Source organism: Podarcis vaucheri (assembly GCF_965113315.1).
Source record: "Podarcis vaucheri genome assembly, chromosome: 8".
NCBI classification, from domain to species: Eukaryota; Metazoa; Chordata; class Lepidosauria; order Squamata; family Lacertidae; genus Podarcis; species Podarcis vaucheri.
Window position 1 is genome coordinate 87,513,087 of NC_138766.1, and position 71,476 is coordinate 87,584,562.

The following is a 71,476-nucleotide window of genomic DNA, read 5'->3' on the forward strand; positions in this document are numbered from 1 at the left end:
CTGCTTCAGGTTAAGAACAGTTTCAGGTTAAGAACGGACCTCCGGAACCAATTAAGTACTTAACCCGAGGTACCACTCTATTATCTTAATCAAGTTGAGCATGGAAAGATAGAAGCATACTATGCTATTAATTAATCAATAAATGAATGTCACAGAGTTGTTAACTGCTTCCCGCTCCCCAATGACTAGGAAACCACCTTTTATCAAGAGTACTTTCTGAAACAGTGAGACTTAAGACAACAACCTCCTCCTAATTTTGCTGGTGGCTATTTTGATCACCAGTAAAGAAACAGTTTCTTCTTTGGTGTTGGCAAACTGATTAAGTGCAGAAGAACAGGATAATTTACAGGCCATTTGAATTCAGCTTGGTCAGATTTACAAGTTCTCCTTGTGACTTGGGGATTGCATTGATGCCTGCAAATCCTTCGATTGCCAACTTTCCCCAACACAGAACACTCTTACTCCTCCTTCCTCCTGCCATTCATGATATCTGAGCCACAGATTCTCACAGGTATGTGGACAGACATAACATGCAAGGGTGGCAGGAGAGCCACTGCTCAGTGGGATAATTAGCAAGCATTTTGTACACTGACATGAACATAATCATAGGGATCCCAAGTGGCAGCCTAGGAAAGAATGAGTTCTGGAGATCTCAGTGCCTGATAGCCTTAGTAGCTTAAGGTCTAACACTAGGATGATGAATATCCCTTCAAAGACCCTGCGGATGTTTGGCCCGAAACAACAGTAAACAGCAGGTTTTCATTGGGGAAGCAATGGAACAAAAGAATAACCTCTCATATCCTTGCATAGAAATCACAGTTCAATGTATGTTATAGAGTTATATAGAGAGTTTTGTATCCAAAATCTGAGGCTGAGTGGTTTGCATGCAGAAGATTACAGACTCAGTTTCTGCCGGGTAGGGCTAATTCATATCCTGTAAAACTGTTCATATCTACTAGTTGGTGTTCCAATTAGTCATGGGCAGGTTTCTATTTTCTGAACATAGATACTTCAGCAATCTCTTGTGTGTTCAGGAAATGAACTTATCACACAAACACACAAACACAATTTTAGAAAAAGAAAAAAGACAACACTTATCCAAGTCTCCAGAGACATATGCACTTTATGCTTGCAGGTGTTTTGAGGGCTCTTGTTCATCTGCAGAGCTTTGACTTAGTGTGCAGAAAGGATTCACTCAGTGGCAGCTCCAGGTAGGGACAGGATTGATTCCTGCCTATATCCCTGCTGGTCAGGGATGAAGAAAATGGAGTCCAGAAGCTTCACCATAAAGGTTGCCTTTGAGGAGGAGCATGAAGGAAAAGAAATGTGAGGACACCAAAGAGAAGGAGGAAAAAAACAAGAAGAAAGGATGTGATGTGTTAGAGCTGGTGCAAGACATTTTGCTGCCTGATGCAGAGGAACAAATGTCACTCTTAAAGTCTTGCTGCCCCTTTTCCAGCCTTCATCCTTCCCATTCACCCCAATTCTGCCATGAGAAGGGCATTCCTTATGTTCCTGCACTCTCTCCTGCCATGCATAGAATTTGTGTAGCTTGCATCTGGGAGTAAAGAGGCTTGAGAGATTCCAAGCATCCTACTTTTATGCAAACAGAACTCTCTGCTTAGAAGCTGGAGTAGATTGGCTGTATGTATCCCCTTCTAAGAGGTTTCCCTGAAAAGAATGAGTTCGTCTTGCTGGGAAAAGGTTCTGTATCCCTACTGTACCATCATCCTGCTCTTTCCAGCCCATTTGCTGGACTTTCTTTCCCCGGGTGTATTGGAAATCTCCTGTGTTGGGAGCAAAGTGCTTCTCAGTGCTTAAAACTTACTTGCAGGCTTTTCAGTTGTAATGGAGCCTTCAAAGCACTTTTGTATATTTTACAAATGGAGCTGTTAGTGTGCATGATCACAATCCTCTAAAGACTATATTGACAACCCAGTGACAATTGTTTTTCTCCTGTCACATGACACTGGCAAACTGATTAAGCATAAATGAAGGCAAACAAGCATATTCCAGCACATCTTGTCATGAGCTTTTAAATGCAATGAATGTTTTCTCAAGACTTGGGAGCTGCATTGCTGTCTGCAAATCTTCAAGCACAGGATTACTTACTTCTGGTTCTCTCTCTATCACATTATCTGATCCAAAGTTAGTCACAGGTAAGCGAAAGGCTCAAGTTAGAAATTCTTCACTTGCAGGAGTAAAAAGACGAGTTATTGGTGTGGCAGAATTAAGCATTGATAATGATGATGATTGACAAGCACAGCTTCGATCCCTGGGGTTAAAAAATTAAAAGATAACCCAGCTGTGAAAGGTTCTGTATGAATTTTATGGAACAAAAAAGTATAGGAAGCTGCCTCCTAAATTTAGTCCATCTATTTATTTATACCCAGCTTTCCTCCAAGGCATTCAAGGTGGTATACATAGTTCGTCTTGCTCCTCTTTTTATCCTCACAACAAACCTGTTAGGTCGGTTAGGATGAGGAACTCTGGTTTGAGGTTATCCAGTGAGTTTTATGTCTGTGTGGGAATTTGAACGCTGGTCTCCCAGATCTTACTCCAAAGTTGGAATCACAATGCCACATTGGCTCTTTCCAACTTGCCCAGTATTGCTTTACATTGTTGCATTGCAGGGGTTGGACTAGATGACCCTTAGGTCCCTTCCAACTCTAAGATTCTATGGTTGTGTGACTCTGGATGACAGCACTTCTCAAGGGTTTCAGACAAGGGTGTCAGGGATGGAACCCTTCAACACAGGAGGCAGATGTTGCACCACAGAGCTATGTTCCTTGCCCTCGGGAGCATTTTTACTTTGGGGAATATGGGAACCCTATCATAGAGACTCTCTGAAACCCCAAATATATTCGGGTAGCTGCAAGCCCCACTGGCCCCTTTACATGGCAATTAAAGAGCAAGTCATGTCACCTTAACCACCCACTCCAAAATAGCTACAAAGTATGAAAGACTAATCTCCAAAGCTTTAGCTTGTTTATTTGCTTATTTCCGTTAGAAAAAGATTAATTCTACTGTTCTCTAAATTCTTCCAGCAGGAAAACAACGGACAAAGTAGAAAAGCAAAGATTGATCACGATGATCAATTACACCCTCCCATCACCGTCCCCAATGAATGCTGGAGAGGAATATTATGGAACGGACAATGGAACTGTTCTCTCTAACAATAGCTACACTGGTAATCATTCAGGATTGACATTAGGACAGTATATGTATATATATATTTGCTTTTTAATCAGCATTTTGGGACTTTGGTGGAATGGGACTGTCATCTGGCTGCTTGGCTTCTGCATTAAGAGGACTCCTTTCACCACTTACATCCTGAACCTCTCCATGGCTGACTTTGGTTTACTGACAGTTAATCTTATTTTGTATATATTGTCCCTGTTAGAAGTATCTGTCCTCAAACACCTTCTAGTATACATTCTTATTCTCATGTTCCTATTCTACGGCACGGGTCAATTTCTGCTGACAGCCATCAGCATTGATAGGTGTGTGGCTGTCCTTTTCCCACTTTGGCATCGATGCCACCGACCACCAAATATGTCCACCGCTGTTCGTGCCTCAATATGGGTACTTTCTTCTATTTTCCCTGCAATTGACTTCACTCTCCTTCTGGCTGATTTAAATGTTTCTAACATACTGGGCATTCATCTTATTGTGAATGGCTTCCTCTGCCTCCCACTCATGACTGTCACCACTCTGATCCTTTTTGTCAGAGTCTGCTTTAAATCACACCAGAGGAGGAGGGGGAAACTTCTAATTATTGTCCTGTTTGCTCTCTTCTTCATCATCATTTTTTCTTTTCCACTCAATGCCGTTTTCATCACTGTTTATGTTCTTGATTCAGAACCTCCTTCTTTCTTAGAATATGCCTCCATACTCACCTGTGTGAATAGCTGTATTAACCCTCTGATTTATTTCCTGGTTGGAAGACAGAAGGGAGGCAGGTGTAGGCAGAGCATGAAAGCCACATTCCAGAATGTTTTCAAAGAGGATGAAAACCCTACAGAGCAAATGGAGATGTCTTTGGAAACTTAGTTATGATGGCTCAAAAATATTTCCAAATGATGTCTTTATCATTGTGATTCCGATGACACAATCTAGTTCCCAATTTACAAACTTGTGCTCAATGCTGGCTATTGACTTCAGAGTGTGCATAGAATTTCAGTCTTGAACAGATGGATGGACTTGATGAACTTCTTATTATTCTTATTATTTTATAAATCTAGATAGTATACGACTATGAAGGAAGCCTGGGTCCATTGTATTCATACATTCATTTAATGTATTCAGGGAGCTCTGAGCTTGCAGTTGGAGCTGCTGGGGAAAGATGTAGGCTGGGGTGGGAAAGTAGATTTGGCTGGCAGAAGGGAACTTTTACACACACTTTGAGTGCCTTATGCAACAGCATTTTTGTTTTCAGTTCAGAACCTCCCAAGATCCTATATTATGAAAACTTTTGTGAGTGCCTGAACAGCTGTGTTAACCCTTTGATTTATTTCCCTGTTGGAAGACATAGGAGATTATAAAAGGTGTTCATGATTTTTGAAGAGTGGCAAAAATTAATTACATTTATCTGGCAAGGAAAGAAACCAAGAATAAAATTTAAATTAATTACAGATACCAAAGAAAGAGGAGGTTTCTCTCTACCAGATTTGAAAGTGTATTACGAAGCTTCTTACCTTTGTTGCTTAAGGGATTGGATATTGTTAAAAAAATACAGATCTATTAGATCTGGAGGGATTTGATAATAGATTTGGGTGGCACACATATTAATGGTATGAGAAGGCAAAAGTCCATAAAGATTTTCTGAACCACATAATTCAAAAATCAATATATGATGTGTTGAATAGATATAAGATTTAATAGAATGTAGAACACCATGGTGACTGTTGTCGTTAGAGGCAACAACTATAAAAAAGTTAAATATGGGGGGAATGGGCCACCTATGGAGATTTGGTGATGGAGATGGATAACCAGTAGAAACTAAAACCTTATGAGGAAATAAAAAAAACCTGGTAAATGATTGGCTGCATTATCATGAAATAAATGAAGTGCTTAAAGAAGACAACAAGAAAAATGCATGTGAATATATAAGATCTACGTTTGAATTGGAATTTCTAAGTAATAAAGTAAAAATGTTGTCAAAAATGTAAAAGTTACTTTTGGAATGGCATACAAAAGATGAAGAAGCTAAATCTGTAATGATATATTGGGGCAAGGATATTGGGCATAACATACTTTTAGAAGATTGGGAAAGATTGGGAAAAGATGAAATAAATTTTACTGCATGCAGTTTGCTGAAATAAAATGTAATGAAAATGATGTACAGTGGTACCTCGGGTTACATATGCTTCAGATTACATACGCTTCAGGTTACAGACTCCGCTAACCCAGAAATAGTACCCCAGGTTAAGAACTTTGCTTCAGGATGAGAACGGAAATCATGCTCCGGTGGCGTGGCGGCAGCAGGAGGCCCCATTAGCTAAAGTGGTGCTTCAGGTTAAGAACAGTTTCAGGTTAAGAACGTACCTCCGGAACGAATTAAGTACTTAACCTGAGGTACCACTGTATAGATGGTATTTAACGCCAGTGAAACTAGAAAAAATGTATGGAACAAATAGCCAATGTTGGAAAAGTAAAGAAAAAGATTGTACCTTTTATCATATGTGGTGGGTGTGTAAGGAGGTGAAGGCCTTCTGGGAAATGATATATAATGAACTTTAAAAAATGTTGAAATGTACATTTAAAAAAACAAACAAACACAAAAACCAGAAGCCTTCTTAATAGGTATTGTAGGTAGAGAAATGCATGAGCAAGATAAAACATTGTTTTTAAATGCAACAGTTGCAGCAAGAATATTATTGGCCCAAAGATGGAAACAAGAAGAGATACCTATGAAAGAAGAGGCAGTTTTCAAAGGGGAAATGGTGACTTAAAACAACAGTGAACATTTGAGTAAAGCAGTGATGGAGGGAACTGAGAGGGGGGAAAGTGGCAATTTTAAATAAAGCAGCAGTTTGAGTTAAATACCTTCAAGCAATGGTATATTTGAGGACACTGCATCCTTGAGGGAATCTGATATGAGGAAAGTGGAGGTTTTAAGAAATGGCAGAGTTTTGAGTCGTTAGCAGGGGGTGACATGTGGCAGTGGGGAAAATCTACAGGAAATCACCACTTTCCAGAAGAAACATCTCATGGCTCTTATGTTACTGTATCCACTGGCTGCAATATTCCCTGTGTTTTTGTACTTTTTGGTACATATATTATTATGTTAACCAAATTGAGCATGGAAAGATTGAAGCATAAGGTAAAGGTAAAGGGACCCCTCACCATTAGGCCCAGTCGTGAGGCTGACTCTGGGGTTGCAGCACTCATCTCGCTTTATTGGCCAAGAGAGCCGGCGTACAGCTTCCGGGTCATGTGGCCAGCATGACTAAGTCACTTAATAATAATAATAAATAATAATAAATTTTATTTATATCCCGCCCTCCCCAGCCGAAGCCGGGCTCAGGGCGGCTAACAACACTAAAAAAGTGCAACATTATAAAAACATCATAAGAATTAATTAAAATCAAAACTTCTGGCAAACCAGAGCAGCGCACGGAAACGCCGTTTACCTTCCCGCTGAAGCGGTACCTATTTATCTACTTGCACTTGGACGTGCTTTCAAACTACTAGGTTGGCAGGAGCAGGGGCAGAACAATGGGAGCTCACCCCGTCGCAGGGATTCTAACCACCGACCTTCTGATTGGCAAGTCCTAGGCTCTGTGGTTTAACCCACAGTGCCACCTGCGTCCCAGATAGAAGCATACTATGCTATTAATCAATAAATGAATATCGCTTGATGCAGTCACAGAGTTGTTAACTGCTTCCTGCTCCCCGATGACTAAGAAACCGCCTTTTATCAAGAGTACTTTCTACAACAGTGAGAATTAAGGCGGCAACAAACTCTTCCTAATTTCACTGACGGCTATCTCGATCACCAGTAAAGAAACAGTTTCTTCTTATCACAAGATGTTGGCAAACCGATTAAGCGCAGATGAAGAGGAGGGGATAATTTACAGGACATCTTGAAGTCAGCTGGGTCAGACTTACAAGTTTTCCTTGTGACTTGGGGATTGCATTGATTCCTGCAAATCCTTTGATTGCCTACTTTCTCCACCAAAGAACGCTCTTACTCCTGCTTCCTCCTGCTCATGATATCTGAGCCACAGATTCTCACAGGTATGTGAACATATTTCATCTGCAAGGGTGGCAGGAGTTATAGGGATCCCAGGTGGCAGGACTAGGACAGAATGAGTTCTGGAGATCTCAGCGCCTGATAGACTTAGTAGCTTCAGGTCCAACACTAAGGCTTTGAATGTCCCTTCCAAAACCCTACTGATGTTTGTCCCCAATCAACAGCAAATACAGTGGTTTCTCGGGTTACATACGGTTCAGGTTACAGCTAACCGAGAAATAGTGCTTCAGGTTAAGAACTTTGCTTCAGGATAAGAACAGAAATCGGGCTCCAGTAGTGTGGCAGCAGCAGGAGGCACCATTAGCTAAAGTGGTGCTTCAGGTTCAGAACAGTTTCAGGTTAAGAACGAACCTCCGAAACGAATTAAGTACTTAACCCAAGGTACTACTATAGCAGGTTTTCATGGGAATAAGCAATGGCACAAAAGAATCACCTCTCATATCCTTGCATAGAAATCACAGTTCAAATGGAAGTGTGGATTTTGTATCCAAAATCTGAGGCTGAGTGGTTTGCATGCAGAAGAGTCCATATTCAGTCTCTGTCAGGTAGGGCAGGGAAGGACACTGTCTGAAATGTGAGGATCTGTTACCAGTCTTTTGATAGTAGATAGGTAGCCGTGTTGGTCTGTCATAGTCAAAATAAAAAAAAATCCTTCCAGTAGCACCTTAAAGACCAACTAAGTTAGTTCTTGGTATGAGCTTTCGTGTGCATGCACACTTCTTCAGATACACTGAAACAGAAGTTGCCAGATCCTTCTATATAGTGAGAAGGTGGGGAGGGGTGTTACTCAGAAGGGTGGTGGGAATGGGAGATAGGCAGATAGCTGAGAGAGCCTGTTGGAACTCTTAAGGACTGTAATAGGTCTTACAGGAAAAGGCAAGGGGTGAAAAGGTGAGAAATGGTTTAGTCATGTATAGTGAGATAAGAATCCAATGTCTTTGTTCAGCCCAGGTCTTTCCATGGTTTTAAGTTTGGTAATTACAACTCATTACCAAACTTAAAACCATGGAAAGACCTGGGCTGAACAAAGACATTGGATTCTTATCTCACTATACATGACTAAACCATTTCTCACCTTTTCACCCCTTGCCTTTTCCTGTAAGACCTATTACAGTCCTTAAGAGTTCCAACAGGCTCTCTCAGCTATCTGCCTATCTCCCATTCCCACCACCCTTCTGAGTAACACCCCTCCCCACCTTCTCACTATATAGAAGGATCTGGCAACTTCTGTTTCAGTGTATCTGAAGAAGTGTGCATGCACACGAAAGCTCATACCAAGAACTAACTTAGTTGGTCTTTAAGGTGCTACTGGAAGGAATTTTTTTTTATTTTGACAGTCTTTTGATGATGCTTTCCCTAGCTCAGTAGGTATTACTAAACTAGCTCAACAAATGATCGAAATTGGTGTAAGCCAACTTCCTAACTAAGTCAATATCAACACACTTAATAAGTCACAACCAAGTGTTTTGATTTCAGTGGGTCAATTCAGAGTATGGCTTAATCAAATAGCATCCAAAGTATTGGGTTACGCATATATCCATCCATGTCATTAGGGAAACATCAAATGGCAGAGTTCCTGGCAGAGCCTTAGCTGTGCATAATTATAAATGTGCCTGACTCTATGTACAAATTCAGCTGAATGTATAGTCACCGTAAAGATCTGCTTTTACACTCCTGCCCCCTCCTATGCAGTTATATGCATGGTCTTTTAGGGGAAGAGGACTAATATGACACATCGTCATATATTCAATTAAATAAGTTCATCCAGTTTAATGTGCCTCAGGAACCCTTCCTCCAAAGATCTTCCCCTGCTCATAAATCAAAAGAAAATTGAGATGTTCCTTGACTGATGTCAGTCAATCGCATATGCCCAACTATTGTAGCTGCACCTCTTGTTTCTTGTTTCTTTTTTAAAATTATTTTTATCAGCAATTTCAGCATAACAAATTATCACACCATATAATTGCATACATTATTTCCCCCCTCCCTTCCATCCCTCCCTCCGCTCCCCCACCAAAGTCCTCCCTCAGCTCCTCTTTCTGATTTCTCAGCACATATTATTCTCTGCATGTTATAAAATTTTACATATCCTTACATTATCTGTCTAACATGTTATCAACCAATAAATTTGTGTATGTTTATTCAAAACCTGCCAAGGAGTCTTTTGTCTTTTTAAATAATTTGTAAAAAAAGCTCCCATTCTTCCTTAAAGCCACACTTGTCCTTGTCCTGCAATTTACCGGTACATGTCAGTTTGCCCAACTCTGCATATCTCATCAATTTTTCTTGCCACTGTTCTTTCATTGAGATTTACTCATTCTTCCATCCTTGTGCTATCAAGACTCTTGCTGCTGTTGTAGCATACATAAATTAATTCTTTATATTTTTGGGCAGGTCTTGTGCTACAATCCCTAACAAAAATGCTTCTGGTTTCTTTACAAATGTCGTTTTAAACATTTTTTTCCCCAATTCATTGTATATCATTTCCTTTTTTAAAAAAATTCTCTACATTCCCACCACATATGATAAAAAGTCCCTTCTTTTTCTTTACATTTCCAACATATATTTGACCCTGTTTTATACATTTTTACGATCTGCACTGGTGTAATATACCATCTATACATCATTTTCATATAATTTTCTTTAAAGAGAGAACAATTTGTAAATTTCAAGTTTACCTTCCACAATTTTTCCCAGTTTTCAAATTGTATATTATGTCCTATGTGGCCATTTGATCATAACCAATTTGACCTCCTCATCTTTTGTTTCCCATTCTATCAAAATACTATATGCTTTCTTTAGCAGCTTCACTTCTTCTTCTATAACTTCCTTTTGAAATCTAGAAGTTGTGTAAATAAACCCTTTCTTATTATCTTCCTTGTACATCTCATGTAGTTGTCTGTAATGTGCTCTGGCCATTACTGATACGGAAGACCACATGTGACTGTCCTATCTACTTGCTGCATTATGTCCAGATGGCATTCACATAGTGAGCATAAAAGAAGCCTGTTGGAATGCAGAAAACCAGTGGGACAAGGTTGACTACAGGTATAAACTTTACAGAAGGATGACCATGGCAAAAACCCCAAAAGGCACAGATGAAACATTCCCAGTATTTTTGTACTCTTTTTTTGTACATCCGTTTTGATTCTGTTAACCAGATTGAGCATGGAAATATAGAAGCATGGTATGATTTTAATCAATAAATGAATTTCACTTGATTAAGTCACAGAGCCCTTAGCTGGTTCTCCCTTCCCTACCACTTGCAAACTAACTTTTCCCAGAATTTCTTTCTGCAAAACTGAGACTTTTAGAGTGTAATCTCCACTTTAATTTCAGCAAACAGAACTCTGACACCATCAACATCACTTTATGTATTAATTTATCTATTTATTTATGATTTCTTTTTTTAAACATGATTTTTATTGAGTTTTCCAAAATTACATTTCGCATAAATTACACAAACTTCCTAACTACCATGTTACTCAAAGGAAGTATCGACCTCCCTCCCTGGATCCTGCCACCTGAGGTGGTCTCCTCAGCTTGCCTTGTGGGCAAGGCAATCCTGCGCCCGTCTAGAAGGACTCTTCAATCCGGTATCAAAGTTTGCTTTTAATGACACTCAGATTGTGCCTCTAAACATGAGTTGGTCTTTGCCAATGCAGATGTTTGCCTCTGCCCAGTCTGTGGAATAGCAAGGATTCAAAGTCCAGCATTGCATACTTAACTGGATGTGATCTTTGCAGAGTCTTGCACTGCTAGAATTCCATATGTCTGTTGCAAAGTCTCACTGAGTGAATTTGACGATGGTGGTGAAGGAACATATCTGGTTTAGTGGCCTCCTTTAGAAAGCAGGAACAGAATGATGGACTAGATCTACCTCTGTTCTGCTCCAGAAAAGCTCTTCTTTTGTCATCAGGGACATAAGAAAGGAAAAACAAGTGTGGTTGCTTCCAGATGTTTTGGGCTATAACCCCACATGCCAGACTGTTGTAGCCTCAACAGCTGAATGGCTGACACAGGATGCTACTAATAACTTTTAGCAGAGGTGAATGATTTGGAAACAGAATTTTGAATCAATAAGAGGACAGAGGAGTGAATGAAGAGCTGCGTCAAGAGCAGAAAAAGTCGGTGTAGCCAAGTCAGGAGATGACCAGATGGTGAACTAAGTTTCAGCACTGGAGTTGGAGAAGAATGTAGGGCTTGTTTTCATGTTGTGCCAGAGGAAAAAAACATAACTGGTGGAACATGCAAAACCAAATGAAGAAAAGAATGCAAAATAAAGCCCCATCCTTCATGTTGCCTTCTCTATTGATGCTATCAGGACACACCATAAGAAGGGAACAGCTGGAGAAGGCCAAAGAACCATCCATCCCGGCAACCTTTTCTCACAGTGGTCAAACAGATGTTTATGGGAAGCTTACAAGCAGGACCTGAGCACAACAGCTTTCCTCCCCAGTTCTGATTTTCAGCAACTGGACGTCAGAGGCATACTGCCCCACACACAGGAGGCAGAATATGAATTTATCATCCATTGATGTGTTCAGTCCTCTTTTAAAGTCATCCAAGTTGGTAGCCATTAGTATATACTTTGGGAGCAGATTGCACGGTTTATGTATCTACTTTTCAGAGAAGTATTTTCTTTTGTCTCTCTTGAATTGTCTAGCATTCAGATGCACTAGATGGCCCTGAGTTCTAGTATTATAGGAGAGTGAGAAAAATAATATGGAATTATAAATTATTATTATTATTATTATTATTATTATTATTATTATTATTATTATTATTATACTACCCTATACTCAGCTATACCACCCTAAGTTCTTACATTTGCTATAATACTGCATGCTTTTAGTGCTTTTTTGTACATCCATAATTTCCAGTTTAGTACATCCATAATTCCAGTTTCAGCATGAAAATTTAGAAGCTTTTTATGATTCTATTCAATAAATGCATTTCACCTGATCAATTCAGAGTCATTTTTTTCCTACTACTTGCAAGCCCACTTTTTGCAAGAGTGGTATTCTAGGGTATTGCAAAAAATAATCTCCTCCTAAATTTGCAGATGATTGTATTGGCAATCCAGTGAGAATCGTTTTTGTCTTGTCACTGGCAAACTGATTAAGCATAAATGAAGGCAAACGGGCACATTGCTGTACATCTTGCCATGAGCTTTTAAATGCATTGAATGTTTCCTCAAGACTTGGGAGTGGCATTGATGTCTGCAAATCTTCTGGTTGTTTATTCCAGCACAGGAATATCTACTGCTGGTTCTTTCTCTCTCCATCATGATATCTGATCCAATGTTTGTCACAGGTAAGCAAAAAGCTCAAGTTAGAAATTCTTGCCTGCTTATTTCCACTTTTTACAATAAAATGAATACCTCTAGCCATCTCTTGCTTATCTCAGTAAACCAGTTTCACCACTTTTTTCATTTTGTTCTGTGTTCCCCATTTCTGTTTTGCCTTTTCCAGTAGGACAGGGAGTGCGCTGAGCCTGATGTTGTACTAAATCAAGCACTGAGAATCTCCAAACCCATGGACAAATCTAGTCCTAGCCAGGTTCATAATTTGGCCAGTGAAACTGCAAAAGAAAAACCCAGAGCCTTGGGTTGCTTGCGCTCCCCGTTTGTTCATTGGCAAGTGGAGATGGCTCCAATGCATGCCCCAAAAATCTTTGTACCTCTATCAGCCAGGGGTGGGGAACCTCCAACCAATGGGCCAAATATGGCCTGTCAACCTTCTGCATTTATGCCATAACAACAACAACAACATTTTATTTATACCCCACCCTCCCTGGCCAAAGCCCAGCTCAGAGCAGCTAGCAACAGGAAAAACAGCACATTTTACATAAAATCACAGCTAATTAATTAAAAATCATCCTAAAATCAATTCAGAATCAAATGAATGGCAACCATTGGGCTAGAGGTCTGTGAGGATTACAGAAGGAAGGAGGGGGTCAGATTGTGCTTTGGCCAAAGGCCTGATGGTACTGCGCTGTCTTGAAGGCCCTGGAGAAAGATGTCAACTCCTGCAGGGCCCTAGTCTCTTGTGACAGAGTGTTCCACCAGATCAGGGCCATGGCTGAAAAAGCCCTATCTCTGGTTGAGGCCAGCCTAACCTCCCTGTGGCCCGGGATCTCGAAGATGTTCTTATCTGAAGACCGTAAGGTCCTCTGTGGGAAATACCAGGAGAGGTGGTCCCATAGGTACAAGGGTCCTAGTTTGTGTGAGGAAGAAAAGGTAGAGCTTGACCAAAATGGGCTTAACTAACCATGCCTGCAAAGGCCCCTTGTGTAAATTCTGAGGCACCTGAGAACACGTGTGATGTCAGGTGATTGACAGGTGGACTAACAGCACCCCATCCCTTGTGCTCTGCAGGACAGAGATGGGAGAGAAATCATTTCAGAAGCCATGTGGCAGTATAGCTTTCAACTGGATTAAAAATGTCCTAATCTTCTGCATCCTCGCGGGTGGGGGGCTATAGGGCAGGAGGCTCCCACCACTCCTCTTCATCCAGCCACGCCCTGACATTAGGTTTGTTACTGAAGAGGTAGCCTGAACTTGAGATGAAACAGATGAGCCATTTCACCTTAAAAATTAACTCTCATATTAGGAATTAACTCAAGAATTAACTCACAAAGACATGGAAGAGTAGGCTGAAAAGCTTTAGTTTCATCTTTATTCATTAACAAAGACTAATTCCACCCTCTACACCCCCAGTAGATGTATCTACACAAGAAGAAGCGCAACAGCAACGACTGAGTACAATGGCCAGTTTCAGCCCAATGGCCCTGTCTCCTTTCAATGCTAAAGAAGACTATTATGAAGAAGACAATGCAACTTCCTTCTCCAACAATAGTAGTTATGATTATCCAGAATGGATTTTGGACATTCACCCAAATATATATATATTTTTTATACTCACAATTTTAATTTGCATTTTGGGGCTTTTAGGGAATGGGACTGTTGTCTGGCTGCTTAGCTTCTGCATTAAGAGGAACTCTTTCACCATTTACATCCTGAACCTCTCTGTTGCGGACTTGGGTGTAGTCACAGCTAACTTTTTTATAGAAATAATTTTTTGTGCAACAGGAGACTATTATGGACCTCTGTATGATTTTCTTGAAGATGTCTTTCAAGTAATGTACAGTGCTAGTCAATATCTACTGACAGCCATCAGCATTGACAGGTGTGTGTCAGTCCTCTTCCCAATTTGGCATCGATGCCACCGGCCAGCAAATTTGTCCACCACTTTGTGTTCCGTAATATGGCTACTTTCTAGCCTTCTCTGTGGAATTAACATCGCCCTCCGCCTGACTAAAAAAGTGCACAATTATACCATGAGACATTACCAGTATGCTGTGAACGGCATCCTTTGCCTCCCACTCATGACTATCTCAACTCTAATTCTGTGCCTCAAGGTCTCCTTCAAATCGCAACAGCGAAGGCGGGGTAAAACTCTTATAGCCATCTTGCTTGCTCTTCTTTTCTTCATCATTTTTTCATTTCCACTGAATGCCTATTACATCATCCATTATATTTTTCATTCAGGCTCTAGCATTTATGCATATTACGTCTACTTATTTTCCAGCCTGAACAGCAGTGTTAACCCTTTGATCTATTTCCTGGTTGGGAGGCAGAAGAGAGGCAGACATAAGAAGAGCATGAAAGCCATACTTCAGAATGTTTTCAAGGAGGAGGAAAGCTCAACAGAGGAAGCAGAGACCTCTGTTGAAACAAAGTGCTAATGGTCCCAAAAGACCATCACTTTTATCTAGTTTATACTATGACATTCTACATTCTACTAAGCAGATGTCTATAACTTCAGGTTGCATTTCCTGTAGCCTACTTAATTTGTATTCAGTATTCACATAAAACCCTGGAACATGAAGAAGTTTCCTGTGCCACCTACTACTGTACTGCAACCTTGCAAAATCCTACTTCCTGGATAGATACTTATGGGTGGAGAGTTCCATGTTTTGAGCTCCTCAACAGAGAATGAGCAGAGCTCTTTATTGAAATAGGAGGGCTTTAGTCAGTTGAGGTTGGTAGATTTGGAGAGGAAGAGATAATGGCCACTAACTTACAAAGCAGTAAGGGCGGCTGGAGGCGGGGAGGCACTAAAATCAAGGTTAAGACATTTGTGCTGCAGGTGGGGAGGACTAGAAATCCCATGATTTCCCCTTGGGGGGGAATCCAAATATGTGAGTGGTGGAAGAAGTGATTTCTTCAGGCAGCTGAGTTTTGGATAGACAGGAGCATCAAGGAAAGAGGACATGTAGGAGATGGGCAGAGAATGTGAACTGAGTTGTAACAGAGGAGCCATAGAGGAATGGAATGAATTTTGCCTTACTGTTCAAAGGGAAGAAACTTGACGGACTAAATATCATGAGCAATGTATAGGGAAGAATCCAAAATAAAAAGCCCACCCTCCTATCCTTTACATCCTACAGGACAGTACTTCTTCTTCTTAGGGGAACTGGGGTGTGGAAAACCTGCCCCCACACTGACCAGGTGAATACAAGGTTCCTCTAGTTTCCAGTGATGCTACTGCTGTAGGACATGACCTTGAACAGTCAATGAAGGAGAGAGATCTTCCTAACTCTCCAGGATGCCTTTAGAAATTGTGTGTGTGTGTGTGTGTATGATGCTTCTTACATTTCTGTAAACTGCTTTGAGATTTTCTACCATTAAGCTGTATATGAATACTATGAAATAATAAATAAATACATTTGCATGTATATCTTTGAGTTTCTTGTGTACCCATGGCCATGTTAACCAGCTAGAGCATAGCAAAATGAAGATGAAACATGACAATACTCAGTAAAAAAAAGTGCTCCTGATTGCATCACAGAGTGTTGTCTGGTTCCTCATTCCCTGGAATTTGCTAATGTTTTCTCAAGAATGCTTTTCTGTGACATCAACCCTTAGGAGGTAAGAACCTCCTCCTATATTCAAAATATTGATAACCATTGAAAAGAATATTTTTGATGTGGGCAGAATTCTTAAAAAGGGTGGGTGGAGCCCTAAACTTCATACAGGGAACTTGAGGACGTATCTGCTTTTATTCCCATTGGGTTGCATTCATTTCTGCAAGCCTTCCTACAATCTACTTATTCCAGTGCTGAGTGCTGCATTTGCTGTCTCCCACTCACCATAATGCTGATCAGCATTTTCTCACAGGTATGTGAACGTCTCAAGTTGATGTAGTTCATCTGATAAAGCAGGAGGAGAACCATAGCTGAGTGGAAGAGATGTACATGTACAGGAAGACCCAGGTTGAGTCACTGGAGTCTTGGCATATTGGGTCACAGTATGGGAGCCAAAGCCAGTCCAAGTAGGAAATACTGGGCTATACAGTCTAACCATCAGCCTCACTAGGTTTCTACACCACCAGTACAATGTTATAAATATTCTCAATGCCAGGCTAATCAATACAGATGTTTTTCTAAGTCTCATCTTGCTGCTTGATCTCACATTGTTGGGGGTTCTATTTTTCTGACCCTATTAAAGTTCACAGGTGGTATGGGATGGTAGAGGAGGGGTAGTACCTCTGCTAAGGGACACGTTGTGCTCCTTCTGTGATAGTTTGTCCACCGTTGGTCCCCACCCTGCCCTCAGCTCTCACCTGTGGCTCCAGAGAAGGAAAAGAGGAAATGGTAGGAAATGATAAAACAGAATGAAAAGAACAGTTAAAGGCACTTTGCCCATGCTTGGAATCTAAATGGACATGGAACACCAATATAAATGTCAAGGGGCTTAGTGGGAATACTTGGTGATTGCAACCACAGCCAAGAAACAAAGAGGCATGACACAGAGGCATTGAAGAAGAAGAAGAGTTTGGATTTGATATCCCACATTATCACTACCCAAGGAGTCTCAAAGTGGCTAACATTCTCCTTTCCTTTCCTCCCCCACAAAAAAACACTCTTTGAGGTGAGTGGGGCTGAGAGACTTCAAAGAAGTGTGACTAGCCCAAGGTCACCCAGCAGCTGCATGTGGAGGAGCGGGGACATCTCAGGGATATCTGCAGGAATCATTCTTCTGCTGTAGAATCACCTCCTAAAAGAATAGAGGGGGGGGGGTGAAGTCAGTCCCTGATCTGGATAAATAGATGTCAGGTAAGGCTGGAATGTTTTGCCTCATTTATGGAATTAGTTTGAACTGATATTTTTAAATGGAATTACTGGTGGGCAAGAGAGAGTGGGGAGCTTTTTCTCTGATGGTTTCATGTCTCTGGGACACTTTCCTTATTGGCTTTGCTCCATCCTTATTGAAGGCTATGCCAGCAACATTTTAGAAGAGCAACATTATTCAACTGCGGGGGCATTTTACTGCTGATTTTATGAGCAATGTTAGTAGAATTTATTTGGATAAGTCTTTTGGAGTTTGGGGAGGATAATTTATTCTGTTACTTTTGTCAGTAGGTAAACTAGCTTGGATGAATTTTTGTTCAGAATGTGCACACATGCAAGCACACACATAAACACACATGGATTTCCATGTCATCATCAGACCCCATTATACAGGTGTGTACTTCCCTGCCACCTCATTCTTCTTTACTTCCCTTCTTCCTATTCTCCTTCTGGCTTGCCATTAGGATGAAAAAGACCTAGATTCCTTAGCAAAATTAGCTTCCTTTCTGTGTCTCCCTTAGTCTCCATTTCCTCTCTGGCAAGACCCTTCTCTCCTGGGATTTCTTTTTTTGTTACCTCCTTACCTCCAGTTTCCCTTTACCATGCTTCCTCCCTCCTTATGCCCCAGGGACCCAGCAACATCTCCCCAACCATTTCCTTCAAACCTCTGTAGAAGTGTTGAGAGTCTTCAGAACCCTTTGAATTTTTCTGCAGCCTCATTTCCAGTCTGTCTGAGCCCACCTGGTTGATTAGAACGCAACCCAGGAGGCAGCTCAACAGCCGTATCCTCCATGATCTCCAGAAACCCAACATTTCACATGAAACCCTCCCTTTGCTTTAGGATACTTACTTCCCCCCTTTCAGTTGGTTTTCCATGTTGTTGTTGGCATTTGTCAGTCTCAGGAGACAATGGAGTGTGCCATTGGGGGTGAAGTCAAACTACTGGAAAATCACAGCACCGGCTGTGGTTGTAGAGACTGATATGGGGGAGAGCCATTGCATTGCATGTGAGGAAGATGAAGGGATATGCTGTTACTTACATTGTCTGTACAAAACACAGAGTGACCGTGAAATCCTTCTCATATTTACTCCATTGAATAAGGGTTCACTCCTAACTATATATGTATAGCCTGTTACTGGGGCTCTTAACAAAAAGCATTTCCCTCCTTGTCTCTCTCAGGCAACTCAAACTCCTCCATTGAGATATAAAAGGAGATAACACAATTGTGTAACTTTTTTAGCACCAGTATTCTGGGGGTTGTTTTTTTTGCTCAACTTTTTGTTGTGCTATAGTCCTTCCAGACAGCAATAGTGTGGTAGCATTTGGGAAGTATGACAGGACAGCTCACAAAGCAGAATAAACTCAAACTCTTCTTGTAGGAAAATCATGCTGCAGAAAGCAGCCATGTCAAAATATTTAGTCTGCCAGGGGCTGAAGACACGAGTTTAATGTCAACTGTGAAAAATATAACTTGGAAAGAAAGAGATGAATAAGAGCGAAGGGATTTACAAATGGTTTTTTTCTTCCACCTAAGGAAGGAAAATGGCTAAGGGATTCGGCCAAAAGCTTTAGAGCACTTTTACTTTCTTTTTATGAGGAGGAGTATGGTGGAACAAAGAAAGGGAGACTGAAATAGAGTCAAGAGCTACTGCAGAAGATAATTTCCCATCAATATGGTTCGGAAGGAGGGGGGATGTCTTCTCCACCCCCTCCCGCCAGTCACCAGAACCCCAGTCCCCTCACAGTTTGCATAAGCACCACACATAACCCCAAGCCCCATGAGTAAAAGTGCCTTTCCTTCCCTACGCCTGTTCGTTTCAATGAATAGACCGGGCGACATAAACTCAAGTGCCTTATTCCTCCCTCCCGCCCAATTGTTTCCATTGGTAGACCGTACAATGTAGTATTATGTATTTTATGAATAAACAGGACTATTTGCGTGCAGGTGCGTCCTATCCAATCAGCCGGCACCGAACGCGGCCGCCAGCCAATCAGAACAATGCATACACCTTGCAGAACTAGCTCAGCTCGAGCTGTTGCATGCCTTATTTAACCTTTGACAAGTTACTGACGGCTCTCCCGCTGCGAGAACAATGGAACCGAAACCTCGTAAACCTTTTAACCCTACCAAATCTGTTACAATGTATCTAACTATTTCCGAGTTGGGCTGTCACTGTCAAATAGGACTAAAATCTATAAAAATTCATAGAAAATCAACCATAGCACCGATTCTTTTGCTTTCGGTGCCAATCTGCTCAATTTCTCTAGGACTTCATGACACCTCCACTGTCCTCCATAATCCCTCAAGCGAGATGTCACGTACACTCAGGAAGACCCTAATCCTGTCAAATCACCCAGTCAAGCCCTTCCTCCGGGCAGTGCCAGGTGGCAGACTATGCAAACATGGACTCTATTGTTCTCTCATCACCGGTACTCAGGATGTACTTATCTATGCATATCCCCAGCTCTGCATATTCCCTCTCCCTCCTGGATATGTTAATCCTGTGTAACCCACCCCTTTCTTGATATAATCATGATGTAACTGTGATGTGTTGATGATGCTTTTCCACTGCATCATGGGTAATGGTGGGAAGTTTTAAAAGTTCATGTCACCCCTTCCTCGGGGTTCAATCTTGCCTTGAACCTGTTGCGCAATAAACTTGGATCTCCGCCTCCTTGCTCCTGTCTCCAGCTGCGCTCCTTCCTTCCACAGGGACCTGTGGACTTAGCCCGACAAGCTAGTGGGCAGAGCAGCCTTGCCCCTAGATTTTACCGTAACAAAGAAAAGATTCCATGCACAGAAAGTCCCACCTTTGTCTAATCACATCTGTTTTCCAAGAAAAGAGAGGAGAGAGACTTGTGATCTTCTGTTTCCAGAATTTCAGGGTCTCGGTCACAACCTAATAATGTCAGGGAGCGCTTTGTGTTCAATAAGGGCAGGGGTGCAGCATTCATATCCTGTTAAAATGTTCATAGCCATTAGTTGGTGTCCCAATTAGTCATGAGCAGGTTTCTATTTTCTCAACTTAGACACTTCAGCAATCTCCTGTGCATTCGGGAAATCACTTATCCACGTCTCCAGAGACATATGCACTTTATGCTTGCAGGTGTTCTGAGGGCTCTTGCTCATCCGCAGAGCTTTGGCTTAGCCTACAGAAAGTCCTTGATTCACTCAGTGGCAGCTCCGGGTAGGGATAGGAATGATTCCTGTATATATCTCTGCTGGTCAGTGTCAGCAATCTGAGCTTAATGGTCTGACCTTGTAGAAGGCAGTTTCCTTTATTTATTTATTTATTTATTCAGAGTTTTGAATGTATGCATGGCTTGAGAATTGATTTGTACTACTTGCAAGCCCACTTTTTGCAAGAGTGACATTCTAGGGCAGGCATAGGCAAGCCCGGCCCTCCAGATGTTTTCGACTACAACTCCCATGATCCATAGCTAACAGGACCAGTGATCAGGGATTGTACTCCCAAGACATTTGGAGGGCCCAGTTTGCCTATGGCTGTTCTAGCATATTACACAAAATAATCTCATCCAAAGTTTGCAGATGACTATATTGACAGTTTCCTATTTTTTATTTTTTCAGAGTTTTGAAAATTTGCATGGCTTGAGACCTGATGTGTGTATGGTTGGGCTGGGTACAAAACAGACTGAAGGAGAGATGAAGACAAAGGAGTAAAGAAGCTTCACCATAAAAGTTGCCTTTGGGGAGGGGCATGAAGGGAAAGAAATATGTGAAGACATCAAAGAGAAGGAGAAAAAACTAAAAGAAATGATGTGATGTGTTATTGCTGGCACAAGACATTTTGCTGCCTGAAGCAGAGGACCAAATGTCACTCACAAACTCTTGCTGCCCCTTTTCCTGCCTTCATCCTTCCCATTCATCCCAATTCTGCCATGAGAAATGCCTTCCTTACCTTCCTGCACTCTCTCCTGCCATGCATAGAATTTGTGTAGCTTGCACCTGGGAGCAAAGAATCTTAAGCGATTCCAAGCATCCTACTTATATCCAAACAGAACTCTCTGCTTACAAGTGGGAGTAGATTGGCTGTATTCTAGGTGGTTTCCCAGAAAAGAATGAGGCCCTCTTGCTGGAAAAAGGTTTTGTACCTCTGCTTTACCATCATCCTGCTCTTTCCAGCCCATTAGCTAGGCTCTCTTTCCCTCAGTGTTTTGGAAACCTCCCGCGTGGGGAGCAAAATGCTTCTCTGTGCTTAAGACTTACTCACAGGCTTTTGAAGTGTAATGGAGCCTTTCAAAGCACTTTTGTATATTTTACAAATGGAGCTGTTACTGAGTATGATCACAATCCTCTAAAGAGCACTGTTTCCTCCACACATTTAGTCAATCATGGTGCTTCTCTTGAGTAATGTGGGGAAATCCTGCCATTTCTATCCATCCCCTCCTTCCATGCTCTGATCATTCCGTACTTGGGCTACTAGGACCTTCTCCTCTCAAGACTTCTCAGTTCTCCAGTCTATCAAAAACTCAACTGTCATATCCATTCATTATTCCTATCACTCCCATCTTCAGATGTTGCTCATCAGTTCTATTCAGTTGCTTCCCATGCCTTTCCACCTCCAGGACTAATACTTCAATATGTGTAGTTGTTCATTACTGGAACCCACAAGGCAAACAGGAAATATTATAAATAGAGCAGGATGGCTGAAAACCTGAACAGAAGAATTAAAACAAATGTGGCCCCATGTGTCAGAGAGGCAGTGTGGTGTCTGGTGAACTGGGTTCGCGTCTCCACTCCTCCACATGCAGCTGCTGGGTGACCTTGGGCTAGTCACACTTCTTTGAAGTCTCTCAGCCTCACTCACCTCACAGTGTGTTTTTTGTGGGGAAGGAAGGGAAAGGAGAATGTTAGCTGCTTTGAGACTCCTTCGGGTAGTGATAAAGCGGGGTATCTAATCCAAACCCTTCTTCTTCAACGCCTCTGTGTCATGCCTCTTTGTTTCTTGGCTGTGGTTGCAATCACCAAATATTCCCACTAAACCCTTTGACATTTACATTGGTGTTCCATGTCTATGTTCCATGTCCATTTAGATTCCAAGCATGGGCAAAGTGCCTTTAACTCAAAGATATACATGCAAATGTATTTATTTCTTATTTCATAATATTCATATACTGCTTAATGGTGAAAATCTCAAATCCATTTACAGTTTACAGACATGTAAGAAGCGTCATTATATATATATATACACACACACATACAATTTTTAAAGGCATCCTGGAGAGTTAGGAAGATCTCTCTCCTTCATAATAATAATAATAATAATAATAATAATAATAATAATAATAATTTATTATTTGTACCCCGCTCATCTGGCTGGGTTTCCCCAGCCACTCTGGGCGGTTTCCATAGAAACAAAAAATTACAGTAAAATATCACAGATTAAAAACTTCCCTGAACAGGGCTGCCTTAAGATGTCTTCTAAATGTCAGGTAGTTATTTATCGCTTTGACATCTGATGGGAGGGCGTTCCACAGGGCGGGTGCCACTACCGAGAAGGCCCTCTGCCTGGTTCCCTGTAGCTTTGCTTCTCGCAGTGAGGGGACCACCAGAAGGCCCTCGGCGCTGGACCTCAGCGTATGGGCAGAACGATGGGGCTGGAGACGCTCCTTCAGGTATACTGGGCCAAGGCCGTTTAGGGCTTTAAAGGTCAACACCAGCACTTTGAATTGTGCTCGGAAACGTACTGGGAGCCAATGTAGGTCTTTCAAGACCGGTGTTATGTGGTCTCGGCGGCCGCCCCTAGTCACCAGTCTAACTGCTGCATTCTGGATTAGTTGTAGTTTCCGAGTCACCTTCAAAGGTAGCCCCACGTAGAGCGCATTGCAGTAGTCCAAGCGGGAGATAACTAGAGCATGCACCACTCTGGCCAGACAGTCCATGGGCAGGTAGGGTCTCAGCCTGCGTACCAGGTGGAGTTGGTAGACAGCTGCCCTGGATACAGAATTGACCTGCGCCTCCATGGACAGCTGTGAGTCCAAAATGACTCCCAGGCTGCGCACTTGGTCCTTCAGGGGCACAGTTACCCCATTCAGGACCAGGGAGTCCTCCACACCAGCCCGCCCCCTGTCCCCCAAAAACAGTACTTCTGTCTTGTCAGGATTCAACTTCAATCCATTAGCCGCCATCCATCCTCCAACTGCCTCCAGGCACTCACACAGGACCTTCACCGCCTTCACTGGTTCTGATTTGAAAGAGAGGTAGAGCTGGGTATCATCTGCATATTGATGGACACCCAGTCCAAACCCCCTGATGATCTCTCCCAGCGGCTTCATATAGATGTTAAATAGCATGGGGGAGAGGACGGAACCCTGAGGCACCCCACAAGTGAGAGCCCAGGGGTCTGAACACTCATCCCCCCCACCACTTTCTGAACACGGCCCATGAGGAAGGAGCGAAACCACTGTATGACAGTGCCCCCAGCTCCCAGCCCTGCAGAGCCCATCGCCCAGCCCTTCCCGGCTTGCTTTTATTAGCCAGGATGGGCAAGGATCAAGGAGACAGGGGGTTGGTTTCACGCGTCCAAGCAGCCTGTCCACATCCTCGGGGGTGTTCAAGGTCATGTCCTATAGCAGTAGCATCACTGAAAACTGAAGGAACCTTGTATCCACCTGGTCAGTGTGAGGGCAGGTTTTCTACACCCCATTTCCCCTAAGAAGAAGAATTACTGTCCTGTAGCAGCAGCATCAATGGGATGTAAAGGATAGGAGGGTGAGCTTTTTCTTTATTTTGGATTCTTCCCTGTACATTGCTCGTGATATTTAGTCTGTCAAGTTTCTTCCCCTTGAGCAGTAAGGCAAAAGTCATTCCATTCCTCTATGGCTCCTCTGTTACAACTCAGTTCACATTCTCTGCCCATCTCCTACATGCCCTCTTTCCTTGATGCTAATGTCTATCCAAAACTCAGCTGCCTGAAGAAATCACTTCTTCCACCACTCACATATTTGGACCCCCCCCCCCAAGTTTAATTTATGGGATTTCTAGTCCTTCCCACCTGCAGCACAAATGCCTTAACCTTAATTTTAGTGCCTTCCCCGCCCCTCCGGCTGCCCTTACTGCTTTGTAAGTTAGTGGCAATTATCTCTTCCTCTCCAAATCTACCCACCTCAACTGACTAAAGCCCTCCTATTTCAATAAAGAGCTCTGCTCATTCTCTGTTGAGGAACTCAAAACATGGAACTCCCCACCCTTAAGTATCTAACCAGGAAGGAAGATTTTGCAAGGTTGCAGTACAGTAGTAGGTTGGCACAGAAAAATTCTTCATGTTCCAGGGTTTTCATTTTTCAGGGTAACTCCCCCCCCAAAAAAAGTGGAATTTAGAAGGCATATGGTGGCTTTGCAGGGCTTGAACTAAATGTCCCTTCGGGTCCTTTCCACCTCTGCAGCTCTGAGATTCTAAGTTGTTGTTTAGTCATTTAGTCGTGTCCGACTCTTCGTGACCCCATGGACCAGAGCACGCTAAGCACTTCTGTCCTCCACTGCCTCCCACAGTTTGATTAAACTCATGCTGGTAGCTTCAAGAACACCATCCAACCATCTCATCCTCTGTTGTCCCCTTCTCCTTGTGCCCTCCATCTTTCCCAACATTAGGGTCTTTTCCAGGGAGTCTTCTCTTCTCATGAGGTGGCCAAAATACTGGAGCCTCAGCTTCACGACCTGTCCTTCCATTGAGCACTCAGGGCTGATTTCCTTAAGAATGAATACATTTGATCTTCTTGCAGTCCATGGGACTCTCAAGAGTCTCCCCCAGCACCATAATTCAAAAGCATCAATTCTTTGGCGATCAACCTTCTTTATGGTCCAGCTCTCACTTCCATACATCACTACTGGGAAAACCATAGCTTTTTCTAAGAATCCAAGTCAAAATAATTTTGGCCTTACTAGTGGAGTTTGTGCCAAATGCTTTTGGAACCATCTTCAGTCACAGGAAAAGACTGCAACCTCACCTGTATAAGCTCGAGCAAATGTGAATACTGAATACAAACTAAGTAGGCTACAGGAAATGCAACCTGAAGTTATAGACATCTGCTTAGCAGAATGTAGAATGTCATAGTATAAACTAGATAAAAGTGATGGTCTTTTGGGACCATTAGCACTTTGTTTCAACAGAGGTCTCTGCTTCCTCTGTTGAGCTTTCCTCCTCCTTGAAAACATTCTGAAGTATGGCTTTCATGCTCTTCCTATGTCTGCCTCTCTTCTGCCTGCCAACCAGGAAATAGATCAAAGGGTTAACACTGCTGTTCAGGCTGTAAAATAAGAAGATATAATCTGCAGAAATGATAAAGGCTGATTCAAAAATATAATGACTGATGTAATAGGCATTCAGTGGAAACGAAAAAATGATGAAGAAAAGAAGAGCAAGCAAGATGGCTATAAGAGTTTTACCCCGCCTTCGTTGTTGCGATTTGAAGGAGACCTTGAGGCAGAGAATTAGAGTTGAGATAGTCATGAGCGGGAGGCAAAGGATGCCGTTCACAGCATACTGGTAACGTTTCATGGTATAATAGTGCACCTTTTTAGTCAGGCAGAGTGTGAAGGTAATTCCACAGAGAAGGCAAGAAAGTACCCATATTACGGAACACAAAATGGTGGACAAATTTGCTGGCCGGCGGCATCGATGCCAAATTGGGAAGAGGACTGACACACACCTGTCAATGCTGATGGCTGTCAGTAGATATTGACCAGCACTGTACATTAATTGAAAGACATCTTCTAGAATATCATACAGAGGTCCATAATAGTCTCCTGTTGCAAACAAAATTATTTCTATAAAAAAGCTAGCTATAACTACACCCAAGTCCGCAACAGAGAGGTTCAGGATGTAAATGGTGAAAGAGTTCCTCTTAATGCAGAAGCTAAGCAACCAGACAACAGTCCCATTCCCTAAAAGCCCCAAAATGCAAATTAAAATTGTGAGTATAGAAAAAATATATATATTTGGGTGAATGTCCAAAATCCATTCTGGATAATCATAACTACTATTGTTGGAGGACCCAGTTGCATTGTCTTCTTCATAATAGTCTTCTTTAGCATTGAAAGGAGACAGGGCCATTGGGCTGAAACTGGCCATTGTACTCAGTCGTTGCTGTTGCGCTTCTTCTTGTGTAGATATGTCTGCTGGGGGTGGAGAGGGTGGAATTAGTCTTTGTTAATGAATAAAGATGAAACTAAAGCTTTTCAGCCTAGTCTTCCATGTCTTTGTGAGTTAATTCTTGAGTTAATTCCTAATATGAGAGTTAATTTTTAAGGTGAAATGGCTCATCTGTTTCATCTCAAGTTCAGGCTACCTCTTCAGTAACAAACCTAATGTCAGGGCGTTGCTGGATGAAGAGGAGTGGTGGGAGCCTCCTGCCCTATAGCCCCCCGCCCCCGAGGATGCAGAAGATTAGGACATTTTTAACCCAGTTGAAAGCTATACTGCCACATAGCTTCTGAAATGATTTCTCTCCCATCTCCTTACGGTCTTCAGATAAGAACATCTTGGAGATCCCGGGCCACAGGGAGGTTAGGCTGGCCTCAACCAGAGATAGGGCTTTTTCAGCCATGGCCCTAATCTGGTGGAACTCTCTGTCACAAGAGACTAGGGCCCTGCAGGAGTTGACATCTTTCTCCAGGGCCTTCAAGACAGCGCAGTACCATCAGGCCTTTGGCCAAAGCACAATCTGACCCCCTCCTTCCTTCTGTAATCCTCACAGACCTCTAGCCCAATGGTTGCCATTCATTTGATTCTGAATTGATTTTAGGATGATTTTTAATTAATTAGCTGTGATTTTATGTAAAATGTGCTGTTTTTCCTGTTGCTAGCCGCTCTGAGCTGGGCTTTGGCCAGGGAGGGTGGGGTATAAATAAAATGTTGTTGTTGTTGTTATGGCATAAATGCAGAAGGTTGACAGGCCATATTTGGCCCATTGGTTGGAGGTTCCCCACCCCTGGCTGATAGAGGTACAAAGATTTTTGGGTCATGCTTCGGAGCCATCTCCACTTGCCAATGAACAACGGGGAGCGCAAGCAACCCAAGGCTCCGGGTTTTTCTTTTGCAGTTTCACTGGCCAAATTATGAACCTGGCTAGGACTAGATTTGTCCATGGGTTTGGAGATTCTCAGTGCTTGATTTAGTACAACATCAGGCTCAGCGCACTCCCTGTCCTACTGGAAAAGGCAAAACAGAAATGGGGAACACAGAACAAAATGAAAAAAGTGGTGAAACTGGTTTACTGAGAAGCAAGAGATGGCTAGAGGTATTCATTTTATTGTAAAAAGTGGAAATAAGCAGGCAAGAATTTCTAACTTGAGCTTTTTGCTTACCTGTGACAAACATTGGATCAGATATCATGATGGAGAGAGAAAGAACCAGCAGTAGATATTCCTGTGCTGGAATAAACAACCAGAAATTTGCAGACATCAATGCCACTCCCAAGTCTTGAGGAAACATTCAATGCATTTAAAAGCTCATGGCAAGATGTACAGCAATGTGCCCGTTTGCCTTCATTTATGCTTAATCAGTTTGCCAGTGACAAGACAAAAACGATTCTCACTGGATTGCCAATACAATCATCTGCAAATTTAGGAGGAGATTATTTTTTGCAATACCCTAGAATATCACTCTTGCAAAAAGTGGGCTTGCAAGTAGTAAGGAAAAAATGACTCTGAATTGATCAGGTGAAATGCATTTATTGAATAGAATCATAAAAAGCTTCTAAATTTTCATGCTGAAACTGGAATTATGGAGGTACCAAAAAGCACTAAAAGCATGCAATATTATAGCAAATGTAAGAACTTAGGGTGGTATAGGTGAGTATAGGGTAGTATACAAATTTTAATAATAATAATAATAATAATAATAATAATTTATAATGCCATATTATTATTTTTCTTACTCTCCTATAATACTAGAACTCAGGGCCATCTAGTGCATCTGAATGCTGGACAATTTAAGAGAGGCAAAAGAAAATGCTTCTCTGAAAAGTAGATACATAAACCGTGCAATCTGCTCCCAAAGTATATACTAATGGCTACCAACCGGGATGACTTTAAAAGAGGACTGAACACATCAATGGATGATCAATTTATATTCTGCGTCCTGTGTGTGGGACAATACGCCTCTGAAGTCACCACTCTGAAAAAAGTGGTGAAACTGGTTTACTGAGATAAGCAAGAGACTGCTAGAGGTATTCATTTTACTGTAAAAAGTGGACATAAGCAGGCAATTGGCAGCAATAAAGGCCTATCTCATATTTCTTTTATTTAAAATGAATAGCTCTAGCCATCTCTTGCTTATCTCAGTAAACCAGTTTCACCACTTTTTTCATTTTGTTCTGTGTTCCCCATTTCTGTTTTGCCTTTTCCAGTAGGACAGGGAGTGCGCTGAGGCTGATGTTGTACTAAACAGAACTGCTTCAGTGAGGGAGAAATAAATTATATACTTGAGCATATCCCTTATATTAGCCCCCCTCTTCACCCGTCATGCATTCAGTGAGTGCATAGGAGGGAAAGTATATTTGTCAAAGCAGATCCTGTCTGTGACCTCCACACAGCCATCTGGAGAACTTGTGGAGCCATCAGATGTACAGGTGTGAACACACAGTCTCTGCCTATTCATTCTGGGATGCTCCCTTTTGAAGTTTTTGGAGTAAGATCTGGGAGACCAGCCTTCAAATTCCCGCACAGACATAAAACTCACTGGATAACCTCGGACCAGAGTCCTTCAACCTGACCTATCTCACAGGTTGGTTGTGAGGATAAAAGGAGGAGCAAGACGAACCATGTACACCACCTTGAATTCCTTGGAGAAAAGGTGGGTGTAAATAAATAAATGGACTGAATTTTAGAAGACAGCTTCCTATACTGTTCCTAAAACCTCATACAGAATCTTTCACAGCTGTGTTATCTTTGAACCTTTTAACCCCAGGGATCGAAGCTGTGCATTTTAATAATAATAATAATAATAATAATAATAATAATAATAATAATAATAAATTAAAAATTAATTCTGCCACAGTACCGTATTTTTCGCTCTATAGGACGCACTTTTTCACCTTCAAAAATGAAGGGGAAATGTGTGTGCGTCCTATGGAGCAAAGACACCGTAGCCCCGCGACCCTCTCCCGGCTGGAGAGGTGAAGCGCAGCTATGGCAGGAGCCTCTACAGCCCCACCTCACCTCTCCAGCCGGGAGAGCGCACACGGGGCTAAAGAAGCACCCCGCGACCCTCTCCTGGCTGGGGAGGTGACGCGCAGCTATAGAGGCTCCTGCCGTAGCTGCGCGTCACCTCTCCAGCTGGGAGAGGGTCGCGGGAGGCTGCTTTAGCCCCGCACCCCTCTCCCGGCTGGGGAGCTGAAGCGCGGCTATGGCAGGAGCCTCTACAGCCCCATGTCACCGCTCCAGCCGGGAGAGCACGCGCGGGGCTAAAGAAGCACCCCGCGACCCTGTCCTGGCTGGAGAGGTGATGCGCAGCTTTAGAGGCTCCTGCCATAGCCGCGCGTCACCTCTCCAGCCGGGAGAGCGCTCGCGGGGCTAAAGCAACCCCCGCGACCCTCTCCTGGCTGGAGAGGTGATGCGTGGCTATGGCAGGAGCCTCTCCGCTGCGCCTTTCCGCTGCTCCCTGACCTGCTCTTTGGGGCTGGTGGTGGGCTTCCCCCCGCCAGCCCCAAAGAGCAGGTCGAAAAGGAACCTGAAGCCTGGAGAGCGAGAGGGGTCAGTGCACACCGACCCCCCCTCTCACTCTCCAGGCTTCCAAGGTAGCCGCCTGAACGCACCTTAAACGGCACCTTGTTTTAGAGCAGGAAAACAAGAGGGGGAAAGTTCTCCCCCTCTCTGTGCAGCGCCTCTTGCTGCTTCACTGAAGGGGCGCTGGGCAGAGAGGGGAAGATTTTTTTCCCCTTGTTCTCCCCCCTCTAAAACAAAGTGCGTCCTATTGTCCGGTGCGTCCAATGGTGCGAAAAATTCGGTATTACTCCTTTTTCTGCTCTTGCAAGCAAAGAATTTCTAACATGAGCTTTTCGCTTACCTGTGACTAACGTTGGATCAGATATTGAGATAGAGAGAGAACCAGAAGTAAGTAATCCTGTGCTGGAACCAGAAGATTTGCAGACACCAATGCAACTCCCAAGTCCTGAAGAAACATTCAATGCTTTTAAGAGCTCATGACAAGATGTGCTGGAATATGCCTGTTTGCCTTCATTTATGCTTAATCTGTTTGCCATTGTCATGTGATAAGTGAAAAGCGATTCTCACTGGGTTGTCAATATAGTCTTTAGAGGATTGTGATCATGCACACTAACAGCTCCATTTGTAAAATATACAAAAGTGCTTTGAAAGGCTCCATTACACTTCAAAAGCCTGCAAGTAAGTTTTAAGCACTGGGAAGCACTTTGCTCCCAACGCAGGAGATTTCCAAAACACCAGGGGAAGGAGAGCCCAGCTAATAGGCTGGAAAGAGCAAGATGATGGTTCCAACAAGAGGACCTCATTTTTTTCTGGGAAACCTCCTAGAAGGGGATACATACAGCCAATCTACTCCAACTTCTAAGCAGAGAGTTATGCTTGGATAAAAGTAGGATGCTTGGAATCTCTCAAGCCTCTTTCCTCCCAGATGCAAGCTACACAAATTCTCTGCCTGGCAGGAGAGAGTGCAGGAAGGTAAGGAAGGCATTTCTCATGACAGAAATGGGGTGAAAGGGAAGGATGAAGGCAGGAAAAGGGGCAGTAAGAGTTTGTGAGTGACATTTGGTCCTCTGCTTCAAGCAGCAAAATGTCTTGCACCAGCACTAACGCATCACATCCTTTCTTTTTGCTTTTTTCTCCTTCTCTTTGGTGTCCTCACATATTTCTTCTCCTTCATGCTCCTCCTCAAAGGCAACCTTTATTGCAAATTCTCTGGACTCCTTTGTCTACATCTCTTCTTCAGTCTGTTTTGGTACCCAGCCCAGCCATAAACACATCAGTTCTCAATTCCCATGTATATGTTCAAAACTCTGAATAAATATAGGAAACTGCCTTGTACAAGGTCAGACCATTATTCTACCTAGCTCAGATTGCTGACAATGACCAGCAGGGATATAGGCAGGAATCATTCCTATTCCTACCCGGAGCTGCCACTGACTGAATCAAGGACATTCTGCAGGCTAAGCCAAAGCTCTGCAGATGAGTAAGAGCCCTCAAAACACCTGCAAGTATAAAGTGCATATGTCTCTGGAGACTTGGATAAGTGATTTCCTGAATGCACAGGAAATTGCTGAAGTATTTAAGTTGGGAAAATAGAAACCTGCTCATGACTAATTGGGACACCAACTAATGGCTATGAACATTTTAACAGGATATGAATGCTGCACCCCTGCCCTTATTGAACACAAAACACTCCCTGACATTATCTGCTCAAGATTTTGTGTTCAGTGGTGGATGTACAATATGTGTTGAATGCAGAGAAGAGGTTGTGACCAAGACCCTGAAATTCTAGAAACAGAATATCCCAAGTCTCTCTCCTCTCTTTTCCTGGAAAACAGATAAGATTGGACAAAGGTAGGACTTTCTGTGCATGGAATCTTTTCTTGATGGGAAATTATCTTCTGCAGTAGCTCTTGGCTCTATTTCAGTCTCCCTTTCTTTGTTCCACCATTGTTGTTTAGTCGTGTCCGACTCTTCGTGACCCCATGGACCAGAGCACGCCAGGCACTCCTGTCTTCTTTGTCCATGGAGTTTTCTTGGCAGGGATACTGGAGTGGCTTGCCGGTTCCTGCTCCAGGTGGATCACGTTTGGTCAAAACTCTCCACTATGACCTGTCCATCTTGGGTGGCCCTGCACAGCATAGCTCATAGCTTCTCTGAGTTATTCAAGCCCCTTCGCCACAGCAAGGCAGTGATCCATGAAGGGGTTCCTCAAAAAAAGAAAGTAAAAGTGCTCTAAAGCTTTTGGCTGAATCCCTTAGCCATTTTCCTTACTAAGAGGAAGAAAAAAGCCATTTTTAAATCCCTTCGCTCATATTCATCTCTTCCTTTCCAAGTTATATTTTTCACAGTTGACATTAAACTTGTGTCTTCAGCCCCTGGCAGACTAAATATTTTGGCATGGCTGCTTTCTGCAGCATGATCTTCCTACAAAAATAGTGGATAACTTTTGGGTTTATTCTGCTTTATGAGCTGTCCTGTCATACTTCCCTAACGCTACCACACTATTGCTGTCTGGAAGGAATATAGCACAACAAAAGTTGAGCAAAAAACCAACCCCCAGAACACTGGTGCTTAAAAAGTTACATGATTGCGTTATCTCCTTTTATATCTCAATGGAGGAGTTTGAGTTGCCTGAGAGAGACAAGGAGGGAAAGGCTTTTTGTCAAGAGTCCCAGTAACAGGTTATACATATATAGTTAGGAGTGAACCCTAATTCAATGGAGTAAATATGAGAAGGATTTCACGGTCACTCTGTGTTTTGTACAGACAATGTAAGTAACAGCATATCCCTTCATCTGCCCCACCTGCAATGCAATGGGTCTCTCCCATATCAGTCTCTACAACCACAGCAGGTGCTGTGATTTTCCATTGGTTTGACTTCACCCCCAAAGGCACACTCCATTGTCTCCTGAGACTGACAAATAACAACAACAATGTGGAAAACTTTGTATACTGAAAGGGGGGAAGTAAGTATCCTAAAGCAAAGGGAGGGTTTCATGTGAAATGTTGGGTTTCTGGAGATCATGGAGGCTACGGCTGTTGAGCTGCCTCCTGGGTTGCGTTCTAATCAACCAGGTGGGCTCAGACAGACTGGAAATGAGGCTGCAGAAAAATTCAAAGGGTTCTGAAGTCTCTCAACACTTCTACAGAAGTTTGAAGGAAATGGTTGGGGAGATGTTGCTGGGTCCCTGGGGCATAAGGAGGGAGGAAGCATGGTAAAGGGAAACTGGAGGTAAGGAGGTAACAAAAAAAGAAGAGAAAATGGAGACTGAGGGAGACACAGAAAGGAATCTACCGTATTTTTCGCTCTATAACACGCATCTGACCATAACACGCATGTAGTTTTTAGAGGAGGAAAACGAGGAAAAAATATTCTAAATGAAACAGTGGATGTATGATTTTTATGGTTCATGCTGTGGCCACAGACATGTGATCTGACAGTGAGTTTGGGGTAGCCCAATGCAAAAATCCTGAGGATCCATGTGGATCCGTGCTTTATAACCACGTTTTAAGTGGGGAGGGAAGGAAAAGAACTCAAGGGACAAGGAGCTTTTCCGCGGGGAGGAGGGAGGGAAAGAGCACTGTTGCTTTAAAGGTATACTTAAGGTATTTGCCCTGTGCCTGGGTTTTTTTCCCATTTAACAGTTTGCAGCCTTTTCCTTCCGCTCCTTGTTTTGAGGCGGAATAGATTTGAGCAAGTGAGGAGGACTTGGATTGCAGGGGATTCGCCATTAGCTGTGTAAAAGTGCTCCTCCTTGCAGCCTGAATGATAAGCAGCCACCAGCAGCAATAGAATGGAGCACACAAAAGCGGTAGGGGCACTAGGACCCAGACAATGCTCAAATCTATCCTGCCTGAAAACAAGCTGCTCCATCCCAGCCGATCAGCTGAGATGCGGGGATTTGTGAAGTTTTCCCCTCTCCCTCATTCCCTCCCCAGCCTTTTTTTTTACTTCCTGGTTTTCACTGCGCTGGATCAGAGCTCGAGGTTGGTTTTATTTTGCTGCTGGTTGCTTAAATTTTATCTTTCCTGCCGTCTCTCTGCAGCCTCATTGCTCTGTTTAGAGAGCGCGCAGACCTTTGCTAGCGTCTGTCCCTCCTCCCGTGTAAGCGGCTGCTGCCGGCTTGGCTGCTATGGCTCTCCTTCCCTCCCTCCCTCCTTCCTGGCTCCAGGTCGCTTTAAAGAAAGCAAAGTGAGAGCCTCGTAGAGCGTGTAAGCGGCTCCCGCTTTGCCTGACTGACGGCAGCCATGGCTCTGATCTGTGCATTCGCTCCGTAACACGCACAGGCATTTCCCCTTACTTTCTCGGAGCAAAAAAGTGCGTGTTTTGGAGCGAAATTTACGGTAATTTTGCTAAGGAATCTGGGTCTTTTTCATCCTAATGGCAAGCCAGAAGGAGAATAGCAAGAAGGGAACTAAAGAAGAATGAGGTGGCAGGGTAGTACACACCTGTATAATGGGGTCTGATGGTGACATGGAAATCCATGTGTGTGTGTGTGTGTGTGTGTGTGTGTGCACGCGCACGCACGCACTTTCTGAACAAAAAGTCATCCAAGTTAATTTACCTACTGACAAAGTAACAGAATAAATTAGCCTCCCCAAACTCCGAAAGCCAGTGTGGTGTAGTGGTTAAGAGTGGCAGACTCGTAATCTGGGGAACTGGGTTCGTGTCTGCGCTCCTCCACATGCAGCTGCTGGGTGACCTTGGGCTAGTCACACTTCTCTGAAGTCTCTCAGCCCCACTCACCTCACAGAGTGTTTGTTGTGGGGGAGGAAAGGGAAGGAGAATGTCAGCCGCTTTGAGACTCCTTAGGGTAGTGATAAAATGGGATATCAAATCCAAACTCTTCTTATCCAAATAAATTCTACAAACATTGCTCATAAAATCAGCAGTAAAATGCCCCCACAGCTGAATAATGTTGCTTTTCTAAAATGTTGCTGACATAGCCTTCAAAAAGAAATGGAGCAAAGCCGACAAGTAAAGTGTGCCAGAGACATGGAACAACCAGAGAAAAAGCTCCTCACTCTCTTGCCCACCAGTACTTCCATTTAAAAATATCAGTTATGGGTTTTCAAACCGATTCCATAAATGAGGCAAACATGCCAGCCTTACCTGGCATCTACCGTAGTTTTCGCTCTATAAGACGCACCTAGTTTTTGGAGGAAGAAAACAAGAAAAAATAATCTGACGTGTTGTTCTGGCCTCTGGGATAGCTGCGCAGCCTGCATTCACTCCATAAGATGCACACATGTTTCCCCTTACTTTCTAGGAGGGGAAAAGTGTGTCTTATAGAGCAAAAAATACGGTATTTGTCCAGATCAGTAGCAGGGACTGACTCCACCCCTCCCTCCCTCTGTTCTTTTAGGAGGCGATTCTACAGCAGAAGAACCCGAAAGCAAAATTTGAACAGAATGGCTAATTTCATTCAGCCATCCTTGCTTCGTTTGGATGTCAGCAAAGGATATCCAGCGACATACAACTGCACAGAGTTTCCAGACAATGGTACCAACAATGATGATCCAGGATCGATTGCTAAATATAATTTAGAAACATATATTTTTTTCCCCATCACTCTTCCCTTCATCATGTTTGGGCTGTGGGGCAACGGGACTGTCATCTGGCTGCTTGGCGTCCGCATTAAGAGGAGCACTTTCTCAACATACATTGTGAACCTGTCCGCTGCTGACTTTGGGTTGCTCATTGTTGAAAGTATTCTACTAATATACTGGAGCATAACTAATTTGTATCGTGATCTTATAAGTGTATTGTTCAATGACCTCTTCCTATTCACGTACAGTGTTGGCCAATTTCTGCTGACAGCCATCAGCATTGACAGGTGTGTGTCTGTCCTCTTCCCACTTTGGTATCGATGTCACCGGCCAACACACTTATCCAGCACTGTCTCTGCCCTGTTGTGGGTCCTGTCCTTTCTTCTCCCTGCAATTCACTTCACTCTTTTCTTGACACATGAATTTACATATTATTTCCTAAAACACTTGCAGTTCTTCATAAATGGCATCATTTGTCTCCCACTCTTAACTATCTCCACTCTGACTCTGTTCATCAAAGTCTATTTTAAATCACAACCATACCAGCGAGGAAAACGTTTGGTAGCCATCTTGCTGACTCTATTCTTCTTTCTCATTTTTTCTTTCCCACTGAATGTTTTTTCCTGTATGAAAGTGCTTAATCAGCACTTGCCGTCCCATATTATGCGTTATGGTTACTTCTGTGCCTGCCTAAACAGCAGTGTTAATCCATTGATCTATTTCCTGGTTGGGAGACAGAGGGGGGACAATACTAGGAGAAGCATGGAGAGTATACTAAAGAAAATCTTTGTGGAGGAGGGAGAGAGTAGAGAGGAACTGGAAACCTAGTTATGATGCATGTGTTGTTTATTTATTCTTCATTCAGTATTTTTCTACCCAATCTTTCTCTCAAGATAAAATTCAACAGAGCTTCTGTGCTCCACATTCTAGTGCTAAGGATTCTTGTTTGTGCTTTGTAAAAACTCAAATAGATTGACTTTGGATAGCCCTGTAGAAACATAGAGCGTAGCTGTGGGGCCTGAAGGATCAGCCTTCAGTGTGACTATCTAAATCTGACCCATGCCACAGAGCTGGTGCAGCAGGATATCATGTTCAATGTTATCAAAAGCTGCCAAGAGAAGCAGCATCATGCTCCTTGTGTCTCAGTCCTGCCTGGAACCAGATTGAAATTGCGGTACTCTGTCACCTCCAGGAACAGCTGGAGGGGATTAAACTGTCATTAATTCCCAGGGAGATGGAAGACAGGGAGAACAGGCATAGCTTTCAGACACGTTTGAGAAGGAGACCATACTCCTGACAATGACTCTTTCCACTACCTTATCCCAAAATGGAATGCTCTATCACCATCATACAATGAAGTGTTTGCTAAACCCTGAACCCAATGACACACACACACTTCTCCATTGGCATTCACCAGCTAGGATGGGCAGGGATCCAAATGGCACATTGTCAGATGCAAAGCTGCAAGTATCTTGCACACTTCATCAGGCCACATCAACTGCAAATGATTCCACAAGACAGTGGGAAAATGGCCACACCTGCTGCACCTGACTTACGGTAGAGTTGATTGACATTCTTCTCAGACCGTTAGGCATATTGATCACAGATAACCTCCATTCCATTGATTACAGATAACCTCCATGTTTCAGTTGAACTGGCGTCTACATCACATGGAAAAAAGTATTCCTAATATTGATTTATTTTTTTGTTGAGATTTGTAGACTTTTGAGATTTGTAAACATATTTCTGTTTAAAGGCAAAACATGTTGCAAGTTGACTATGTATATTTCCTTCATAGTATACTGCCTGAACATGTCGTTGCAATACTTGTATTAAAACAATACTTTCACAAGGTGGTGATTCTAGTTATCTGAAGGACAAGCCTGTGGCAGACACAGGACCAGCAAGCATCCCAAGTGTTTATTAGGTAAAGGTAAAGTTGAATGACCCCTGGACAGGTAAGTCTAGTCAAAGGTGACTATGGGGTTGTGGCACCCATCTCGCTTTCAGGCTGAGGGAGCTGGTGTTTGTCCACAGACAGCTTTCTGGGTCACATGGCCAGCATTACTTCTGGCACAATGGAATACCTCCCACCACAACAGTACCTGTTTATATAATTGCGTTGGCTTGCTTTCGAACTGCTCGGTTGGCAGGAGCTGAGACAGAGCAACGGGAGCTCACTCCATCGCAGGGATTCGAACCACCAACTTTGTGATCGGCAAGCCCAAGAGGCTCAGTGGTTTAGACCACAGCACCACCAGCCTCCCTTTTAAGATAGGCAAATATATGGGGGCCAGCATAGTTAATTAATCCTGCACATAGTTGTCTCTTTCATTTGATATAACCTTAAATGTGTTTTGTTCTTTTTTCCTTATCCATGATTCTTTTAACCTGGTTGAGAATTGAAATTTAGAAACTTTTTTATGATTCTGTTCAACAACTGCATCTCTCCTGAAATAGAGTTGATTTTACCCTCCTCCACCACTTGGAAACCTACTTTTCTTCCACCTATTCTTAGAGGGGAAGAATCTCCTCTCAAGTTTGCGGGTGAAAATCTTGATCACCCACTGGCAATCATTTTTCTCATCACATGATACTGCCAAACTGTTTAAGTACAGATGAAGATTTCTGTATGAATTCCTGAACATTTTGCAGTGAGCTTGAAATACTGAATTTTCCTTAGGACTTCGGAGTTTCTCTGGTTTCTGCAAATTTTCTGATTGCAAGCTATTCCAGCACATTTTTTTTTGTCTCTTGATCTCTCTGATTCATTATACCTGACCCAAAGTTTGCCACAAGATATAACACTATCTTCGCCCAGCTTTGTTTCTCTTCAAAGGTGTATTGAAAATCATAGTGGGGTTGGCTTTGCACAGCCCTAAACAGGAGTATACAAGAGAATGTGCTTTGGAAGGCAAATTCCATGCTAGGGATCATTAGGAAAGGAATTGGAAATAAAACTGCCGATATCATAATGACATTATACAAATCTATCAGCTATCAGTGGCAATTTAAATGATCCTATGCATTTATCAAATACATTCTAACCAAAAGGAAAACAAAATTTTGCATTCAGGGAGCTGTTCATTCAAATCCTAGTTTTAGTGTCATCTAAACACTGGGCAATGCAAATGGTGGGGAAGCATTTACATGTGTATCCAAACAGGTTTGCAGACATAGACAGAGAATTTCTTCAGTGCAGTACAGACCTCCATACCAATGTGTGGGACATTTTAAGGTGTGGCCGGCAGCATACTTTTGAGGCTCCATATGCCAGTGTTCATGAAGTCTGGGATGAACCGGCCTTTTTTGCCCTTTACTTTCCCTCCTTACACGACATGTCTTTTAAAAAAACAACAACACAAAAAACAACAACTTTATTTAAGATTCAACAATAACCAAAAATCCACAATAGCTACTACATCAGTTCATTAGAACTGACCATCTTTAACAATAGTTGAAAAATTATGGAACATCACTTTAACTTACTCAAATTTTTATATTTAGCTCTTATCTCTTTCTTAACAGATCAAAAAGGAAAAGACCAAAAAAAAGAAGGTAAAAAGAAAAAGAAGAAAACGAAAAACAAGGGGGGAGAGAGATTTAAAGAAAGAATTAAAAGAAAGGGAAAAAATATGAAATAATAATAATAATCACATTTGACATGTCAGCTTTGGTGCAAATACTGGCTGGTATTGCGCTAGAGTCCCCTGTTTCTTCACGTCAAGAAACTGTGGTCCAGTCTTGGTTCACCAGATCAAGAGTGAAGGATGGTGAGAAGTGTTTGGCCTCGATGCCTGTTTATAGCATCATAAACAATTTACAAAGACTCAAATTATTATCCAAACACAGCTTGTGTTTACTTCCCTTCAGCTATCAATGACAATTCAAATGAACCCATGAATTTATCCAATGCATTCTAACCAAAAGATAACAGCATTTTTCACTGAAGGGGTTGTTCATGCAAATCCTAGTTTTGGTGTCAGTATCATCTAAACATTGGACAATGTAAATACTGGGGAAGGATTTACATGTGTATCTGAACAGCTTTGCAGAAGCAGATGTAGACTTCTTCAGGGCAGGACAGATAACCTCAGTAATGCGTGGAACATTTTGGGGTGGGGCCAGCAATGTGCTTGTGAGGACACATGGGCCGTTTTTCAGGAAATCCAAACCTCCTCTGCCGTAGGAAGTAACAATGGGACAACAAATGTATTCTAAGGAGCTCTCATCCCCTAATCCCTGAAGGTGTCTGATATGTTTATTTAGCTGTAGCTATTAGATAAAATGTGTTAGTTAAGGACAGAAACGTGAAAAGCAATTATACATATTTGATGATTAAATGATATATAATTATCATTTAACAGAGATAAAGAATGCAATTAAAGATGTGGAATTAGACTTTATTTATTTTTAAATTGCTATCTCAGCCAGTGTGGTGTAGTGGTTAAGAGCGGTAGATTCATGATCTGGGGAACCGGGTTTGATTCTCCGCTCCTCCACATGCAGCTGCTGGGTGACCTTGGGCTAGTCACACTTCTCTGAAGTCTCTCAGCCCCACTCACCTCACAGAGTGTTTGTTGTGGGGGAGGAAGGGAAAAGAGACTGTTAGCCACTTTGAGACTCCCTAGGGTAGTGATAAAGCGGGATATCAAATCCAAACTCCTCCTCCTTCTCTTCCTCTTCCTCTTCTTCTTCTTCCTCCTCTTCTTCTTCCTCCTCCTCTTCTTCTTCTTCCTCCTCTTCCTCCTCTTCTTCCCTATGGAGGAAAATCACTGAAATATGTGGAGTTAGAATCATTTAAACAGGAACAGTTCACAGGGTAGAGGAGGAACTGGATAAATGATTACATAATTGGTCTGTATATTAAGTAGGCAGGTAGGTAGGTAGGCTTATAATATGAATGGAAGAGGGAGAGAGACAGAGGGAAAAGATTCCTGGCTCCTTATACTGCAAGATGATCATGGAAGTGTCAGAGGCAGAGTGAGGCAGAAGAAACCCAGGCTCCATTGGTTGTGGAAGGGAGGGGAAAGGCGGAGAGAGATGCAGGCAGGGGGGGAAAGTCTGGAATGAATTTGGAATGGAGCTTCAGCTTCTGCATGTGCGTGTCTCTTTCTCTCTGCCTCTGTTATCCCTTCCAGAGTTGAGGGAGTCAGATTTCGTTTTCCTCCTCTGCCTGCCTCCACTATTTCCACACACATTGTGTAGCAGAGGGAGACTTCCAACTACTGAATGGTACATTTCAGGATTTACAAGTCCAGCCATGGCTCCACCCAGCTTTTAGCTTTCCACTCAGTCCTTACTCACACGTGGCTTGAAGAAATGTTCGGCTCCTGGTCTCAAACAGACACTCCCTGCCGATGCCTTCACACAGTCAGCTGCTTGAGAAACGCTGAGTTGTTTCCAGTCTCTGGGTTCTTTTCACGCTCTGTCTCTGCCCACTCAGGACTGGGGACTGGGCCCATAACCTGTTGGAGGGGGAGATTTCCAGCTGGTGGCAGAGGACAGAGTGACTCCAGGAGACATAGGTGTAAAAACCCAAACTAAAACGAAGACTTTATTACAAAACAATAAACACAAACTCTGGTGGGTGTTATTCCTGCAGGCAGGCTACAAAACTCAGCTTTCTTCCTTTATAGCAATGGCCAGCTGCAGCCAATTAATCCCAGAAACTTCTTAAAGGTATACACACATGTTTCTGTGCCGAATGTCCCCTAACAATACAATCCAACACATCAAATTATACACAATATCAAGGGAATCAGACCACACACACAGGAGATTGCTGAAGTACCGAGGAGGAGAAAGAAAACCTGCACATGCCATTTGAGGCACCTGCTAACTGATTTGCACAATTTAACAGGATGTAAAATTATCTGCCCCACCCTTCCTGAACAAACACAAATCTATCTGATGTTCTCTGACCAAGGTTGTGTGCTGCCTTCTGAATGGGCAACATCTCTTTTGAAAACAGAAAAGAGGTCTTGATTCAGACCCAAGAATTCTAAGAGAAGATCCCAAGCCTTATGGTGGGAAACCAGGTGGAATTGAATAAGGTAGGATATTTTGTGCAGAGAACCTTTTATGGGCGACCCATTTTCCTCTTCTTTGAGGCCACTTCCTATTCTCCCTTCCTTCACATCCTCCTCAAAGAAAACCTGTTCTCTAAAGATTTTGGTTTAACTTCTTTGTCATCATCCTAACCAAAATGAAAGCAAACCATTTCTAAATGACTTTGCTCATATTCATCTATTCCTTTCCAGATCTCCTTCTCTGTTTTTGACATTTAAGTGGTCAATTCCTCTGAAAATTCTCTAAGTGTGACCATGGACCCAAGTAATAGCAGGATGGTCACTGACACATATGTATGTTATCTCTATCTTTCCCCTCAATGAGATCAACACTACATGGGTATTTTGAATAGCACATCCCTTAAAGTTTACATGTACCCTCTCTGAGCAGCTTTGCAAAGATGACTAACTGCAAGGGAAAAGCTTGTTTTCTAGTAACCACCATAGTACAAGATAATACTAAAAACAGGGTGGGGGGGAGAGAAAGGGAAACTAAATTCTATTCCGAAGGAGAAATTGACATGCTATATCTATGCTTTTTTTTTTTGTAAACCACTTTGAGTGTTTCTTTTTTACAATTATACATATGATTGCCGCTTACACATGTTTAACATCTGTGAATTGGACTTTATGTGGCTGAAGCCAGCCAGTGTAAATTATTATTATTATTATTGATTGACTGATTGATTTAGACCCCACCTTTTCCGCTGGCCTGACTCAAGGTGGCTTACAAGTAAAAATACAAACCACTAAAAACACAGAAAAAGATGATAATTAAAAAACCATTAAACACTGATAGAATTAAAACTGTATACAGACAATCTATTAAAACTGTACAAATAATTACAATGAAAGCAACACATCACCAGCACTTTTCTTAAAAGCCGGAAGGCAAAGAGCTTAAAACTCTTTTTTGGGGTTTTCCTGGTGCAGAAAGAGCTTTCAAGCTCTTTGCCTTGCAGAACATTACCCAGGGTGCTCTCACGCAAGGCCCACTCAGTGCATGGTCCTAGAAAGATAAGAATGGGGGCAGTTCCGAAGAAGTGGTTCGAGTATATGTATTTTTTTGTAGATGCACACCACCCCTGGAACATGCTCATACTGCGTAAACGTTGTTAAATAAATGAATAACTATTGTTGCATGGTATCTGTTGCAGAACCACCCATTCATTTGTCTGCCTTGACTCCTCTAGTGGCTTCAAAAGATCATACCACGTGGCTGCATATGAAGTAGTTGACCAAGTCCCACCAGGACTACATGTTCTCTGCAAGCAACCATTGTTTAATGGGGAAGAAGACAAAAAAATCTGCCATCTGGGTGTGTGCATATTCTTGATGGCATATTCTTCCCCTCCCCCAACTCTCCCCATTTGTCTCCCCCATGTTGTCCAGAAAGAGAGAAAGTGTGTAATCTTCCATCACATTTTCTCATTTGTTTCCTCTGTCAATTTCAGCTTTCCCAATTCCTCATTTATTTATTTATTTTTGCATTCTTAAATTCAGTTCTGCACACTTCTGCAGTAACTTGCTATTTCTTAAAATAAAAAATTCAAATGAAGATTATTCAGCATTTTAGGGCACTTTATGAAAATTTAAGCGACATTTGTTCAAAGCAGATTCCCCTCATCCCCAAACTGGGCATGTTGTACAATTAATAATGTTACACGTATGGAATGTTCTCCCCAGAGGCTCACCTGGTGCTTTCATTACATTTCGTTGGGCAAAGCCATTTATCTTCCTTCAGGTCTTTGGCTAATTAAATAATGGTTGGCCTTTTAACCTGGGGTGGGGTATTGTTTTTGTTTGTTATGGTGGTATTTCTGTGTTTTTTATATTGTAAACCACCTATGATCCTCAAACGAAGGAAATTTATTATTATTATTTTTTAAAAAGATATTTATTAGAATTTTACAAACAATAAAAAGTTACAGAATTAAAAATAAAAAATAAAACAGAATAACAATAATAAAAGAAAAAGAGATACAAAAATACAAAGACAAAATACATAAAAAGTAAAAAGAAGGTTAGGGGGGAAAATCAATATTTTCATGTCTTATATTTCAGTTACTTGTTTCCTGACCTCCTCACACACCCCTTTTTGTATTCCAGTTCAAATATTTAATTCAGCAAATCCTTACCCTCTATCATTTATCTTTACTTAATATCTTAACCTATTTATAACTATATATTTCCAACCATTGTCAATCCGTATTGACATATTCTTATTAATCTTTTTACCAATACCGCATATTTTCGATCCAACATCCCTTTAACATTCATTAATTTTACAGTATTTCTGCAAATAGTCTTTAAATTTCTTCCAGTCTTCAAACGAAGGAAATTTAATTGATAAAACATAATAATAAATAAGTTTCTGAGCACACTTGTAGCTAAGCATGTTTGCTTACTGATCAATCATATTCTTTGGCATTAGCACGCACAGCAACATGCTGTAAGAATTTTCATGGTACTTCAATCTGGGTTCAGGTGCAGTTTGCAAACTGAATCAGCCTTGATCTCCCTCACTGGGGACCCGTATTGAGGGTGCAACTCTGTTTCCAACTCTGTGATTCTATGATTCCATGCTCTGCAGGAATGGAGAAGGAAGAGTGATTATCTCAGCAACTATCTGCAGTTCAGCTTCAGCCTGGATTTTTTAAAAAAAATCTACAGGAATGTATGGAAAGATAGAAAAATTAATCAACTCAGAGCACGTAGACTAAGGTCATAGAATCATAGAACTGTAGAGATGGAAGAAAACCTGAGGATAATTTAGTCCAATCCCCTGCAATGCAGGAATCTGCAGCGGTCCCATACAGGGATTGAACCTGCAACTTTGACGTTGCCAGTATCAACCTCTAACCAGCTGAACTATCTAGGCTAATGTTGTTGTTTAGTTGTTTAGTCATGTCCGACTCTTCATGACCCTATGGACCAGAGCACACCAAGCACTCCTGTCTTCCACTGCCTCCCGCAGTTTAGTCAAACTCATGCTGGTAGCTTTGAGAACACTGTACAACTATCTTGTCCTCTGTCGTCCCCTTTTCCTTGTGCCCTCCATCTTTCCCAACATCAAGGTCTTTTCCAGGGAGTCTTCTCTTCTCATGAGGTGGCCAAAGTATTGGAGCCTCAGCTTCAGGATCTGTCCTTCCAGTGAGCACTCAGGGCTGATTTCCTTAAGAATGGAGAGGTTGGATATTCTTGCAGTCCATGGGACTCTCAAGAGTCTCCTCCAGCACCATAATTCAAAAGCATTAATTCTTCGGCGATCAGCCTTCTTTGTAGTCCAGCTCTGAGTTCCATGCATCACTACTGGGAAAACCATAGCTTTAACTATATGGACCTTTGTCGGCAAGGTGATGTCTCTGCTTTTTAAGATGCTGTCTAGATTAGTCATTGCATCTAGGCTAATAATTATCATTATTTTTAATGTGTGTTCCTGAAAATGCCACAGTAACTGGAGATGAGCCAGGAAGAATTATTTCACTTCGACAATATTTTAGGAAATTGCTATAATGGATAAGGCAAGAAAGACTAAACAGAAAGCTTTAATTCAATCTTCATTTGCTCAGCTACATTAGCAAAAACTAATTCCACCCTTGATTCTTTACTTCCAGCAGAAATATATATACCAGAAGAAGCACAGAAACAAAGATTGAAGATGATGACCAGTTTCAACCTAACATCTTTGTCCCTTTCGTACAATGAAACTACTTTTTCCAACAACAGCAACAGTAATGATGACACAAAATCGATTGTGTATTATGAATTAGAACTATATGTTTTGTTTGTATTAATAATTATAATTTGCATTTTGGGGTGCTGGGGGACTGGAAATGTCATCTGGTTGCTTGGCTTCCGTATTAAGAGGAGTCCTTTTACCGTGTACATCCTGAACCTCGCCATTGCTGACTTTGGCTTACTCACAGTTGAATTGATTATAGAAGTAGCTTGGGCTGTAGGAGGTCTGAAGGAGACCCTTCTGCATGTGTTCCTTGGTGATGTTTTCCAATTCATGTACAATGCCGGTCAGTTTCTGCTGACAGCTATCAGCCTTGACAGGTGTGTGTCTGTCCTGTTCCCACTTTGGTACCGATGCCACCGGCCGCCATATTTGCCAACTGTTGTGTGTGCCTTAATATGGGTGTTTTCTTTCCTTCTCCCTGGAATTCACTTCATTGTCTGCCTGACTTTTAAGGGAAAACAGGATCTCATAAAATACTATCAGTATACTTTTAATGGCTTCTTTTGCCTACCACTCATGACTATCTCCACCCTGATCCTGTTTATCAAGGTCTGCTTTAAATCACAACAACGAAAGCGGGGGAAACTACTAATGGTTATCCTGCTTACTCTGTTCTTCTTCATCTTTTTTTCTTTTCCACTGAATGCCTATTACATGATCATTTATATTTTTCATTCACCAGCGCCCTATTCCTTACCTTATTGCTACTTAAACACTGCTCTGAACAGCAGTGTGAACCCTTTGATATATTTCCTGATTGGGAGACAGAAAAGAGGCAGGCCTAGGGAGAGCATGGAAGCCAGGCTCCAGAATGTTTTCAAAGAAGAAGAAAACTCTGCAAAGTAAGTGGAGGCCACCTCTGTTGAAATCCGCTTATGATGACTCCAAAGAATACAGGTTTTAGCTGTATCACTCTAGTTACAATAAGACACTATAGTTTCTACTTAGTTAGATATTTGCGTGTTCAGACCCAGAAACCTCCCCCCTAAATAAATTCACGCATGACTCAAATTTTTGGTTTGTTTTTGGCAGAATTTAGGCCACAACTTTATTGATTACAGAAAGTGACTGGTTGCATAGGCTCTGGTTCAACTAGCTCCCTGCCATGCAGGGTTCCAGCATAGGTCAGCCAAGGGTGGACACCTGGATAAACAGAAAGCTGGGAACAGGCTAACTCCGCCACCCAAATGTCCCCCTGGATTCAGGCACGGGCACAACCCCCTCTCAGGGGTTGACCAAACCATTGAGTCCATGGATTCCTTTAATGGAATACCCTTCACAGAGGGATGGCGAGAGTGTTCTCCCATCCCTATCACCTGAACCAGAGCCTTTATGCAACCTTACAAGTTGTGATGACTTGCTACACGGCAGGCGAAACCCAAATGGCAACAGCCAATCAGCCAAGTGGGGAAAATTCCTGCCATGCCCCTGTCCCAATGGCAGATGACACACGATGGCATAGCAAAGTCAAGTGCAAAGTCCTAAAAGTAGGGAGAGGTGGGCGGGTGTTCCAATGCACGTGCCAAAAGAGGGAGCTCCGGGTCACGTGCATGGGCATAAATAGGTCCCTTGAACCATTTGGACTGCGTCCCATTGGCCAGATTGCACCCAGCTACAAGGAACCTACCAATTGGGTGTTATGGCTGACCAATCGTACTCACCCATAACACAGGGTGTCGGTTTTCCAGGTCTCACCGTAATATGTGCCCTCTTTAAGGGAGGATCTGATGTATCCCAAATCTGCTGACATTTCTTTCTTGTTCAAGGGTGGTGAGGTTTGGCTACCCACTGTAGGTCCAAACATGAGAAGTTCCACATATGAAAACTTATTTAGTGTATTAAGGACATTTATAGTTCACCTAATCATATACCAAAGGAGGATAGAGAGCTAAGCAACCATTGGACCATATAGCTCTGTATTGTAAAAAAAGGTAAAGGACCCCTGGATTGTTAAGTGTAATCAAAGGCAACTATAGGGTTGCGGTGCTCATATCACTTTCAGATCAAGGGAGCCAGTGTTTGTCAACAGACAGCTTTCCGGGTCATGTGGCCAGCATGACTAAACTGTTTCTGGTGCAACGGAGCACCGTGATGGAAACCAGAGTGCACGGAAACACCTCTGTTTACTTCCCACTGCAGCATTACCTATTTATCTACTTCCACTGGTGTGCTTTCAAACTGCTAGGTTGGCAGGAGCTGGAACAGAACAACGGGAGCTCACCCCATCATGGGGATTTGAACCGCCAACCTTCAGTGTATTGTATACATTGACTGGCAGGGGTGCAAACTTGAATGAAATATTGTGGGGCCCCAGGCAAGCCCCGCCACATATTATCAATCACATGGTGCAGTGCACATCCACCACTTGAATGGAAATGCCCATCAACTTTGCGGGGGACCAGTCCCCTCAAATATTTTATTTTGGAGCTGGCACCTATGCTGACTGGCAGGAGTCTTTCACAGCCCTATCTGGAGATGCCAGGGATTGGACCTGTGATGCTCTGCAAGCAAGACAGATGTTCTAGCACTGAACTACATCCATTCCCCTACACACAATATAGAGAATACAATAATAATAATTCACCATGAAACCAAACAGAATCAAGAACATGTTCTACTGGGCACATGCTCTTGGCTGTTAAATGCCAGGAAGTTTTGATCTATCAGCATGACTTTGAGGTATACAGATTAGATTTGAGTGTGTTCTGTGGTGAAGGCAGTTACAACAGCATTTGGTACAAAGCCCATGCCATGAGAAAAATAACTATGTTAAAAAAAAAGAACCTTCCCAAGGAGCCTTCTGAGTCATGTCAAAATCATTTTGATTCCCTTCAAGAGAAAGCTACCAGATGTGAACTGCACATCTGGAAAAAACCCCTGACAACCTAGGCACACACAGAAATCCTTTGAGAAATCTCTTCAATTGCATTTTGCGTTCTGTCTCCAAAATTGCTTCTAGTTTTGCTCTTGCTGACCTTTATGAGTGCAGTTCCAAATATAATATGGATTTTACTAGCATAGAGGTTTACATGTGAATGTCTTATAGACCAGATCAGATCCAGCTACAGGGATACAGAGTTTTACCAATGGTGGAAATGACTGGGAAGCTGGGGAAGGGAATCAGGGAGAGACAACAGAAGGTGTGAATGGCCGGAGATGTAAACAGTTGGGGCAGCCAAGTGTTGGATAAAGTAGAACAGTGAGGAAGCCCAGAGAGGAAAGCGTCGCAGTAAACCATGCAGGAGATAATCATTGAGAGTTTGAACCATTTTTAAACTGAGGAGATGGAGAAGAATGGCAGGATATTTGTGTTAGGATCTTTCCGTTCCACCTTAAAAAGGGGACAGGCTGTTGTGAGTCACAGCCTACGTATTTCCTGCTCACAAGAAGTTTCTGTTGGTCTATATGCTTTCGTTTTCTCTCTGTGCCTGAGACATCGAAGCAGGCAGTCATGTTTTTTTCTTTGTTCTGACCAACACTGAATAAACTTGTAAATATGCTCTCCTGAGTGCATCTTTCGTTGTGCGAACTCTGCTGATAGAGCGTGCATGAGCTCTGGAATGTGGAAAGCTATTTCTGAGGCTTCATGTCGCTAATTGACTGATATTGTATCGACGGGAGATCGATGGACGTCCAGAGGCGACATGGAGGCAGTGATGGCCTTTGTCTCCCTGGCAGTATCTCAACAATTTGTGCAAGGAGAAGCACCATGACTGACTAAACATGGAAAGCAAAGTACAAGGAATAATGGAGTTGCCAATTCTTCCTCCATTTTCCACTGATGCTACTATGGGACCAACTCAGAAAATGTCAGTAAGGGAGGGATATCTTTCCCACTTTCCAGTTTGCCGAACGGATTTTGTTATGATGATTCTTAGGTTGTAATCTTGTATGTATATATGTGAGTGGGTTTTTTTTTTAATTAATACATTTGTATTTAACAAAAGTAATAATCTTAATAACAGGGGAGATGTATAGTAGCATATTGCTTCATGAAATAAATCCAGTAGATTTAGGAATTCCAAAGTTTTAATGTTACCATTGGGAACTGGTGATATAAAAGATGCATGTTTACACATGTAATAAAATGCTGCCATATATCTTGAAATGGAGTACCTTTAGCCAAACCTTTCAGGGCCTTAAAGTAGTATGTAATTTTCTCAGAAGGATTAGACTTCCATACATTTCTTATGCAAGATCATCACAAAAATCCTGTAAAGCTTTCCAATTTTGTACAACAGATTAATAATAATAATAATAATAGTACATAATAATAAACAATAATAAAACTTTCAGTTACCAAGAAAAAATGTTTCAAGTTCTTTACATGCCGTGCTTTTATTATCTCCATCAAACACAGAGAGAAGCGCTATCTGTGGCACCATCTGAAACTGTACCTGTACAATATCTGATATCCTGGGTTTTGGGTTGTGTATCCATGATTCTGCTAAGCAGCTTAAGCATGGAAATATAAAATCAAGGCATCACTAACATCAATAAAGGGATTTATCCTGATGTAGTTACTATAGCAGTGATCTACAGGTCAGGAGAACAACGAAGACTTCTCTAGTGCCTCCTCCGTGTCTCTTCTGAAAAGTGGGTTTAATTTTATTTCATGTGTGGTCAGGGCTTTCCCCCCCACCAGAACTCATTGGAACTCAGTTCTGGCACCTCTCAGGTGGGCGCCATTTCCATTATAAGAGAACAAGGGAGGCATTAATGGCGAGTTCTGGCACAGCGTGTTCTCACTAAAAGAGAGCACGTGTTGCGGATGGGGCCGAACAAAACTCCACTTGGTTGCCAGGCAGTATTAGATTCAAGGGGCCTGGAGCAGATTGGAGGATGGTGTTACTGGGGTAAATTTGATGTTGCCAATTTAGGGGTGGGATCAGTGGTTATTTAAGCAAGGTCCACAGCTTTCTCTTTCTCTTTCGCTGTGGACATCGGATCACATGGAGCACTTGGACTGTCTGGAGGACAGTGATGCAAACTTCTCATTGTCTGGTTACATTTCTTTATTTCTCCCTTCTTTTAATCCTCTTTAGTCCCTTAAATAATTTAATTCCCCTTTTTCCTGTTCAATTTCCCACCCCACCCCTTACCCTGCCCTGTTGGAAGATTCTCCCTGTATCTGTGGCTTGCCTTTCTTTCGCAAAAAGGTTTACCCCATTTCTCCTGTTGTAGATTGTGGGGCTAGTCAGGGCTGTTCCCAGCTTAGCTGGAATCACTTTCGTTTATAGCACCCCCGAAGGTTGGCTTTATTTGAGTGTGTGCAGCGCTGTTGGCCAAATTTTAATCTAGCCTTGGGCGGGAGCACTATTTTGAGTTCCTTTAATATCGCTATGAGACTAAGATTCTCAAGAGCAGAGGCATGGAGCCCTATTCGGCCTGGGCATAACTTCCGAGCCTAAGTATGCTACAGGTAGCAGTTAATTGTTAAGTCTCTGACCTCTCTATAAGAATGTACCTGCTTGCAGGCTCAGTTGCTGCTAATGTATATCTGAGGCAGACAGAGGGCGGCAGAGGCTCTCTGTGCCTCCAATGACTATGAGCACTCTGTATATGCTCTTGAACTATGCTGTTTCTGAACAAGTTTATTTTCTTTAAGTTTGTTTTGCCCTGATAGTGGCGACTGCCATTTTAGAGGCGAGCCATTGTGGTTTAGTGGCTAAAGTGTAGGACTAGGACCTGGGAGACAGGGTTCATATCCCCCTCTTAGCCATTGTTATAACAAAACAAAACAAACTGCTCCTTTTGGGCTATTCTGTTGCTGGGTAGTTCGGCCCATTTGTGATAAAAGAACTTTGGGTTTCTTGAAGGGGTGCTTCCCTCTAAAAGGGCAAGCAGGGGTACCTGGACAAGCTGTGGGCTGCCTCAACTCTGCTATTTCACTGGAAACATTTATACCTGGCCTAGCAGGTGACCCTAGGGCTTTGCCCTAGAATTCGATGGCCTGGAAGTGTTTCCGGCCTGAATAGTGTCCCCATGTGGTCCATGAAGCATTGGTTTCACCAGTTCCTTACATTGTTTAGTTTTTGCGGACTATGACTGGGCTTTTGCAAATTCCTCAAGAGCTTGCCTCTCCTGCAGGGGATGACTTGTGGACGCCCCAGGTGTCTTCTTCCAGAAGGAAGCATCTTCGAAGGCTGCAATCCAGGAGGAGGGCAAAGAGGAGCAGGGATCATGATTCAGACATCACCTTGGACCTCTACAGGGGTCAGGGTGAGGCTGTCCCGGGTCTTTAGGGATCATCCTGGATAACTCAGCTGGGCAGCGCATAGTGCCGGTAATGCCTAGGTTGCAGGATTGGTCCCTATATGGGACAGCTGCATGCTCCCCCATTGCTCTACCTGGACACTTAGGTCCAGTGTCGAGGGCCTTTTGGTGGTTCCCTCACTGCGAGGGATGTAACAGGCGCCACGTTTGCAATATGCAAGCGGGAGAAAGCACCTTTGTGTGCCCGCACTGCAGTTTGCTCTGTGCGTTGCAGGACACAGCGCTGCACGGGCTGCATTTGCATTGCATTGCGTGAGAGATTTGCATTTGCATTGCACAGAGGTTGTGTGCATTGCACAGAGGGTGTGAGTGCATTGCACAGAGGGTGTGTGTGCATTGCACAGAGTGTGTGTGCATTGCACGGAGGGTGTAGTGGCATTTGCACAGAGTGTGTGTGGTTTGGTTTTTGTTTTTTTTGTTTGTTTGTTTTTTGCATTGCACAGAGAGTGCATTGCACGGAGTGTGTAGTTGCATTGAACAGAGGGTGTGTGCAGTGCACGGAGTGTGTAGTTGCATTGCATGGAGGGTAGTTGCATTGCACGGAGTGCGTTTTTGCATTGCACGGATTGTGTAGTTGCATTGCATGAAGTGTGTAGTTGCATTGCATGGACTGTGTAGTTGCATTGCACAGAGTGGGTAGTTGCATTGCATGGAGGGTAGTTGCATTGCATGGAGTGCGTTTTTGCATTGCACGGAGTGCTTTTTTGCACTGAGTGTGTAGTTGCATTGAACGGAGTGTGTAGCTGCATCGCACGGAGTATAGTTGCATTGCATGGATTGTGTGAGCACTGCACGGAGTGTGTTTTTGCATTGCACAGTGTGTGTCTGAAAAGGAAGCTGGCACGGCGGCAGTTTTGTCGGGACTTTTTTAGCGGTTCTGGCCAGCGTCGGCCCTGTAAATTTACGTATTATGATGGCAGCACAAGATGCCCCCTGCCCAAGCAGGGCTGGAAGCTGGCAAGCAATACCTCAATACTTTTTGCCCATATTCCCATTTTATTTAGGGATCCAGTTGGATATCGTTGCTAAAACATACCACTTGCCTATGGAGAAGCTGTCTGCCTTGAAGGAAGTTATTTTGTAATACTTCCTCTGTAGCAAGTGATGCTTCATCAGATCCGATCTTGCTGGGTCACTTAATTAATCTTGCATGCAGAGTGGTTGCCCCAGGCCGCCCCTTCCCTTCCCACTAGGCCAGGCTGCCTGCGGCCTGAGGTCCCCTTACCTTTCTCATGCAATGGGATCTCATGCAATGGTTGCAATTCCTATATGTATGCAATAGTAGTTGGCCATGGCAGGATATTTGCACAGGGATTTTTCAGGTTCATGCTGATGCTGCTGGATCTTTGCCCTTTGGTTTTTTATTTCAGGGGCTGCTGGTGTGCAAAGCCATGGCCTCAAGCCCGGTATGGTGAGGCAATCATGTGACCTAACTTTTGAGTTTTCCCCATTGTAGTAGCCGTTCACATGTGGCCCGAGGAGTTCAGTGACCATTGGATCTGCTTTTGGTCTGATAACCAGGTAGTGGTGAGCGTCTTGGCTAAACAGTTCTCACGCTCCAGCAGAGTCTCCGCCCCTCCGCTCATGCTTTTGAGCTGCACCGCTTAAGGTTTAATATTGTGCTTTCTGCTCTCCTGATTACGGGATCCTCTAATGATGTCTCTGACACTCTATCCCATTTTCAGATGGAGCGCTTCAGATCCTGGGCTCCAGACTCAGCTATTGCCAGACTTTTCCAGACCACCTGTGGCATTTTGACAACAATTAGTAATTACAGAGAGCAGCAGCTTCCATTTCCCCTTCTGCTTTTAGCTCTTATGGGAAGGCCTGGATGGATTTCTTAGCCTTAAGCTAGCAGTCCTCGGCTATTGAGATGAATTGGCCCCCATCCTCTGAGCAGATCCTGCAGTATTTGGTCCACCTGCCGCAGATTGGGCATGCGGCTATAACTATAAGAATTCAGTCCGCTGCAATGTCTGTTATACTGAAGCTTTATTTTTCAGAGACCCTTGCATAAAGTTTGTAATGTGCAGGGCCTTGGAAGGTTGGAATAGGCTCCAACCTCATAGGACAGTGGGCAGGAAGTCGGTCAATTTTACCTAGGCAGGATCTGCAACAAGTTAAAACTTGTCTGCTGGTAAAAGATCAAGGCGAGACTCCTTTCAGTATTCCATTGCATTTTGGGCACTGAGGGTTGGGGAAATGGTTGTTGGAGCCAGCACAGGGCTGAGAGTCTGGAGGCTTATTGCTTCAGGACTTTTCCTTATCTGCTTTGGAGCTTGTCATTAGAGTTGGGAACTCTAAAACAGACTTAGTGGGCAGGAGTGCCACAATCAGGCTTCCCATTACAGATGAGGAGGGCCCTTGCACGGTTATGGATACCAGAAAAAATTGGCTTTTCATTCCCCTGGGGGCTGGCCCACTCCTAGTGCATGAAAATGGGTTCCCATTAGCCAGGCATTAATGTGCTTACGCCGTGCACCAGTTATTACGGCCTGCGGCTTGCCTACCACTGAACACGCCTCATTCCTTCCGAATAGGGCTGCTGCAACGGCTGCACACTGGGGCCCTGTCTGTAGACAGGATTGTGAATACGGGTCATTGGAAGTCTGACACTGACAAGGGTTATATCAGGAAGTGTCACAATGATGTCTGTGCTGATGCTTGTCTGTTATTTCCTTTTCTCATAGGAGCAGCTGTGCACATTTGGGCCACAGCATTGTACACTGGGCTGGCAAGCGCGCTGACAAGTCTGGACTGGGGCGCCATCTCAGTCTTCCTGCCCATGTGGACATATACTGGATGTCCAGATGGGGAATGCTTTGGGAGGAGGTCCTTCCTTTGGTGCGGTCGAGTGTGACCTGTGCAGGTCCTCCCGCAGGGCTGGTGGTACAGCTGGGCAAGAATGATTTGCTGTCTTCCTCCAGCATAAGTCTGCATTCCTGCATGCAAGAGGGCTTGGATTGAGTTGATGGCAGCTCTCCCTGGACTCAAAATAATTTAAGGCATTTGGTTCAAGGTGGTCTGGAGGGGGGGTTGGAGCACCTGTCCCCTCCAATGCGCAAAGATATTCCATTAAAGGAAACCAAGGATTTGCTATGCTTTGTCAACCCCTTTCGAGGGGTAGGGCCACGCAAGAGTCCCTGGGAGCATTTGGGGTGAGCTTGAGTCTGATCCTGGTTCATTGCTCCCCCACGCTGTTTACTTGTACTGACGATATGGTGGGGCCCAGTCGTCAGTGCTGCCCTGCTGAGGTGAGGTGCAGCTAGTCGGGAACCAATGCCTAGACAAACTACCACCGAGCAGGCCAGAAAGCATGTTAATATGGCGGTGGAAAATAAAATAAATAAAGTAAATCAAATAAAATAACATATAAAATAAAATAACAAATAAAATAAAATAGGTCCTTGCTTTAGGTGGTTCTGTGATATTGCACCCTGCTATTTTCTTCAAGACTGTTCCCCTCTTTGGGGCAGATGGGGGGTGCATCTTTCCCCTATGGAGAACGACACCTGGCGGGATGCGATTGCCTTGGGATTCATTTGTCCCCCACAATGTTGCTGGTACTGACGATATGGTGGGGCCCAGTCGTCAGTGCTGCCCTGCTGAGGTCAGGTGCAGCTAGTCAGGAACCAGTGCCTAGACAAACTACCACCAAAGAGGCCGGGAAGCATGTTAATAAGGAAGTGTAAAATAAAATAAAATAATAATAAAATAATAATAAAATAAAATAAAAATAATAAAGTAAAATAGGCTTTGCTTCAGGTGGTTCCATGATTTTGCACCCTGTGATTACCTTCAAGGCTGCTGCCAGCTTTAGGGTGAATATTTCCCCTATAGGGAACGACACCTGGTTGGCTATGGTTGCTTTGGGATTGAAGGAAGGGTTGCATTTGTGAGTGGTTTGGCGGTGAGCTAAGGCTCTGTGGCGGTTAGGCATTGGTTAAATTGGTTGGTGGAGGGGTATGGATTGGCTGTGCCTGCCCCTCCAATGCTGCTGCTGACGGGTATTCCGTTAAAGGAATTCTGGGGCTTACCATCCCTTCGTCCAAACCCTTGGAGCAGGGTGCGGGCCGTGTAAGTTCCCAAGGAACAAGCAGGGAATAGCTGAGGGTCTGTGTCGCAGTCCCAGCTGTCCCTGGTCTTGTTCCTCCACACGCTGACTCACGGGAGTCAGCGCTGTCCCCAAGGCGGGGGGGACAGATAGTCATAACCAATGCCTAAGCAACCACTCTCAATTTGTATGAAAATAAAGTTGTGGCCAAAAGTATGCCAAAAACCTTAAACAAAAATTATGTGTGATGTGTGAGTTATTGGGGTAGGGGTTTTGGGGGACCTCAGCACGCAACTCTTTGTCTAGAAAAAAATAGCACTGTGTGCGGCCTCTCACTAAGGACTATCTCCACTCTTATCCTGTTCATAAAACTATCTTTGAGATGACAACAGAGGAGGCAGCCATTTGGCTTGTACTCTGCTTCTTCCTTAACTTAGCTTTCCCGTTAATTTTGTTTTTCTTAACTGATTATTTCTTCATTCGGCTCTTACACATTTTAAGTTCTTATGCAGCTGTCTAAATATCATATTTCATCCACTGATGTGTTTCCTGTTTGGAAGAAAGAAAAGCGGTTGATCTAAGCAGAACACATGGGTCATACTCCAGATTCTTTTGAAGGAGAAGGAAGATACAGAGGAGCTAGAGCTCCAGGAGCAAAACCTGGTATGATGTCTTCAAAGTAATCAGAAACTTTTGCGTTTCTCTTCTGACTATAGTGTATGCTCATTTCAGCTTTTCCCCCCAAACAAATGTATTTACCATAGAGTGTATACAGTGGCGTAGCGTGGGGGGTGCAGGGGGGCGGCCACACCGGGCGCAACATCTGGGGGTTAGGGTTAGGGGGCGCAAATCCATGGGTTAGGGGGCACAAATTACTTGCCTTGCCCCGGGTGCTGACAACCCACGCTATGCCACTGAGTGTATATGTCTGAAGAGCTTCAGAGATGTCCACTTATTTTATTTTTTCAACTGCTGAGTGATGTTTTTAGATTGTGATGCTTGCTCTATACCATGGTTATCCAGAGAGCAGTAAGAATGGCTATCTGGAGACCCTGTAATATGATTCATGATGTAATATGAATTATATGATTCATGCATGAAAGAGATTGTCTTATTATGATATTATTGTTTTAATGCAACAATTAGTTGGGATAAGAATGAGAGTTTAGAGAAAGGTAAACTTCCTGAATCGAAGAACAAAGTACTGTAAAAGCAATATTAATTGTGAAACTCAACAGAGATCCAACTTGAGTGTCATCCTGTAGACCCGTCTGTTTCTTGATTAATGATTTCAAATGTTTATATTAATATCAGTACTGCATAAATGTATTCATCTGGATCAAATAGACTTTTCACTGAAAGCATTTGTGGTAGAGCACTATTAATAAAGCATGTTAAAAGCACCTGACACCAGACTTTCAGGTGTCAAAGGCCAGGATAAAGAGGTGCAGGATCTGTACATGGTAAAATGTGCATAATGAAGGTACCACATGCATCTGTGTAGGGAGGGAATATCACAACTTAGTGTGTGCAACACAGAAGTTATCTCTCCTTGCACTTAGCCCCTGAACTTCTGTGGGTGGTGAAAGTAGACAGCAACAAAACTTAGTCAGATGACTGGTCCACCTTGCTCAATATTGTCTATACTGACTGTTAGTGGCTTGCCCAGATTTTTAAAAATTGCTTTTATTAAGATTTCTTTGGCTAACAAAAATACATGCGGCACCTCTGCTTTCAGTTCATAGAGTCCTTTCTACAGATCAGTTATATTCAATGGGAGACACTAATGTTATAGGCCGTATGAAGATGGGAGAGAAGAGAGGCATGGAGGGGGGGGAGAAGGGGGTAGAAAGCTTTCGTTCTTTGACATAATGTATGTGCGAGGTTTTTGTGTCACCGTCGTGTGGGCAGGTTCCCCCCCATTCATTTATTAGTTTTTGTTGGCAGTGAGAGAAGTTGTGGGGAGCCCAGAGCATGGTTGCTTGCCTTCAGTTGACTGCAGTGAGTTTTGTTGGCATGGGGGGTGAGGGGGGATTCCCAATATAGAACGCTACTACATCGCCAACCAAGTATGCCACATATTCCTATAGGACTAGACAAAACAATGGGCTCACATGGAGACAGACACAATTGAAGACACCCCCATCACCGCTTGGTGTTCTTCCAGTCCTACCTGAAAATTCTAAGACTGAACCTGGAACCTTTGAATGCTCTAAGGAACCAAGTCCATGTTATTATGGGGTGTGTGTGTTTCTGCCAACTCAAGTATATGATCAGGTTACATTAGACACGTAACACACTTGCGAGAGGGGAGTCTTGTATGAAGTTCTGAATATCTCAAACCTGTCTGCTCTCATCTGTGATCAAATGCTTGGCAGGAAGTAGGATGTTTAAGGCTTGAAATCCCTCAGTCTTCTTTCATCCCAGATGTAGTGTATATAAAATTGGACAAGAGCATAAAGCAGCTGCTTGCAGGGATAGAATTACAGCAATGTGAGTGCGTAATCAGGAACTGGTGTTTTAACAAGGCAGCAAGAAAGCATTTGCAGTACCATTTGGAATCCTTTTAAAGCAGCATTTTCAATGGGCTGGCACTGATTCATGAAATCTTTCCTTCCTGCTTTTTTTTCTCCTTCTCTGTGCTGCCTCTGCTTCTCTCTCTCTTTCGCTACACTCCTCTTCAAAAGCAGCATTTGCAGAAAAGCCCTTGGTTTGATTCCTTTGCCCTGATCTCTGTTTAGGCTGTTTTGGCCTCCATCATGTCCACAGCTCAATTCTTAAGGTATGTATGTGTGCGAGTCTGTGAATGTGGGAACATAGGAAAGCTGCTTTATACTAAGTTAAACTTATTAGTCCATCTAGTTGCATGTCGAGATCCCCAGGGCCACCCCAGTAACTCACACATCACACAGAAATTTTTGTTTAAGGTTTTTGGCATAATTTTGGCCACAACTTTATTAAAATACAAAAAAAAAATGTGAGTGGTTACTTAGGCATTGGTTGTGACTATCCCCCCCCCCCATGGGGGACAGACTGACATTCCGCACGCCTGCGAAAGTCAGAAAAGGGGAATACACTTGGGGGTAGCAACGGAGCAGGGAACCTGCCCTCAGCCCTCCCCAAATGCAGCCAGGAGCTCTTGCAGTGGCCCGAGCCCCCTTGACAGGGTGGACAAACAATAGTTATCCCCTGATTCCTTTAATGGAATCCTTTGCAGCAGCAGCATTAGAGGGGCAGGCACAGCCAATCCATGCCCCTCAACCAACCAAACCATAAACCAGTGTCTAACCGCAACCTTGCAAGTTGTGATGATTTGCTATGCAGTAGGCAAAAACCAAATGGTCCCAGCCAATCAGCCAGATGGACAAAATTCCTACCGGGCCCCTGCCCCAAGAGCAAATGATGGGCAATCCGATGCACGGGTAAAAAGAGGAAGCCCTAGCCTCGTGCAAGGAGTTTTAGCACTTCTGGCTGTCAATCAACAAATGGCAACATCAACTTCATCCCAACAAGAAGGGAAGCCCAATTGCATCAGTGGCCAACGATCAATTAGCCCGCCCCACAACTTTGGAGTGTCCTCGCGGCCCCCACTGCAACATGTGCTCTCCATGAAGGAGAACACGCTTTATCCTGCATCACAGGGAATTGGATTACATGGGCCTTGGGATCCATTCCAACTCTACCACTCTATGGTTCTAGTTCAGTACTGTTAACACTGATTGACAGGAGTTCTCCAGGATTTTTGGCAACAGCCTTTTACAGCTCTGCCTGAAGATGCAACAGATTGAAAAGCTCCATTGTCGTCGCTGATTCAGTGCAGAATCTATTAATGCAACATGCCACTAAGCTTGAAACATCTGCAAGTACAAGCTGCAAATATCTTCTGAGGCTTTGCTAAGTTACAACCAAAACAATTTGAAGCGCACACAGGGGAATCCTGATGCATACTGGGAAAGAAAGTTAACCCAAACTTCGCCTTTTTTTTGAAACACCAGCTAATGGATTTGCACATTTTAACAGGATATCAATTACCTGCCCCACCCTTGCTAAACCAACATGATGTTCTATCTGATGTTCTCTGATCAGTGCTGAGTGCTGACAGCTGGATTGGCAACTTCTTTTGAAAACGGAGAAGAAATACTGGCTCAGACCTTCGAATTCTAGGAGAGCAAACACCTGTGATTGGAATTAAGGTAGGACATTCTTCCTCTTCTTTGAGGCCACATTACATTCTCCCTTCCTCCACACCCCACCTTAAAGACAAAAGCTTTGGGCTTAACTTCTTCACCTCCATCCAGAATGTAGGGAAATTATTTCCAAATGCCTTTGCTCATATTCATCTCTTCCTTTCCAAATTGCCTTCTCTGCAGCGGCGTAGCATGGGTTGTCAGCACCCGGGGCAAGGCAAGTAATTTGCGCCCCCTAACCGCTAACCTGCCGCTGCTGCCAGCTTCTTCTTGCTGCTGCCTGGTCTGGTCTGGTGTGGTTCTCTCCCGTGCTCGGCACTGTGCTGGGCGGCCGCTGCACTGTCCCTCCCCCAGATAGTCCCTCGCTCTCTCTCCGCACCACACGCCTGGCACCCACCCCCTCCACAGTGGGCAGCGACCCAGCGGCTCGGATCGGATTCGCACAGCCAGCACTGCAGTGAGAGAGAGTGAGTGATCCAGGTAGGGGCAGAGAGCTGCAAGTGCGAGCGCGCCCCCCCAGATGTTGTGCCTGGTGCGGCTGGCCCCCCCTGCACCCCCCACGCTACACCACTGCTTCTCTGCTGTCATCATTTAAACAGTGTGTTCCTCTGATATTTCCCCATGGATCAAAGGATTGTGACTGTCACCCTTGCAGTCCCCAAGTTTTCCCCAGTAATATTGCTGTTTCTGGGTATTTTTGGATGGGACAGTCTTGAGATGGATGGGGCACTCCCATTCCATTTCAGCTTTGTGCAGTTGATTAAGTGCAAAAAAAGAGCTGGCTTTCGGGTTACAAGTATAGAACTAGGATAATATTAAAGGGAGAAAATTCACTGCTTACAGAGGTAAAAACTGAACTTTACTAGAACCAGGATAGTATGAAATGCAAACAAGCAAAAACAACACACACATTTTTTAAGAGGGAGAAAAGAAAACTAAATTTTACTATTTGAAAGGAGACATTGACAGCAAGAGTGAAACTGTCATCTATCACTCCATGATTTCTGTTTCAGAACCTTCCATTCATTCACCTATCTTGCCTCCTTTACTGCCCTGGCTGGCCACATTCAAAGTAGGCCAGGAAGTCCAACTGGGATAGCTTCATGTCCTCTGCAATCAATGGGGTAGAAAAATGAAACAATGGAAAGTGGTAGGATAACTTTATTGTCTCTATGTGTCTTTCTGAAAATGCAACTTTAGCTGGAGAGGGTATAATAATAAGCATTTCACCTTAGCAGTGGTTTCAAAGACTGAAGCAAGAAAGACTAGACTGAAATGGTTTGTTCACCTTGTTAGCAAAAGGCTAACATGACCTTTTCTCACATTTCTCCCAGCAGGAATATCTACACCAGACAGAACACAAAAGCCAAAGTTGAACACAATGGCAAGTTTCAGCCCAACGCTCCTGTACCCTTTGGATGCTGGAGAGGAATATTATGGAACATCCAATGCAAGTGTTTTTTCCAACAACAGCCACAGTGATGACGACCCAGAATTTATATATAGGACAGTAACAATGTATATAGTGTGTGTATCAATAATTATAGTTTGCATTTTGGGATGCTTGGGGAATGGAACTGTCATCTGGCTGCTTGGATTCCGTATTCAGAAAACCCCCTTCACCATGTACATCCTGAACCTCGCCATTGCGGACTTTGGTTTACTCACTGTTGATTTTCTTTTAGAAATACGCTATCTTCAAAACCGTAAACAGGATGAAGGCATTGTGTTTGAATTCTTCGAAGATATTTTCCAATGCATGTACAACACTGGTCAGTTTCTGCTGACAGCCATCAGCATCGACAGGTGTGCTTGTATCCTGTTTCCCCTTTGGTATCGATGCCACCGGCCGCCACGTTTGTCTACCATTTTGTGTGCCTTGATATGGATATTTTCTTTCATTTTCCCTGGAATTCACTTCATTCTCTTCCTGACTGCTAAGAAGGAACACAAGTATATACGGTGCTACCAGTATATTGTGAACGGCTTCATTTGCCTCCCACTCATGACTTTCTCCACTTTGATCCTTTTTATCAAGTTCTGCTTTAAAACACAACGGATAAGGCGGAGAAAGCTGATCACGGTCATCCTGCTTACACTCCTCTTCTTTCTTTCTTTTTCTTTTCCAATGAATGCCTTTTACATAAGCCATTATATTTTTGAGTCTCCAACTTTGCATCGCATACAATATGGCTACTTGTGTGCCACTCTGAACAGCAGTGTTAACCCTTTGATCTATTTCCTGGTTGGGAGACCAAAGAGAGGCAAACCTAGGAGAAGCATGAAAGTCATACTTCAGAATGTTTTCAAAGAGGAAGAAAGTCATCCAGATGAAATGGCACCCTCGGCTGAAACCAAGTTATGATGGCTCCAAAAGATTTAATCCAAAAAATGCAATCACACATTCTTAGCCCCTGTGCTCAAGATTCACCTTCCATTTCTTCAAAGAATATGGGATGATTTGCAGTGACCTACATTGAGCTTGCCTCTTCAAGATGGTTCCCACCTGCCTCTGCAGGAATTGGGGCTATACCATGAAACCAGCTGAGAGAGGAACGGAGGAACCGTGGCAGGGGATAGATTTCACCATCTACTAAGTAGAGGTGCACCTCCTTCTTTCACACACCTCCCCCTCCTATTCACCCTTTTCTTGCCCCTGCTCTCCACCTCATCCCCATGCATCCTCCTCCCTGCTTTGTTGTAAGCCCATTAGCAACCCAATTTTCACATTCACCCCTTTCCCCTCCACCATCTTCCTTCCCCCCCTTCCAGTCTCCATTTCACAGAGATCAACCCATTTCCGTGCCGAATGCAGAAAGAGGAAGTCTGAGAGAAGCTGGAGAGAAGAAGAGGAACTCTTAGGATGCATTCCATCCTGCTCATAGAGTGCACATCGTGCTCACAGAGTGCACATGTTGTTTAGTTGTTTAGTCGTGTCCGACTCTTCTTGACCCCATGGACCAGAGCACGCCAGGCACTCCTGTCTTCCACTGCCTCCCGCAGTTTGGTCAGGCTCATGTTTGTAGCTTCGAGAACACTGTCCAACCATCTCGTCCTCTGTCGTCCCCTTCTCCTTGTGCCCTCCATCTTTCCCAACATCAGGGTCTTTTCCAGGGAGTCTTCTCTTCTCATGAGGTGGCCAAAGTATTGGAGCCTCAGCTTCAGGATCTGTCCTTCCAGGGAGCACTCAGGGCTGATTTCCTTCAGAATGGAGAGGTTTGATCTTCTTGCAGTCCATGGGACTCTCAAGCAGCGGCGTAGCGTGGGTTATCAGCACCAGGGGCAAGGCAATTAATTTGCGCCCCCTAACCCGGGGCAAGGCAAATACAGTAATTTACTCTCCCAAGCAGCAGCAGCGAGGCTTCTCTTTCCCCCGCGCTCTCCTGGAGCTGCCTCTTTTCTTTCCTTTTTCCCTTTCTCCAAGGCTTTTCGCTTTCTCTCCTTAATTGATTCCTCCTCCACACCGCAGCGTTTCCTGGCTGCTCCCCCCCTTCCCCTCTCTCTCCTCCTCGCTCTGCTTGCCTTGCCCTGCCCTGCCTGAGGGCACCCTGAGGAGACTCCGCTCTCCTTTTTGACCAGGCGAGGTGGAAAAATCTCTTCCCGCCCCCTCGCCAGACTCCCTGCTCAGCTCGGCTCACTACCCAGGTGGCCAGTGGAGAGAGAGCCGCAATTACCATAAAGCTCCTCTCCCTCCGCTTCGCCAAGCTGTCAAAGCCCAGCAGCAGCGGCAACGGCAGCAGCAGGCGCAGCCAGACCCCCGCCAGCCAGCCAGCCCGCCCGCCCGCCCGGCTTCCTCTCCTTTTTTTTGCCCGCGGCAGAAGGCTTCGCTCTCCCCCTTCCGCGACCTCCTCGCCAAGCCGAGCGAGCGTGGGCTCCCTAACCCGTGGATTTTAGTAGGGGCAGAGAGCTGCTAGTGCGAGCGCGCCCCCCGCCCATGTTGCGCCCAGTGCGGCTGGCCCCCCTGGCACCCCCCACGCTATGCCACTGCTCTCAAGAGTCTCCTCCAGCACCATAATTCAAAAGCATCAATTCTAAGGTGATCAGCCTTCTTTATGGTCCAGCTCTCACTTCCATACATCACTACTGGGGAAAACCATAGCTTTAATAATACGGACCTTTGTTGGCAAGGTGATGTCTCTGCTTTTTAAGATGCTGTCTTGGTTTGTCATTGCTTTTCTCCCAAGAAGCAGGTGTCTTTTAATTTTGTGGCTGCTGTCACCATCTGCAGTGATCATGGAGCCTAAGAAAGTAAAATCTCTCACTGCCTCCATTTCTCCTCCTTCTATTTGCCAGGAGGTGATGGGACCAGTGGCCATGATCTTCATTTTTTTGATGTTGAGCTTCAAACCATATTTTGCACTCTCCTCTTTCACCCTCGTAGAGTGCACATAGAGGAACATAAATAAGAGGTTGAGGGCCTCTAAGGCAGCATCCGGATACAGGATTTAAAAGAAAAGGAAGAAAGAAAGAAGCAACAGCCCGTAACTGCAATACCTCAAGGACCACCTCTCACCATATGAACCAACCCGGACCCTGAAATCATAAACAGGTCCTTCTTTGTTTACCTCCCCCATGAGCAGTCCAGAGAGTGGCAACATGAAAACGAACCTTTTCTGTGATGGCTCCCCACTTGTGGAATCTTCTCCCCAGGGAATCATCAGGTCCGAGGGGGGGGGGTCATTCCTCTTTTCACAGACCTTTGAATAGTTAAACAATCTATGGCCTTTTAAATTGTGTATGTAGAGGGGCATTGTTTTGTGTGTCATTATCTTATGTATTTTTTGTGTTTTTATACAGTGGTACCTCGGGTTAAGTACTTAATTCGTTCCGGAGGTCCGTACTTAGCCTGAAACTGTTCTTAACCTGAAGCACCACTTTAGCTAATGGGGCCTGCTGCTGCTGCTGCACCGCCAGAGCATGATTTCTGTTCTCATCCTGAAGCAAAGTTCTGCCAGTGTGGTGTAGTGGTTAAGAGCGGTAGTCACGTAATCTGGGAAACCGGGTTCGCGTCTCCGCTCCTCCACATGCAGCTGCTGGGTGACCTTGGGCTAGTCACACTTCTGTGAAGTCTCTCAGCCCCACTCACCTCACAGAGTGTTTGTTGTGGGGGAGGAAGGGAAAGGAGAATGTTAGCCGCTTTGAGACTCCTGAAGGGGAGTGAAAGGCGGGATATCAAATCCAAACTCTTCTTCTTCTTCTTCTTAACCCGAGGTAATATTTCTGGGTTAGTGGAGTCTGTAACCTGAAGCGTATGTGTCAGGGGTTCAGGAGCAGAGGCGCAGGAAAGGGAGGAAACAGAGAGCGAGGGGGAGGAGTCCGAAGGAAGGATGAGTGATGACGACGACCCGAGATCTCCGAGTCTTTCCAGTGAATCGGAAGATTCACAGAAAGGAGCACCAGTGGTCAGAGCAAGGGGGGACCTAGGGGGACACCCCAGGAAGAAGGGACCAGAGGGGACTCAGAGAGCAGTAGTTGGAAATCGGGGCCAGCGTCCCCAGCAGAGCGCAGCGGGGAGGAAGGGTGCCAGGTATCGGGATCCGGAGGCTCTCCGCAGGAGGGAGGGCATGAGTCAGGAGTGGTCACGCCCCCATCAGGGAGCGAGGAAACGGTCAAGAGGAAGGTAGAAGGTTGGGCGCGCGCGCCACGTTCAAATGCAGCGGAAGGCGGCACAGTAAGCAGCCCGGAAAGGGAGCCAGGTCCTAAAGCCCGCCGCAAGGAGACAGAAGGGTCCGGGGGGTCTGCGTCAGAGGAGTCCCGGAAGGAAGAGACCATGGGGGGCAGAGGGACCCAGAGAAGGAAGGAAAGACGTAAGAGGTGGAGCAAGGCGAGGGTATTAAGTTGGTGTACAGGAGGCGGGGACTCAGACAGAGCTTCGCCGGTCTAGCTTCTAAGACGTAGAGCTGCACGCTGTGGCTTGAAAATGGAAACTGTAACTCAATAAAGACTTTTATACAGCATTGCCGGCTAGCGTGGTCCTCTGTGAGCTGGGACCTGAGAGCAGCCCTGACAGTAAGCTCTGTCTCCTTAACAGTTTGGCACCTAGAGCCTCGCAGCGGCAGGAAGCGCAGCGAGGGGAGAGGACTGGTGCCTGCTCACGAGCTCACAAAAAGCAGACGAGATGACTACCGAACAGCAGATAACTGACCTGCGAAATGCAGTGACGCATCTGAATGCCGAGATACTCGCATCCAGGAAGAGAGAGGAGGATGCAGCTGCCGCCTACAAGGATCTCCAAGCCAGGTTGGAAATGCTTACGCAGCAAGGGCAACCGGGACCCAAACCGGAGGGGATTGGGCTGGGGAGACGAGGAGGCAGTCTAGTATCTCATTTCGATGGGAATTTACAGCAGTACCCCAACTTCCGAGCAGATGTGCAGTGTGCGCTGCAACTGCTAGCCAAAGACTTTAGAGATGAGCAAGAGAAAGTGGGGTTTATCCTATCCCATTTGCATGGAGACGCCAAAGCCTGGCTGCGCAATCTGTGGAGAGATAAGGATCCGGCGCTCCGAAGTGCGGATGCTTTCATTAAAGCGATGGATGCGTGCTTTTTATCAAGCATAGACGTGGATCTTGCCCGGAAAGAGATACATGGGCTGAAGCAAGGGAGGGCCACTGTAAGGCAATATCACGCCCGCTTTTTTGCACTGGTCAGTGCCCTGGAATGGGACAGAGATTCAGCTCCAGTCAGAGACCTTTTTTGGGAAGGATTGAGCGGTGCGGTAAAAGACGAAATTGCGAGGGGGGAGAGACCCAGGAGCACTCAGGAGATCGTGCAGAGGGCGCTGACGGTTGGGGTGCGCCTGGAAGAACGTCCGTGGAGCAGGGACGAAGGGCGAGGAGGACGCGAATCAGCGAGAGGGTTCTCCTTCGTTCCCAGGGATGCAGCGCGTGCGCAATCCACGCCTCCGCCAGGAGGGGGAGCGGAACCGATGGAGGTGGGAGGTGCAAGGGCTCAGTCAGCTACCAGAGCCCTAGCGCCGGGAGCAGTCAAAGCGAAGCCTCCTAGAGGGAACCGGAAGTGCTACATCTGCGACAGTCCTCAGCACATGGCGAAAGAGTGTCCCCAGAGGCTTCACAAGCACACTGCAGCCTCCACAATGGTGACTGAAGCAGCTCAGCACAGAGAACCGCAGCAGGGAAACGACGGAGTCTGGCTGGAGACAGAGGCACTGGGGCCCAGCCAGACGAGTCAGTGAAGCAGTCCCCAGAGATTTTGCAGCCCACAGACCCTCTCCCGCCCAAACCAGTGGTGCAGCTCACCGCATCGCTCCAGCTACCCAATGGACTCACAATAGACGTGCCAATCACCATTGACTCGGGAAGCAATGCGGACTTTATAGGGCAAGATTTTATCGATCAGCACGCTATACAGTTGCTGCCTGCCACGCTGCCCCTGCAGGTCGTCACGGTGGATGGCAGGGAGCTGCTAGGGGGGCAGGTGGTGAAGCAAACGCCACCAATGGTGATGCGCCTTGGAAATCACAGGGAAGTCATCAGTTTTAATGTCACCCAACTGTCGAACACGCCTATTGTATTGGGCATGAGTTGGCTGGACAGGCACAGTCCAACGCTGGCTTGGTACCAGCGACAGTTGATCTTCGGCTCTTCTTATTGCGCAGAACACTGCATCCTGCCCAGGCAGGAGGGAGAAGAGGAGGAGTCACAGCTGCAGTTGGGAACGCTGCAAGCGGTTCCCCACAAGTACGCAGAATTTTTGGAGGTTTTCTGTGAGAAGGAGGCGGACAAGCTACCCCCCCCCCACAGGCCATATGACTGCAAGATTGACCTCCTGCAAGGGGCGACGCTGCCGAAAGGGAAGCTGTATTCCATGTCTGAAGACGAACTACAGGAACTCAAAGAGTTCATCAATCATAATTTGGAACGCGGTTTCATCCGAGAGTCCAAGGCAGTGGGGGGCAGTCCCGTATTCTTTGTGAAGAAGAAGGACACGCCCCAAAAAAGACTCGTAGTTGACTATCGGACCTTGAACGCGATGACCAAGCCCTCGGATTTCCCCATGCCCAGGATCGACGACCTCCTCGCGACGGTGCGCAAAGGACGCGTGTTCACCAAGTTGGATCTGCGAGGGGCGTACAACCTCATCCGCATGCGGGAGGGCGATGAGTGGAAGACGGCCATGTTCACGCCCCTGGGCACCTACGAATACAGAGTTATGCCGTTTGGACTACAAAATGGCTCCCACTGTTTCCAAGCTTTCATGCATCACGTGTTAGCGGGGCTCCTCTACAAGAAGTGTGTCTGCTTCCTGGATGACATCCTGATATTTTCTGAATCGCAGCAGGTCCACGACCGGGACGTCAAAGAAGTGCTGCGACGCCTACAGGAGCATAGACTGTATGCCAAGCTGGAGAAGTGCCAGTTCGACATGACGGAGGTGGATTTCCTGGGATACAAGTTGTCGGACAAGGGGCTCGCCATGGACAGTGCCAAGGTTCGCGCAGTGTTGGACTGGAAGAGCCTGCGCAACCGGAGGGAGGTCCAGAGATTTGTCGGCTTTGCGAACTTCTATCGCAAGTTTATCAAGGGGTTCGCGATGCAGACTGCGGCCATTACCGACACGCTCAGCTCCAAGAAGAAGAAGTTCATCTGGACGGAGCAGGCGGAGCAGTCCTTTCAGAACCTCAAGCGTCTCTTCGCGTCGGAAGAGCAGCTGCTGCACATCAATCCCAGCAAACCGATGCGGCTTGAGACGGACGCTTCAGACAGGGCCGTGGGAGCCGTCCTGTTGCAGCAGGACCCGCAGGGGGATTGGAGACCGGGAGCCTTCTACTCCAGGAAGCTCAGCAAGTCGGAGCAGAACTACACCATTTGGGACAGGGAGTTGCTGGCCATTCATGCAGCATTCAAGGCGTGGCGGCACTTCCTGATTGGAGCCAAGCACACAGTGCAGGTACGCACGGACCATAAGAATCTGGAGTACTGGCGCACGGCGAGGTTCCTGAACCAGAGACACATTCGTTGGGCAGAGTTCTTTGCGGACTTCGACTTCCGTATAGAGTATGTCCCAGGTGACATCAACGTCATGGCGGATGCACTGTCCAGGAAACCGCAATACCTCGAGGAGGCGACGCCAGCAGCAGCCAAGCACATCTTCGCACCGACAGCGTGGGCGTGCGCTTCGGCAGCTGTTGACCTGGATGCTGTACGGCGCGCGTTGCAGGACGACCCTTTCGCACGAGCAAAGATGGAAGAGGTGCACAAGGGCACGGCGAAGAGTGACGAGTTCCAAATGCGAGACGGCTTGCTCATCTGCAAAGGGGCCATCTACGTGCCGGGTGACGAGCTTCGGGCCAAAGTCCTGCAGCAGTTGCACGACGCGCCCATAGCTGGGCACTTTGGCACAGAAAAGACGGCAGAGTTGGTAGCTAGAGACTTCTGGTGGCCCAGGATGCGCGGGGAAGTGGCGGACTACGTTGCGAGGTGCGATACCTGCCAAAGAGCTAAACCAGTGCATAAACCACCAGCGGGGCTGCTGGAACCGTTGCAGACACCGTTCGAACCGTGGGAGAGGGTGGCGCTGGACTTTGTCACGGATTTGCCCAGCTCGAGGGGCAAGACAGCAGTGCTAGTGGTAGTGGACTTGTTCACCAAGATGGCACATTTCATTCCGTGTGCGAAGGTGGCCACAGCAGAACAAACAGCCAAACTGTTCATAGATCATGTGTTCAAGGTTCACGGTCTGCCACGGTCTATACTGTTCGACCGAGGGCGACAGTTCATCTCGAACTTCTGGCAGAAGCTGATGGGCATCCTGAACGTCAAGATCAACCTAGCGTCGGCGAGACACCCGCAGACCAACGGACAAGCGGAGCGCGTCAATGCCATCATGCAGCAGTACTTGAGATGCTACGCAAATCAGCAGCCTGCAACGTGGGGGGACTATCTGCCACTTGCCGAGTTCACCTACAATAACACGAAGCACGTGTCCACGGGGGTGACGCCGTTCTTCGCCAACAATGGGAGGCACCCCAGAACCTTCCCGGGACTTAAGAGGGGGGAGGGGGAGCCGCAGGCAGCGGACGCATTCGCGTCAGAGTTGCAGGAAGTCCACGACCAGCTGAGGAGGCAGTTGGAGCTAGCTAAGCACGCATACAAAGTGCAGGCGGACAGACACAGGAGGGTTGGGGAAAGCATACAGGTGGGAGACTGGGTTTGGCTGGCGGCCCAAGCAGTACCGGCCAGATCTCTAGCTAAGAAGAAACTGGGGCATAAGCAGCTGGGGCCCTACCAGGTCGAGGCGCAGATCAATCCGGTGGCCTTCAGGCTGACACTTCCGGAGGGATCCAGGATGCATCCGGTATTCCATAGATCAGTGCTCACTCCCTACAAGGCACCTCACAGATTTCAGGACTCAGGGACGGCCCCAAGTCCGCTTAGGGAAAGGACCACGCAGGGGGGGTTGCCAGAGGGGGAGCCCATCAACGAGGTCACAGAGATTTTAGACTCTAGATGGGGGGAAGAGGGAGTAGAGTACCTGCTCGCCAGAGAGGGCACCCCAGCCAGTGCCAACAGCTGGGTGTGGGGCTACGCTTTAGACAAACCTCTGCTCAAGGACGAGTTTCATGCCCTCTTCCCACACAGGCCCATGCCAGCCGACTTTTTCGACGACTGGCTTTTCACACCCACGCTTTCAGCCAGCACGTTCCAGGGGTTCGACTCGGACGGGGAACCCACACTGGGCACACATTCCCCGGGAGGGTCACCCTCGGGATCTGCCTCAGAACCCTCGTATTGGTGGGATGATAGGCCAGAGGAGCAGTGGCGCAGGAAGTGCCTGGAGGGTCCCGGGCGAGCGACGTACCCAGGAGAGACCGAGGCAGAGACGGACTTGGACGTGTTTGGGGAGGAGGTCGGGCTTGAGCACGGCGGCACAGAGATGGAAGCAGAGGTGATCGACGTCGACGAGCACAAGGAGGAAGAACCGGACTTATCCAGTTGGCTGCACGCCACAGGAAGCGAACTGTATCCGGCTTTCACCCCCATGCCAATGGAGCACCCAGCACCCACACCTGAAAGAGGGGAGGGGGAAGGGGGGCTTCGAGGGGGGGATGGATGTCAGGGGTTCAGGAGCAGAGGCGCAGGAAAGGGAGGAAACAGAGAGTGAGGGGGAGGAGTCCGAAGGAAGGATGAGTGATGATGACGACCCGAGATCTCCGAGTCTTTCCAGTGAATCAGAAGATTCACAGAAAGGAGCGCCAGTGGTCAGAGCAAGGGGGGGACCTAGGGGGACACCCCAGGAAGAAGGGACCAGAGGGGACTCAGAGAGCAGTAGTTGGAAATCGGGGCCAGCGTCCCCAGCAGAGCGCAGCGGGGAGGAAGGGTGCCAGGTATCGGGATCCGGAGGCTCTCCGCAGGAGGGAGGGCATGAGTCAGGAGTGGTCACGCCCCCATCAGGGAGCGAGGAAACGGTCAAGAGGAAGGTAGAAGGTTGGGCGCGCGTGCCAAGTTCAAATGCAGCGGAAGGCGGCACAGTAAGCAGCCCGGAAAGG

The 71,476-nt window shown here is 44.7% G+C and overlaps 5 protein-coding genes and 1 pseudogene across 6 annotated transcripts in view; 5 read left to right on the forward strand and 1 right to left on the reverse strand.

Annotated features, from left to right (window-relative positions):
* Positions 1-4,053, forward strand: part of LOC309539531 (mas-related G-protein coupled receptor member H-like) — a gene marked incomplete at its 3' end in the record, with an annotated part of 10,801 nt that extends 6,748 nt beyond the window's left edge. Inside the window, exon 2 of the mRNA XM_082235882.1 lies at positions 3,051-4,053. Within this exon, the coding sequence (XP_082092008.1) occupies positions 3,091-4,053 (963 nt within the window). The 5' untranslated portion in view covers positions 3,051-3,090. The remainder of the gene's footprint in view (positions 1-3,050) is intronic.
* A 10,144-nt stretch (positions 4,054-14,197) lies between these two features.
* Positions 14,198-15,007, forward strand: LOC309539763 (proto-oncogene Mas pseudogene; annotated as a pseudogene). Its single transcript has one exon. The product of its transcript is annotated as a proto-oncogene Mas pseudogene (transcript).
* A 10,291-nt stretch (positions 15,008-25,298) lies between these two features.
* On the reverse strand, positions 25,299-26,488 carry LOC309539764 (mas-related G-protein coupled receptor member H-like; the record flags this gene model as incomplete). Its single annotated transcript, XM_082236111.1, has 1 exon — positions 25,299-26,488. One exon carries the CDS (start codon positions 26,486-26,488, stop codon positions 25,508-25,510), a length of 981 nt encoding a protein of 326 aa, XP_082092237.1. The 3' UTR covers positions 25,299-25,507.
* Positions 26,489-35,496: 9,008 nt separating this feature from the next.
* On the forward strand, positions 35,497-36,485 carry LOC309539765 (mas-related G-protein coupled receptor member H-like; the record flags this gene model as incomplete). The annotated part of the gene is made up of 1 exon (XM_082236112.1): positions 35,497-36,485. One exon carries the CDS (start codon positions 35,497-35,499, stop codon positions 36,460-36,462), a length of 966 nt encoding a protein of 321 aa, XP_082092238.1. The 3' UTR covers positions 36,463-36,485.
* Positions 36,486-45,369: 8,884 nt separating this feature from the next.
* Positions 45,370-46,296, forward strand: LOC309539538 (mas-related G-protein coupled receptor member H-like; the record flags this gene model as incomplete). Its single annotated transcript, XM_082235891.1, has 1 exon — positions 45,370-46,296. The coding sequence occupies one exon, from the start codon at positions 45,370-45,372 to the stop codon at positions 46,294-46,296; it is 927 nt and encodes a 308-aa protein (XP_082092017.1).
* Positions 46,297-59,811: 13,515 nt separating this feature from the next.
* Positions 59,812-63,194, forward strand: LOC309539521 (mas-related G-protein coupled receptor member H-like). The gene is made up of 2 exons (XM_082235872.1): positions 59,812-59,973; positions 61,305-63,194. The coding sequence occupies exon 2, from the start codon at positions 61,349-61,351 to the stop codon at positions 62,330-62,332; it is 984 nt and encodes a 327-aa protein (XP_082091998.1). The 5' UTR covers positions 59,812-59,973; positions 61,305-61,348; the 3' UTR covers positions 62,333-63,194.
* Positions 63,195-71,476: the final 8,282 nt, after the last annotated feature.

Excerpts from the sequence above, each read along its gene's own strand:
- LOC309539521 (XM_082235872.1), top strand. The coding sequence starts at position 61,349 with ATGGCAAGTTTCAGCCCAACGCTCCTGTACCCTTTGGATGCTGGAGAG.